The sequence below is a fragment of the Lycium barbarum genome, chromosome 5 (genome assembly GCF_019175385.1).
Source record: "Lycium barbarum isolate Lr01 chromosome 5, ASM1917538v2, whole genome shotgun sequence".
NCBI classification, from domain to species: Eukaryota; Viridiplantae; Streptophyta; class Magnoliopsida; order Solanales; family Solanaceae; genus Lycium; species Lycium barbarum.
Window position 1 is genome coordinate 134,893,974 of NC_083341.1, and position 72,089 is coordinate 134,966,062.

At 38.2% G+C, this 72,089-nt stretch overlaps 3 protein-coding genes and 1 pseudogene across 4 annotated transcripts; 3 read left to right on the forward strand and 1 right to left on the reverse strand.

Annotated features, from left to right (window-relative positions):
* Nucleotides 1-10,261: 10,261 nt before the first annotated feature.
* LOC132641709 (LEAF RUST 10 DISEASE-RESISTANCE LOCUS RECEPTOR-LIKE PROTEIN KINASE-like 1.1) lies at nt 10,262-16,317 on the forward strand (annotated as a pseudogene).
* A 2,051-nt stretch (nt 16,318-18,368) lies between these two features.
* On the reverse strand, nt 18,369-24,512 carry LOC132639862 (LEAF RUST 10 DISEASE-RESISTANCE LOCUS RECEPTOR-LIKE PROTEIN KINASE-like 1.1). Its single transcript, XM_060356253.1, has 4 exons — nt 24,454-24,512; nt 21,004-21,269; nt 20,829-20,902; nt 18,369-18,857 (listed from the first exon to the last, which is right to left on the reverse strand). Exons 1-4 carry the CDS (start codon nt 24,510-24,512, stop codon nt 18,369-18,371), a joined length of 888 nt encoding a protein of 295 aa, XP_060212236.1.
* A 4,084-nt stretch (nt 24,513-28,596) lies between these two features.
* Nucleotides 28,597-33,611, forward strand: LOC132639863 (uncharacterized). Its single transcript, XM_060356254.1, has 8 exons — nt 28,597-28,840; nt 29,240-29,939; nt 30,009-30,088; nt 30,221-30,331; nt 30,665-31,399; nt 31,703-31,788; nt 32,614-32,833; nt 33,550-33,611. The coding sequence occupies exons 1-8, from the start codon at nt 28,597-28,599 to the stop codon at nt 33,609-33,611; spliced, it is 2,238 nt and encodes a 745-aa protein (XP_060212237.1).
* Nucleotides 33,612-46,711: 13,100 nt separating this feature from the next.
* LOC132641710 (LEAF RUST 10 DISEASE-RESISTANCE LOCUS RECEPTOR-LIKE PROTEIN KINASE-like 1.1) lies at nt 46,712-50,290 on the forward strand. Of its 2 annotated transcripts, none has more exons than XM_060358784.1 (4): nt 46,712-48,459; nt 48,552-48,596; nt 48,854-49,075; nt 49,155-50,290. In XM_060358784.1, exons 1-4 carry the CDS (start codon nt 47,679-47,681, stop codon nt 50,120-50,122), a joined length of 2,016 nt encoding a protein of 671 aa, XP_060214767.1. In that variant the 5' UTR covers nt 46,712-47,678; the 3' UTR covers nt 50,123-50,290. The 2 variants fall into 2 exon arrangements, with proteins under 2 accessions (XP_060214767.1, XP_060214766.1); XM_060358783.1 differs by having other exon boundaries at nt 46,713-48,459; nt 48,839-49,075.
* Nucleotides 50,291-72,089: the final 21,799 nt, after the last annotated feature.

A 72,089-nucleotide genomic window follows, 5' to 3' on the forward strand; every position in this document is an offset into this window, starting at 1 on the left:
ATTATATCCTGTCCTTTCTTAAGACCAAGTCAATTATAAGATGAGTGGCAAATTTGTCCATTACGTACTCTAGAAGGCCCCCCTTTTCATGTTTGTTACTTCAAGACTTTGCTAATGTGTTCCAAGTCAAGATGACAGTGTTGGAAAATTTTGGAAGTTCAATCATATTCTTTGAATACAAGTGTAGAAAAATACTTTTGTCTTTTCTTTCTTATTTTAACTTGGACTTAAATAAAATAATTACAGTACCTAGTTATTTATAGTTCTTTCCTACCTTCTCTAGTACTCCCTCCGGCCTCAAAATATTTATCGTCCTTATTAAAAATAAATGTATCGAAATATTTATCGTTTTATTTACCCAAGATAAAATCATTTTTTGCGCGGATTGCCCTTCTTTTGGGGTGGTCTTTAAATTTTGTCCCTCATATTTGTGATCTTTAAATTTTGCTTCTCATATTGCTGGTCTTTAATTTTTGCCCTTCGCGCTGCAACCCTGAGCGTTCGCGCAGAAATCATGAGGTTCTGAGTTCGAACCCCCGCTCAAGCATAAATTAAAAAAAATCGCAAGGCAAGGTTTGGGTCGCGTATATGCCGGACCTGGCATACACTTGTTAAGGAATAACCAAAGTTATGCCGGACCCGGCATACTTGTTACACTCCGCACTTTCAGAGCATGAGCATGCCACGTACATCACTATAGTAATGGAGTATCGGAGTCGTCCCATGATGTTTTGGAAGGTACAAGCGATGTGAAGTATGTAACAATGAAGTAAAGATAAATTAGGATCTCGTAAGTCGTAATCGGGAAAGACTATTTTGAAACACAAGAACATGACCATTATCAAGTATAATAAATGATAAATATCATGTATGGAGAGTTTCGGAAGATTTCGAGATCAAGCAAATTGAAGAAAATAAGTTTGACGAAAATTTGAGAAATGTTGGCAGGATTTTGGGCAGATTTTTAGTCAACTTTGGAGGGGAATATCTCCTAGTATATTAGGAGTTATAAGGTGTTTCAAAAGCCTAAAATGAAGTTTATCGAGTCTAGTTTCCAACTCAATAAACCGTTCATCGATACGATGTCGGAATAGAGAATTATGGACGTTACAAGTTATGCAGGCAGATCAGTAACAACACTGCTACATTACTGCTACAGTGCTACAGTGATGCCGACTTTGGCACCCTATATAAGGGGCAAAACCCCATGTTTTTGGTCATAAATTCTCCCAAATATTCCAGAAAAATCAGCAAGCAAAATAGAGCATATTTACCTCATAAAAGTAAGGATTTTGAGTAAATTTCGAGTGACGGAATATTAATCGAGGTCCAGGTAACGTGTAGTCACGATTATAGTTTTGTCTTGTTTTGGAATTGTCTGGATTCAAAGGGAATATTGAAGATATTGCTGCTCTAGTAAGAATAAGGTATGAATCTCTGCTTATTAATATTATTTTTTGTTTATTCACGAAGATAAAGTCGTTAAATAATCGTATAACGGGTTGGCTAGTTATGGAAAACATCGTGAGGGATGTTTTATGATACATAATGGTGTTGGAGATGATGTTATAGATGTTGGTATTGTTGTTATTGTTGTTGGTTGTTGAATTATGATTTCTGGTAGGCATATAAACAGGGGAGATGCTGCCCGAATTTCGGCAGAATCTAAATGAATTTTATTAAGGGCTTAAGACGAGCGTATGACGATGATCCTAACAATAGTATGAATGGTCGTATATGTAGATTACGAGGCTACGAATAATCTTAAGTGAATTGCAAGACAGGAAGTAAGTTAGAAGTCGAGAAATTATCTTCCAGGTATGTTAAGGCTAGTCCCTTTATTCTAAAGACATGATTCCTTTCTTATGAATCCAATAGGTGTTTTCCAAATGTCCCATGATCCCCTTATGTGAATCCACAAATGCTTTTCAAGAATATTCTTATTCCCAAAAGCTAGAAATTCATGATTAATAGAGTTTATGATTCAAAGGCATGACTTCTTTCTTGATAATCCATAAATATTTTCCAAAATGTCCCTATTTTCCGAGTCAAAGATTTATGATTCTATAAGCTTTTATGACAACAACAATGGACATGTTTTTACAATATGAATGACGATGTTAAAGATGAGAATGTTTCTATGACGATTATGATGATGATGATTTTAATTCTGGAAATTCCAAAGCTTATGATGTTAATACTATTATGAGATTATGGAGATTATTTCATGATTTTTCTCAATTTTATTCATTGTTGTTGATCTCACCTTATAATAATTGTTCCTTCAAGGTGAGATATAGCGATGATGATAATTCCATAATAAAAATCAGAGGTTACCGACCTTACGTCACTCCGAAGTATTTATAGCTTTTATTTGGCTCTCATGCATGCTTTATATATATGTATGTATTTTACTACACCGAGCCGCGCTATAGTCGGCCGAGTACGGCACCTATTGTGCAACCACTGATCAGTTGGTATTACACACCGAGTCCCGAAAGGGCCGGGTACGTTGCACACCGAGTCCCAAAAAGGCCGGGTACGTTATGATGAAGATATTATATATATATATATATATATATATATATATATATATATATATATATGTATGCAAGAAAAGTTTTTTTTTAAAAAGCTAAGCATGCATGGCATCCGCCTTATGAGGCACCCAGATGTACAGGTTATCTCTCTTATTCCATGTTACCTTCCATATATATATATATATATATATTATGTTGTTATTCATGCCTTACATACTCAGTACATTATTCGTACTGACGTTCCTTCTTGTGGACGCTGCGCTCATGCCTGCAGGTAGGCAGGGAGACAGATCAGACCCGTAAGTGTTCTATCAGCGAATTCTCATCAGCACTCTACTTACTGCGGAGCTGCAGTCTATTTGGTATTTGTTATATCTCGCATTTTTTAACGTCGAATTATTTGTAAGCTGAGGTGGGGCCCAAACGTCAAGTTTTTTTTTTTGGAACATGTGACAAGTTATATGAATCACATATGTAAAGTTAAACACAACTCATGAAGGACCCTTGGGCCAAATCAAAGTGGAAGCCCTCCAAACAAATATTTTTAAGAAAACGTTTTCGGGTGACCTGACTTTGAGGGGCAAAAACGGTATTATAAGTTTGAAATTTGGAAAAATACCAAGAAATAGAAGTTGTAGATAATTGAATTAGCTTTCCAACCATAGGTCGTGGGTTCCCAGGTGACGTCGGTATAAGGAGATATGAACGTTTTAAGGTCGAAAGGTCAGTGGGCTAGACCCAACTCGGGGCCAACCGAGTTAGGCCCATGACAAAAAAAAAAAAAGAAATTGAGGCCCAAATAAAGGGGGTGTCCGGCCATGGCTTGGCAAGCCCATGAGATTTAATTAATTTTTCCATGTGCTAATTAATATAAGGATCATATATGAGTCATAAACTCATAGAACATTCAAGAAAAAAATTAGAAAGCAAGAACAAGAACAAATAAGAGCAAAAAAAAAAAAAAAGGGCCATACGGCCAAGCTCTTGAATTTTTGCCCCTTTGAAATCTTCTCCCAAAAATTATTTTCTTGTTGTATTCCTACTAATTCAAGGGTCCTTTACAACTTGGTGTAATTATTTTGGAAGAAAGAGCACTTGTTTCTTCAAGTTGACAACTTGGTCAAGTGAAGAAGATTGTAGAAAAAGGTAAGAATTAATTCCTTTTTATTATGTTATGAAGGTTGGTTTATGTTGTAGTATGTAGAAATGAGTAGAATTTATGGAAATATGGAAGTTTACAAAGTGGGTTTGCATGTGTGCATGTGTATGTAAGGTTGTATAAATAAGATGAGTTGAATTTTATGTTGTATTCTAGTTGTAGTTGTGGTGGACCTTATATTGGAAATGGAAGAAAATGGTTCAAGTTGGCATGGAAATTTATTGAAAATAGTTATAGGAAATCATGTGATTTTAATGAAGTTTTTATGTAATTATGGAAGTGGAGTTCTAAATGTGAATTATTATGTTAGTTGGTGAATTTGGAAGGATAATAGTCCATATTGGCATGAAAGATTGGTTGTTAAGTGGTTATGAGAAGTTTTGTGATTTTATGGTAGATTTATGTAATTATGAAAATGAAATTGTTAAGGTGCAAATTATGATTATGGTTGATGAAATTGGAAGATGGAAATATGTTATGAATATGTAGATTGAAGATTAGAAGTTTTGGATGGATTATGGTTTTGGTGGAAAGTTTGTATATTTTGTATATCTTGTGAATATTTTGTAGAAATGATATGAAATGCTTCCGAATTATATTGTAATGATCTTGATTAGTAATGAATGTAAAAACATTGAGATTGGTTTGGAAATGTGAAGTTGGAATGAAAGCTATTGCATTATGTTGGAAAGAAGACTAGTTGTGTTATATTGTGTTTTGTAGTCATGGTTGTTGTCATTGTGTTGATAGTTTGGCCGGGTTGAATTCCCGAATTGTTGTTGATTAAAAATTGGCTAAGTTGAATTTTGGGGATGGTGTATTTACAGGGGAAGTGCTGCCGAAATTTCGGTAGACAAATGTTACTTTAAGAATTCCACTTCTAAATGTTCTAATTAAGGTTTGGTAAATGTGACCAATTTGTAGATTTTGGTGGATTTGCAACTTCAATTTGGAATAGCATAAGGAGCGGAAAGAGGTATGTAAGGCTTTACCCTTCCTTCTTTGGCATGTCTTAGACATACTAGGTTGGATATGAACCTCGGGACAACTCTATTCTCCGGAATCCGCGTCTAAAGTTTCCCCTTTTTCATTCAGAAGAATTGAACTAGAAATTGTGTGAAATGTTGGAAAAACTTCCTAAACACCTAGAACTTGCATAAACAGGACCCGACTACCTTAAAACCCTCACAAATGACGTCATGAAATGTAATGTACGTAAATTTGGTACGCCGCCTCATTTGACCCGAGGTGGGCCCATTGTTCCCGGATTTTCCTTATTGTTTCATTTGACTTACTTCGAAGTAGAATCCAAAGGAAACTTTTGATCTTTATTCCGCTTATCAAACGACAAGTACTGTAACTATTCTAATGAGAATATTTCTATGATGCTAATGATAATGATAATGTAAGGAAGAGAATATGTCAATGATAAGTATGACAAGAATGATTCCATGTCTGAGAGTCTTAAGTTAAAAGTCCAATGTGAATATGAAAGTGTTAAACTAGTTCTTGATCTTTAATTCTATTCCTTAGCTATGACACTATTTTCTAAAGATTTCAAAGCATATGAACTAACGTCTATGACGCCCGTGATTTCATTTTATGTTTACTTCTAATGCTATTCTTCGTTGATAGTTTCGCCTTAAAATACTCGTTCCTCCAAGGTGAGACATGACGATCATGATTATTCCATAATGTAATCGGGGGATACCGACCTTACGTCACTCCGACGCGAACATGGTTTTCTTGGACCCTCATGCATGCCGCATATATGTTATAAGCACATGTAAATGTATATGGGGAAGATGGGGGAAGGTAAGGCGCTATAGACGCATAGCCACCTGATCAGTTGGAGTATGGTACATGATATCGTCCCGGACGCAGGATTCCCGGACGCGGCATATATGGTTAAATGGATCGGAGCCGACGCCCCGGCAATATGATATGTTCTATGTTATATATATATATATATATATGAAAAGAAATGTTTTCCAAGAAAGCAAAGTATTATATGTATATGGATTGGGCTGCACGTGCCGCAGCAATATGTTATAGTATATACACATATGGATCGGGCTGCACATTCCGCAGCGCTAAGCATGCATGGTATCTGCCAACGTGCACTTATATGTACAGGTTATGTTTCTACCTCATGACATACGCTATATCTCTTTTATGTCATTATCCCTGTTCTATATTTTCCGTATGTTATTATTCATGCCTTACATACTCGGTACATTCTCGTACTGACGTCCCTTCTTGCGGACGTTGCGTTTCATGCTGCGCAGGTCAGCAGACAGACGGGTTTAATCCCTAGGAGCTTCACCAGCTGTTCCTTGAGAGTGCTCCAGTTGATCCTGAGCTTCAGCCTATTGGTACTACTTTTGTGTATATAATCGGGCACGGCAGAACCCGACCCTTCCTATGTATATATGCACTTTGTTTAGAGGCTCGTAGACAGATATGTATAGTCAGATGTTTTGTAATTTTGTTGTCCTCGTCGTTGTGTAATATGCTAGCAAAGTTTATAAGTCCATGTTCACAATTATGCCATTAATGTTAGTGTTAAGCAACAGAAAAAAAAAAGATACGGTATAGTCTATACGGCCCGCCTAGTAGTAAAAGTACGATACGAGATAAGGGGTGCTCGGTACAAGTATCGGGTACCCGTCGCGGCCCCTAGTTGGGTCGTGACAGTATTGTCCTTATGATCATTTGTATTCCATGTAGAGGCTCGTAGATGTGTGTGTATAGTTAGATGTTTTGTATCTCCATCGGTTCATGTTATGGTATAATATATTGGTGGCCTTGTCGGCCATATTTTGAGCTCTTGATACTTTACTGTTTGCCTTGCCGGCTTTATGATATACGCTGTGCTGTGGCGACCTTGTCGGTCCATGTATATACATATGTGTTGAATGATCGAATATTCCTATGTTGGGCATTTATGCGTGCAGGTGTTCTTTGAGTTATAGTTTATAATGCTCAAAGTTACAGATGAGTCAGGTGGTTCCCGGTCTACGGGTCGGAGCCCGTCATACTCCTGGTAGGGGTGTGACAATACTCATGCCTTATGGGCAGACTTGGCATAAGTATGCCGGATCCGGTATAACTTTAGTTATTCCTTAACAAGTATATGTCAGGTCCGGCATACTTATGGGCAAACTTTTAGTTAAGCTTTAACTAAAAGTTTTTTCCTAGTTATGCCTTATGGGGCAGACTTTTAGTTAAGGCATAACTAAAAGTATGCCCCGTAAGGCATAACTTTTCCTTAAGACATAGACTTTGTCTTATAAGGCAAATTTTTAGTTATGCCTTAAGGAAAAGTTCCGTCTTATGGGGCATACTTTTGGTTATGCCTTATGAGGCAGACTTTTAGTTAAGGCATAACTAAAAGTATGCCCCTAAGGCGAAACTTTTCTTTAAGGCATAAACTTTGCCTTATAAGGCGGAACTTATATTTAGTTATTCCTTAAGGAAAAGTTCCGCCTGATGGGGCATACTTTTAGTTATATCTTATGGGGCACACTTTTAGTTAATGCATAACTAAAAGTTTACCTTGAAAAGTAATATATATATATATATATATATATGCCTCAAGGCAAAGTCTGCCCCCATCGACAGACTTTTGGTTAAACATAACTAAAATTCTGCCGGTGCAGGCATAGCGAAATTTAAACTCTGCCTTGCGATTTTTTTTTAATTTTTTTTTTGACTGAGTGGGGGTTCGAACCTGGAACTAATGGGTTTTAGCCGAAGGACAAAATTTAAAGATTACAAATATGAGGGGAAAACTTTAAAGACCACCCCAAAAGAAGGGCAATTCGCAGATAAAATTAAGTAGTTTTTTTCTCATTTTACCCTTGTATTAATTACATTAACGGACTTATTTTGTGGGTTCACATACCAGTCTTAAGAATTTTCATCATTAATGGAGTAAATATTTATTGAGGAGAGAGAATATGATGAAATATATTAAGAGGGTAAAATAGTCAAAATTAGCACCCTTATAAATGCTTTCTTAATGGACATGTAAATGGAAAATGCAACAAATATTTTGAGACGGAGGCAGTATATATCTGATAATTTAAATCCAGACATTTTCCCTTCTGAAATATATGTACACTATCTTAATTTCGCATCGATATTTTTGTTATTTAACCTTAATTAATCAAATCGTCGATGTGTTTATTTGATGAAATTAGAATTCACAAAACAAACTTAGGTTCTATAATTAATTTGATACTCGTAATTCTTAAAAGCCCAGAGTGATCTTTTTCAGCAAATCAGTGGCTCCTCCAATTAAAAGCCCTATTTTTTTTTGGGGTCAAAATCGGTAAAAACAGAAAAGGAGTAGGGTAAGTTGAAAAAAAAAACTGATTTGCTATCCATATCAGCACCAATTGAAGAAAACATTAGATTAGAGTGTTTAAAACACCTAGTGGGCATTTGGACATAAGAATTTTGAAATCTGAAAAAAAGTAATACTCTAGTACATTATTTGTTTTCAAGTTGAAAATGTTATTTGCAAATTGGATTTGTACTTGGAGATGTATACCGATAAGGGCCCGTTTGTGTTGGGAAGAAACAAGTAATAACCAAGTTGCACGACGAGGTAACAGCGGAAGAAATACCCAAGTCGAAACTTACCACACTATTTGAACCAAGAGAAGACAATAAATACTATCACAAATGGAAATCCAGGCAGGAGCTATACCAATAATAAAATAGCAAAGCAAGCAAAAATAAATCGAATGGAAGAGACACCGAATTTACGTGGTAAAACCCCTTCAAGGTGAAGAGGAAACATCCACGAGACCTCCGGCCCACAAAAGCTCCACTATAAAAAACAAGAGTTACAACAATATTCTCCAAATGGATACAACAACAAAGTCAAGCACGGAGCAATAATACATAAAAGATAGCACCAAAACTAGTGAAGAAAGGAGAGAAATCACTCCAAAAAACGAGCTACTGTTCGTACTCGAAAACTGGATCTACAGACCACAAAATCTGATCTTCACCGTTGAAATCGAAGAACCAGATGTGGAGACACCCCAGTTAAAATTTCAGCACGATCCAACGGTTAACGAATCAGAAAACACAATTTAAAGTGGACTGCTGTAGCAGAAATTTTTTGGACGAAAATCTGCTTTCTCTCTCACGTTTTTCTCTCTATATGGCTGCTATGAATTCACTCTTGTGTTGTCAAAATAAGATCTAAATTGATCCTATATATAGAGGAAATTTTGGGCAAAATTGGCCCGGTCCAAATTGGACTGGGTTTTATTTATCCAATTCCACATAGGAAGGGAAAATTCAAAAACCTAATAGTTTGGTCATGAGAATTTTTTCACTTTTTTTTTTCAAAATTATTTCTCTTTATTTGGAAATCAACATTTGGCTGTGAAAATTCCAAATACAACTTGAAGTTGTATTTGGAATTTGAAAAACACCTAAAACGTTATTTTCATATTTTCCACTTTCAATATATTCAAACAATCAAATATTCTTTGCAAAAATTACAACCAAACACAACTCCAACTTCAAAATTTCAAATAAAGTGAAAAATATTTTTGATTTTCATGGCCAAACGCCTACTACAAATTGAAGTCGTTTTTGAATTTTTGTGAGCGACTTGGAGTGAAAATTATGAAGAAAGCTTTATGCAATTTTTCGAATTACGAATTTTTTTGGAAGTTCTGGAAAATTATAACAATTCTATATCCAAACAGTTCTCTAATAATATTAGTGAAAACTCTCCATGACCAAACGAGCACTTACTTTTTACAAGTTGAGGTATCAATTTCGGTATTAAATCATTGTCTTTTCAATCTTAATCATAGACTCTGTGACTGAGTGTTCTATAAGCTAGGGATGACAGTTAATGATATGATTCTATTTAAAAAATTTGAAAATGATGGCTTTGGAAAATAGCAAATATTTCTAGCTGATACCGTGTATATTCTGCCAATCTTTTAACACTTTATTGGTAGTTTCTAGTGAGAAAATGAGCAAATGGAAAGTTGGATTTTTCATGCAATGTTCTTTTTACATTTTCATACTTTCTTTACGTGTCTTTTAGGGTGTGAGTTGTGACTAGAACCATTTCCTTTTTCATTTTCAGCTTTTGGATGTATCTGCATACCATTTAATGTTCAGTAAAACATGAATATAGTTTCTATTTCTACAGTTCAAGTCATCCATTTTTGGAAAGGGAACCTTGACATAACTGGTAAAGTTGCTTCTATGTGATTAGGAGGTCAAGGGTTCGAGCCATGAAAACAGTCTCTTGCTGAAATGCAGGATAAGACTGTGTACAATAGATCCTTATGGTTTGGCTCTTCCCCAAACCCCACCCATAGCGGGAGGTGAGTGCAGTAGGCTGCCCTTTAGGTCATCCATTTTTGGTGACTTTTGTACTGAAACTCATGAGTAGTTGCTGTTAGTATGGAGAGTCAAGAGGTCAAGTCTTTGTACTGGTGTCAATGTGAAAACTTCATTTTTTTTCTTTGCCTTGCCTTTCTTTTTCTCAATAAGTCGACCCCTCTTATACGTTTGGTTCCACATAGTCTTTCTTTTTGACAAGTTTTACCAACAAGCTAAAGACTATTAATAGATCTAGCTAGAGTTAAGTGTATAATTCAAAAACATTCAGCTAGTTTTCTATTTCTTGCAAGTGGGATTCAATATGGATTTTGCTTCTTTTGCTTGCTTCCTTCTATCTCTTCTTCTTATCTTAGCTCAGGCAAAGGGCAGTAGTAATTCAACTTGTCCAAAGTCCTTTTCATGTGGGAATCTTACTGACGTGAGCTTTCCTTTCTCTCTTTCCACACAACCTGAATGTGGAATAATGCCCATCTCTGGCTGTGATGCTAGACCACATCCAAAAATTAAACTGCTTCCTGGAGGAGATTGGTACTATGCTTCAGGCACGGAGTATAGTTATACAGTTTGGCTCGAGGATCCAAAGCTTCATGCCAAGTTGAGGCAACACAATTGCCAGGCTTTTAACAAAAATATCTCCCTTCCAGACTCTCCTTCTATTTCTTTCAAACCCATCACCCCGTTTCTAGACTTCTTCAAATGCAACAGCACTAGTAGTAGCACCCCAAACAATACCCAGAAGAACGATCATTTTGCTGGTTATAAAATGTACAATGGCTGTAAAGGCTTTAACATATACTACAAGCTTTTCAGAGATGATGATAAAGAAAATCGAGCAGCCAATCTTCCTGCTAACTGTTCACTTATCAGATTGCCAACTTACTGGTGGTCACATGATGGTGGTCTGTTTGACTTTTTAGTTCCGTGGTTTTTCGTAGAATGGAAACTGTCTGAGGACTATTACCAATCTCACTATAGCGGAGGTCAATGCAAGACTGATAAAACCAACAAATTTCGGTGTACATATCCAAATAATCCACATGCTCAAGGTCTAGTGCATATTTCTTAGGGTCCTTTCTTGTTTTCATATCACATATCTATAATATTTCATAATATTTTTCCTCTTTTTCTTTTAGATGCAAAAGCGACTAGAAGAAAGTTCGGAGCAGGTAGTTAAATATCCATTAATTGCAGTGTTTTTTCCTATTACAGAATTTCTATGGATATCATCTAAATTTCTTCTTCATTGTGGTAAAATCACAAAACATTTCCATAGTGATACAGGATGATACGAGATACAAGTACTTTAGCTTACGCAAATGTATAGATAGTGGAGTTGAGAGGACACTTTCTCCTTGCGATGTTTTTCATTTGTCTGAAAACCTCTGATAACTGATTTCCTTTCCAGTTTTTGGTGGATTAGGATTGGTGATGATTTGTTTGGTTGTCTACTTTATCTGGTGTTACAAGAAGAGCAAATCTAGTCCATCCCACTTCCTCTCAACAAAGAAACTCTCGGACATTTTTAAACATGATGTTGAGGGAGGCAGTATATACTTTGGTGTCCCAGTCTTATCTTATTCAGAACTTGAAGAGGCCACAAATGATTTCAATTCCTCTAGAGTACTTGGAGATGGAGGTTTCAGAACTGTTTACTATGGTGAGAAACTTCTTAATCCAACTGAGCTATGCATCAACTTTTTCTACTTGTGGCTAATTCTTGTCCATCGATGAACAGGAAAACTTAAGGATGGACGAGAGGTTGCTGTAAAGCGCCTCTACGAGCACAACTGCAAACGAATGCAGCAGTTTGTAAATGAAATTGAGATCCTTACCAGGCTAAGGCACATCAATCTTGTCAGCCTCTATGGCTGCACTTCATAGAGAAGTCGTGAACTACTCCTTGTCTATGAATACTGTTACACCCCGTACCTCCGTACCTCGGAGAAGCACTGGTTAAATTTTAATGTAAGTATGTCGAGTTATGACTAGGTAAAACAACTTTGGAGTATGAGGAACGAGGCATTATTAAGTATATTATTTAAGTAAAGGATGATTATGATCTCGTAAGTCGTAATCGGGAAAGACTATTTTGAAACACAAGAACATGGCCATTATCATGTATAATAAGTGATAAATATCATGTATGGAGAGTTTTGGAATATTTCGAGATCGAGCGAATTGAAGAAAATAAGTTCGACGAAAATTTGAGAAATGCTGGAAAGATTTTTAGTCAACTTTGGAGGGGTATATCTCCATGTATATTTGGAGTTTTAAGGCGTTTCAAAATCCTAAAATGAAGTTCGTCGAGTCTAGATTATACTGCAACAAACCGCCCATTGATAGGACCTCGGAGTAGAGAATTATAGACGTTACAAACTGAACTGTCGCGCAGAAACAGCACAGCTACAGTACTGCTACAGTACTGTAGCTACAGTCGTCGGCCAACCCAATTATAAAAAGGGTCAAAAACCCCATTTTTCATCATAGAAATGTCCCAAACTTTCCAGAATTTTCAGCAACAAAAAGAGGCATAAATCCCACTTAAAATTGAGGATTTTGAATGAAACTTCAAGCTACAAAGTACTAATCGCAGTCCGGGCAACGCATAGTCACGAATATAATTTCGTTTGGAGTTAGAGGAGCATGGGAACAAGAAAATGTTGAAGATTTTTCTACTTTCATAAAAACAAGGTATGAATCATCAAATCTCTCTCTTTATCAAGTTTGATTAAGGAATAATTGCAAGAATAGAGTTATAGTTTGTTGTGTTGATGTTGTTGAATTATGGATTGAGGGTTGAAGAGAATTTTGGATAAAATATATATTTATCTTGTAGGATGTTGTTATTGATGTTGTGGGTATTAATTTCGGCTTCTTTACGGAAATAAAGTTATTAAATAGTCGTATTACAAGTGGGTTAGTTAAGAAATTTAGGAAACATCGTGTGGGATGTTTTAAGAATTGCATTGGTATGGAAATGATTGTATTGATGTTGGTATTGTTATTGTTGTGTTGATTGTTGAATTGAGAATTCGGGCTGGGCATATAAACAGGGAAGATGCTGCCCGAATTTCGACAGAATTTAGAAGGAATTTAATTAAAGTCTTGAGACAAGTGCCTGATGACGAGCCTAACAATATTATGAATGGTTCTATATGTAGATTACGAGGCTACGAATAATTCTTAAGAGAGGTGCAAGACGGGAAGTAAGTTAGAAGTCGAGAACTTTCTTCCAGGTATGTTAAGGCTAGTCCCCTTCTTTCTAAATGAATGATCTTTTCGTTATAAACCTTGTGTCGTATCCATAATATCACTGATTCTGCAAATGCTAGAAACCCATGACTTTCGTGATCCTTATGAGGCTATCGAATTTCCAAAAGCATGAATCTTTTCCTACCAAACTATGTATGGATTCCATAAAAATTTTCATTCCCAAGAATGTTAGGAATTTATGACTCTTAAAGTTTTATGATGGAAAATATGCATAATTTCTTTTATCATAACCATGACGATGACTATGAGGGATTTATTTATCCAAGCTCCAAGGCATACAGATTTCATGTTATTATGAGATAATTTGTATTCACAGAGATTTCCATGTACATGAGATTTATATTATTATGATGACTATGATGAGAATGAATCCATGCTTAAAGGTTCTAAATTTATGATTCCAGCGACGATATAAGAATGTAGAGTTATTTACTGATCTCTCAATTCATTCATGGATGATGACTAATTTATTTTAAGATTTCAAAAAATACATGGCTTGATGCCTTATGAGATTTACGATCCTATTCTATGTTTTCCCTTAATTCTATTCTTCATCGATAGTCTCACCTTAAAATAATTGTTCCTTCAAGGTGAGACAAAGCGACGATGAGTATTCCATAATATAATCGGAGGCTACCGATCTTACGTCACTCCGATACAGTTGTGGCTTTTGATTGGGCTCTTATACATGCTATATATATATGTATGTATTTTCTCACACCGCGCCGCGCTATAGTCGGCCGGGCAGGCACGTAGATGTGCACACCACTGCAGTGGGCATGTTATGATATTGCCCCGGACGCGGGAGGCCTGAATGCAGGCTAATGATGATAACACCGAGCCTTAATGGCCGGGCATGTTACTATTTATATATCACACCGCGCCTTAATGGCCGGGCATGTTACTATGTATATGTATTGAAATATTTTTTTTAAAAAAAAGGCTAAGCATGCATGACATCCTCCCTACGAGGCATTCAGATGTACAAGTTACCTCTCTTATTCCTTGTTACTTTTCATATCTATGTTATATTGTTACTCATGCCTTACATACTCGGTACATTATTCATACTGACGCCCCTTCTTGTGGGCGCTGCGTTTCATGCCACGCAGGTGCATACAGAGGAGTAGAGGATGTTGCTAGAAGATGTTCCAGCTGGATTGGCGAGCTCCATTTCTTTCCGGAGTGTTGCCGAGTCAGAGTACCCATGTCATGGTATAATGATTTATGCTAGAGACTTTGCAGACAGAGTCACGTATTTAGCCTGCCAATCTTGTATGCGGCTATATAAGCCGATGTATTCTTTATGCATCACTTTACAGATTTATAAACTACAAATTTTATTTGATTCGAGAAAGATAAAAAGAATGTTTTTGTTAAAAGCTTTCCCTATGCATTTCAGTTCATGACTTAAGGATTATGAGTATAATGAGATCCAGCGGGTTCGCTCAGCTCTAAGTAAGGGTCGGGTGCCCGTCACGCCCTATCGGGATTGGGGTGTGACAAATACATTCCTAATGGAACTCTTGCTGATCACCTCCATGGTAATAGAGTGAAGGACCGATTATTTACGTGGCCAGTCCGCATGAACATTACCATAGAAACTGCTGGTGCATTGACTTACCTGCATGCTTCAGACGTAATATATTGCGATGTGAAGACGAATAACATACTCCTTGATCACAACTTTAGTGTTAAAGTTGCAGATTTTGGGATTTCCAGGCTCTTCCCAAATGACGTGTCTCATATTTCAACTGCACCCCGGGGGACCCCGGGTTATATCGATCCAAAGTATCACGAATGTTACCAGCTGACTAGTAAAAGTGATGTCTACAGCTTCGGGTGGTCCTTGTTGAACTAATTTCATCAATGCCAGCTGTGGATATGAATAGGCATAGCCAAGAGATCAATTTGGCTAACTTTGCAATAAACAAGATCGTAAAATGTGCATTTCACGAGTTGATCGATCCATCTTTGGGATTCAATTCAGATACCAAGATTTGGGAAATAACTACTTCAGTGGCAGAGCTGGCTTTTCTGTGCTTGCAGACAGATAGGGACATGAGGCCTACTATGGTTGAAGTTTTGGATACTCTAAAGGAGATTCAGACTAGTGAATTTGACAATGAGAAGAGAGCTGAGTCTAATCTCAATGGCAATGAAGCTAAAATAGTAGCAGCTCCTCCTTCACCAAATAACTTGTTGAAGCAAGTTAAATCACTACCTTCACCAAATTCTGTGACTGATAAATGGATTACTTGTTCTAGTATAATTATTACAAAGTAGTTCTATACCTCCTTCCTTTATTATTGATGTAGATTCTGAGAAACTAAGAATGTTCTGCTGTGAGAAGATGTACTGCTGTGAGAAGTTTCTCGAGCTACATATCTATGAGTGGAAGTGATTCAATTTTAATTTCATTATAAAAGAGCTGTTATATACACTGGCAGGTCAGAAAATGTAAAGGTTAATGTCTTACGGGGTTAGAAGTGCTTAGAAAGCTTGTATCTTTTACAATATGAGATACTATTTGAGAGACGGAGGAGTGTCTCAGATTGTATTTCCTGGACAGCGTGGAGGAAGAGAAACCAAAGATGCTTTGAAGACAATGCAGCTCCGCCCGGAAAATGATGATGAAGTGCCTAGTTTTGTTTTGTTTTTTGTGGAAACAAGAATATATGGAAGATCTTAAGTATTTTGTAGTTATTATAGGATCCTTATGAATATAAGGAATATGAGATCTTTCTGTAGTCCTTTCTGTAAGTAAGTTTTGACTGCATTAACTCTGGTGCAGTTTTTGATATATGCAACAGTTGTTACTTTCTCAGAAAAAATAAAAAATGAGGTACTATTTGAGAACTTGTGAAATTGAGGGGCCTTCATTAGAAATCTATGCAAGTACAAGTATCAATTAGTGTATTCAGTCCTAATGATATGCACTATTGTTTTTTCTTATCTCCAATTTTTCTTCATCAAAGATATGCACTATTGTTTCAATCTTAGTCATAGACTCATTGGGTCTTGGATTCTGGGACCAGTGTTCCATAAGCTAGGGATGGCGATTAATGATTTGTTCTTTTTCAAGTTTTTGAAGAAGATGACTTTGAATAGTGCAAATATTTCTAGCTTACACCGTATATGCTCCGCCAAAATTGAAAAACTTTCTTGGTAGTTTCTAGTGAGGAAATGAGCAAAGGGAAGGCTGGATTTTTTAACCATAAGGAGATATGAAGCTAACTGCTAAATGCAGTGTTCTTTTTACATTTGCAGAGTATGTTCTTTTTACATTTTCAGACTATCTTTAGTTGCGTTTTGGGTGTGCTAGAACCTTTTCCTTTTCCTATTCTTTTTTGTTTTTAAACTTTGGACATATAGCTTGTATTTCTACAGGTTAAGTCAACTATTTTTGGAGACTTTGGTCCTGAAACTGCTGAGAAGTTGCTGTTATATTGCAGAGTTAAGAAGTCAAAAGTCTTTCCACTGGTGCGAATGTCAAAGGCTAATGTATGTTTACCCCGAATTTGGATAATCTATTAAATTTATGAGTGAGGTATAGGATATGTGGTTGAACTTTAATCTATTTTGGTTGAGAGAAAAATGGAGTAGGAACAGCTATGAATAATCTAAATAGTAATCGATGATTTACAATAAACGTATGTGCCAATATATTGAGTATCGTTTGATTGAACAAATCTAAAGAACACCACAATAAATCCGGATCAAAATCAGATAATAAGAGGGAGAGATTTATATATTTTTGCTGTTACAAATGTTCTAGAACTCAAGAAGCCAACTTTTAAAAGTAGGGTAATGATCTCTATTTATAGTTTTGCCTCATGGGCCTCATACAACATAAGCCCTTTTGAATAAAGAAAAACCCTAAAAAGGATAAGGTTGGGTCGTACGGTCTGACACCCGTACGATTGGTAGTACAATGTGGCAAAACGGTATTGACGCATGACAATTGTGTAACGGATCACCTGGACCAACGGCCACGATCAACTCGGCTATGGAGAAACCGGACCAAACGATGTCCTTCGCTTTCTTCGGATCAAGCACTCCTTCGGTCCCAAAAGAAAGTCTTTATGCTCGTGCTTGTTTCTTTCTTCCCTCGGTCTCCAGTCTCACCGGTCTAGCATATATCTGATTTTTACCGTATACAATGTGAAAGTTTACTTTCTCTCTAAGCCTTGCCTTTCTTTCCCCAATAAGTCCGATTACGTTTGGTTCCACTTAGTGTTTACTTTTGACAAATTTTACCAATAAGCTAAAGACTATTAATAGAGAAAGTGTTTAGAAGTTATGGCACTTGATCTTATAAGATATAAGCTGGTGAGCTAGAGTTGCAATTCGCAAAACTTCAGCTACCTTTCCTCTTCTTGCAGTAGGATTCACAATATGGCTTTGGCTTCTTCTTTTGTTTGCTTTCTTCTCTTCTTCTGATCTTAGTTCAGGCAAAGGGCAAAAATGATTCAACTTGTCCAAAGTCCTTTTCGTGTGGAAATTTTACTGACCTGAGCTTTCCTTTCTCTCTTTCAACACAGTCTGACTGTGGAACAATGCCCATGTCTGGTTGTGATGCTAAACCACATCCAATAATCCAACTGCTTCCTGAAGGATATTGGTACTATGATTTAGGCAAGGAGTATAGTTATACAGTTCAGCTCGTGGACCTGAAGCTCCTAACTATGTTGAGGCAACACAAGGGCCAGGTTTTTGACAAAAAAATTCTTTGTTCGACTCCCCTTCTATTTCTTTCAAAATCCTCTCAGTGCATATTTCCGACTTCTACAAATGCAATATCACCAGCAATGATAACCCATACATTACCCATAATATGGAAGATCATTTTGATGGTTATACAAAGTACGATTACTGTGATGAATTCACCATATACCACAAGTTTGATGGAGATGATGATGAAGACATTCTAGCTGGCGATCTTACTGCTAATTGTTCACTTATCAGATTGCCAGCTGACTCAGGATTATTTTATGGTGATTTGTTCAACTTATGTCCACGGCTGGCATTGATGATACGAGCTTGATAAGGACAACCCTGAAACTATAAACATCACTTTTGTCAGTGAGCTGGTAACATTCGTGATACTCAGGATCAATGTATCCAGACGTCCCTTGAGGAGCTGTTGATATGTGAGAAACGTCGTTAGGGAAAAGTCTCGAGAGCCCAAAATCTGCAATTTTGACACGAAAGTTGTTGTCAAGAAGGATGTTGTTAGTCTTGACATCGCGATGTATCACATCAGAACCATGGAGGTAAGCCAATGCACTAGCCGTTTCTACTGCAATATTCATGTGGATGGGCCACGTGAGTGATCCCTCTGCTGCTCTTTCTCCGTGGAGATGATCAGCAACTGTTGCATCAGGAATGTATTCATAAACAAGGAGAAGTTTGCGGCTGCGTCTTGATGTGCAGCCATAAAGGGACACAAGATTTTGGTGCCTCAAACGAGTAAGAATCTCGATTTCGTTTATGTAGACACATAATTTTTTCCCCCTCCCCGAGTGTTTCACCTTATCGTATCTAAATATTTCTTTTAGTTTTAATTTTTGATGTGTTGATTTTATTCTATTTTTATTTAGTAGGTTTATTTTGCGAGAATCAAAAAGAAAAAATATTTACTATTTTTAGAGTATAAGTCGGGTCTTTCAAAAGAATAAAAAATTTACAAAAATATGTCTTTAAGGATTTATTTTCATTTAGCTAATTACTTTCTTGTAAATAGTATATTTTCTATCTAGGAATAGTTATAAAATATTTCTTATTTGTTGTATAAGTAAAAAGTAAATGAAAAAATATATGACAAAGAGGAATATATTTTTCCAATGAAGGAATTTTTTCTGTTGAACATATACACATCACACAAAAAGATAAGAAAGAAAAATAGCTTAAAAAAAGAGAGGGGACACGTGACAAAATTGGAGGGGGTATTATTTTGGGTGGTCTCCATAATCATTTTTGATAAAATAAGAATACACACATTAGATGGGAGAGGGAGGAGTTTTTTTTTTTTGTTCATATAGAGAAGAAAGGGTGACGAACAGAAAGGGAACAAAGGAAAAAGAAAGTCGTCATCATCTTCTTCATTTCCCACCGGCAAACTCCATCCACCACCACCGTCGTCACTCCGCCCCTCACCATTTCTCCACCATAATCCAGCAATCTCGCACCACCCCCCGACCCCGTTCACCACCGTCATTCCCATTAACAAACCAATCATCTTCGTTTCCCACCATTTCTCCGACGTAACTCACCACCTCTGTTCCACGCATCAAAAACCCCCAAGAGAAACATCCCTGGAATCACATTAACCACCGTCCCGTTTTTTTAAATACCAAAACCCGATGACTTTCTTAACTATAATTAGGTTGTAAAAGGGTAGTTTGTTTTCTGGGTCAAAGTTGGTCTCATAAGCGGCTGTTCTGTGCGAAAATATGCTGATTGGTTGAGGTCTTGTTCGTCGAGTCCGTCGGAGCTCCAGTCACCATTGAAAAGCTTGTAAAGGTCCATCTCTTATCTTAACCCATCATTATTAACGTGGTATAATTGTTCTCTGCATTCTTTAGGATGTTTTATATGAATTTTGGTTGATCAAAATTGCTTGATTCTAGAACAATTGCTGAAAGTTTGAATTAGAAAATGGTCATATTAAGTGTAAACATTAGTGGGACTTGGTAAGCTTGAGTTAAATCTGAATGCAAAAAGGGCGGTCGTTAACACGATTCTAATTGTTATTTTATTTGGAAAGCAAATATATGATTTTATCCACAATTTTAATATGATTTTTTGGATGCTATCGGGGTTACTAGGCAAATACGTAGGTCCGTTTAACTGTTTGCTTGCTTTTAAATTGCTAGTTTGTTTTTACTTACTTTCATATCATGTATTCATTTTCCGGGTGGGTTGTCCCGGAAGAAAACAAAAAATGTAAAAAAATGAAAGCCGTTCGTGGAGAAGACCTGGGATGTCGGGGATAGCTTCGCATAGTTTAGCATAGTGTAGTTTAGGTTTATTTTCTCGCATTTTTCTTTTATTTCGGGTTGTAATAATTCGGACTTTATTTTCTAACTTTTCTTGTGCGCGTGCTTGTTTGTTTTACGTGAGTTTACTTGATTGAGTTTCCGCTTAAGCCAATACGAGTTAATTGAAGCGACTGTGCTGAAACCACAGGATTCGAGGGATGCCTCACACCTTCCCCTCAATCAACAGGATTCCTTAACTGGAATCTCTGTCGCTAATTAGTTTTTAGAGTCAAACTTGTTTTGAAAGGGATATTAATTTTACGGTGACTTGACATACCAAAACTCGAAGCCAGGTGGCGACTCTTTTTCTCTAAATAAAATCCCTTTTCGAAGCACAAAATTCGTCACTTTCGATTTGAAAACCCTTTTGAACTTAACATAATAAATCACCTTTTGTGGGAAAAAAGGGGCGTGACAGTTTATAAACCGCTGCATTCTCTTACAGTTGTGCTCATAGAGGCATTTTACTGCAGCTTCTCTTCCATCATTTAGTTTTCCTAATTCATAATCTGAGAGAACAATGAGATACTAACTTTCCAAATCCGTTGATGCATGGCATAGCCACACATAGTGAAGGATGATCAGTTGATAAACTTACCATAATATACAGTTCCAAAACCTCCATCTCGAAGTTCATTAGAGGGATCAAAATTATTGGTGGCTTCCTTAAGTTTAGCATAGGAGAAAACTGGAACCTGAAAACCAAAATATCTGCTCTCTACCTCAAGATCCCTACGAAATTGTGAAGTACCGTTCTTCCCTTTCTTGCGACGCCAGACAGAAAAGATGACAATGGAAGATACCAGGATCAAACCAACTCCACTTAAAACTATACAACAAAAGATACATTGATCAAAGTTTGATCTTTGAAATTGTATTGCTAAGGGGCGAAGCCAGGGGGGGCAAAGGGGTTCGTCGAAAAGTTACACTGTATGTACAAGGTCATTGTTTTAATGTACATAGTAGATGTTGAATCCCCTTAGCTTCTTAATGTGTTTATTTCTTTGTATTCTGAATCTCCTTACTGAAAATTCTAGCTCCGCTACTGACTACTATAACGCAAAAATGTTGTTAATAACAGACTATTACATGAGACCAGAATAATCATTCTCAACTTACTTTGTCCTTTTTATCCTACAGTAAAGGAAAAAATGAAGCTATTTTAGATAAACCTCAATAGAAACAAGAAGAACAAGAGTTTTGTTCCACCACATTTAGAGTTGATGCAATATTAAGTTTAAGTTGCTTATACCTTTGGAACAGCAAAATTTGCGTTCGTCTTCGATCAGGCATTTCCCTCCTTTGTCAACACAGTCATGACAATCTTTGGACAACTCCCAGTCTAGTAGAATATTAGAAGTCAACAGTTCAAACAAGTCATTGGAATATGATTTAGATGGTAGCCAATGGAATTGGCTGTCACGCCCCGGACCATGGCCTGGACGTAACACGACACTCGGTGCCTGACTGCATGTGACCGAGCGAACCACATGACTTGCTAAACCATCATGATACATAACATAAGCGGAATATAACGTGAATGCATGATGAGCCTTTATAAAACGTAATAATTCATAATACTAAATAATGTATTTGTTTAAACATGAGTGAGCCAAAATGGCTATACGACTCTAAATGTCTGACATGGCATAACTGACTTATCTAGTCTATGAAACCTCTATCATGAGTCTGACTGGAAAACATACTTACTGGGACAAGGCCCCCAGCATACCTTTAGATGCATAATTAATCATAAAACAAAAGTTGACTAAACCCCGAATGAGATGGGGCTCACCAATAAGCTGATACGAATGTTGTCCTACTGAGCAGATGTGTCGTCCTGTATATCAGTACCTGCATCGTGAAATGCAGGCCCCCGGGCAATAAAAAGGGGACGTCAGCACATTGAATGTACTGGTATGTAAAACAACCGGAAGAAACAACATGGAACATGGAATAACATAGTAAGAACTGAAACTGAAAACTTTGACATGAACATGAGCATGAGCATGAGTACATATATATATATATATATAACATGAGTAAAACATGATAAGTAGGGAGAGCATTTCATAAACCGACATAACATGTCATATCATATCATATCACCACGTGGGTACGTGGAGTCTGGTACCTCGCCGGACCAGCAGAGCCCCTATACCTTGCCAGGGTATAAGGTAGTAATTTACCACGTGGGTACGTGGAGTCTGGTACCTCGCCGGACCAGCAGAGCCCTCATACCTTGCCTGAGGTAGTAAGGTACCTGATGGATCCATTCAGTGTAAAATTAAGGTATCGTCCTAACTGGGCGGAGCGATCCTTGTCCTATGGTGGCTACATAGTTTCAGGCTATCTGAGCCTTCTCGGTAATTCGTGCAACTCCCAAAAACATGAACATAATATAATTGGCTAAGAAGCCCATGATTTTCGTGAATTAACTTGTAATCATGATTCCACGAAATAACTTGAAACATGGTTTCGTGAATTAACTTGTAATCATAGTCTTGCAAACATGTTCTTGATTCATGAGTAGTAAGAATATTTCGAAATCATATATATAATTGACTTGAAAACATGCTTATAACTTGCAAAATAAACTCATGCAATTTCATATGAACATAATGAGAACACATGAGGAAGAATTCATGATTCATGGATTAAGCTAGGATTCCTAATATCAATAATGGAAGATTAGGAATACAACAACGAACATAGATACGAAATTCGTATACATACATACATGATTACGGGCTACCAATATGTTGGATTTAATGCCCTAGGATTTGAACTTCATAGATTTTTACGAAACGAATCATGGGGAAGAACGTAGAGATTCTCACATGTAGATGGAAGTTCTACATACCTTAACTTCCCGCTTTTGAGCGTGTGACAATGTCCTTCAATCCTTTCAACTTCAATCTATAGCAATACAAGCCATAGGGATTCTATATTAGCAACAATATCTATGTTTTGTTCATCTAAGCATTTTATCAAACACTTAGTGGGCATGAAGCTCTATAACCCTCATTAATGGTGTTTTCTTCACCCAATCCCCGTTCTTTTACTTCTAGCAAATTCTACCATCTCAATTAGATATAATTAATATCATTCTTCATCACCCATATGAATACAACAATCCCAAGTCAACAATCCAAAAACCCTAGCATAGTTCATATATAATTCTCTTTGTCAAACCCATTTACTATTCTCCCAAGAACTTATCAACACTTTAATCATCATGAAACATCATAAAACTTACCTTAGTTATTGTAGGAATGAGCCTTGAGTTGAAATCCTTCACTTGAACAAAACCCTAGTTCCACCTTCTATGGAATTTCTTGACTTGAATGGATTTGATGTATTTCTCACACTTAGTTTTGTGGATTGATGAAACGGATCTTTTGTTTCACTTGGATTCTTGCATATGAAGTGTTTGGATGACTCTAGAGAACCCTTGAGTCGTGTAGGACAAATGGGAATGAAAAACAATGGGTTTGGGTCTCTTATTAACATCTTAAAATCTGACCCATCGGGCAATTCTACGCCCATTTTTACGTTCCGTATAATGGTTTTACGGACCGTATAACTCACCGTAAAACCATTCCAGTGATTTGGACATTCTGTGCTCATTTTACGGTGTGTTTTACGTCCCGTATAATGGTTTTACGGACCGTATAACTTACCGTAAAACCATTCCAGTGATTTGGTCATTCTGTGCTCATTTTACGGTGGTCTGAGTCAATTTTACGGACCGTATAATTATTTTACGGACCGTAAAATTGAACCGTAAAACTGACCAACAAAATATCATTCTCTGTGACCATTTGACGGACCCTATAAATGTTTTACGGACCGTCAAATGGTTCGTCAAAATTCTTCTGCTCGGACAGTTTGTCGTATAATGGGCATAACTTTTTGTACAGATGTTCGATTGACCCCCGTAAGATACCGTTGGAAAGCTATTTCATAGGGCTACAACTTTCTGATTGGCTTGGTCCTTATATCGTTAGAAAGGTATTTCTACGTACTACAACTTCATTGATAGTACCTTCCAAATTCCAAATCGATCAAGGAGTTATTGCTGCCTGAACTAGACTTATCAACCATTTTCGCAAAACATTCAAACCTTCAATGTTTCCACTAGAACTCTAATAATATGAGCATAAACTCAGTTCCAAGATGCGGCGTATTACAATATCTCCCCCTTGGGATCATTCGTCCTCGAATGATGGGTCATGGTTAGGACTATGGCTAAATATGGCTTGACTACATGAACGTGAAGGAAACATGACATGAAACATGGAGACTGAACTAACATGATATGGTTACATGGAAACGTGAGTACTGAGACATGAACATGGGCACTGGATGGATGACATGAGCGTGGAACATGAGACATAACATGACATGGGGCATGGAAACTGACATGACGTAGTTTCATGAAAACATCAGTGCCCAAACATGAGACATGAATAACGAATACATGAACTCGATCGTGAAACGTGAGGCATGAATACATAAGGGACATTATAACTCCTCTCCAAAATGTCATTAAGCCATCATTATGTCGATACTCGTAATCCTTGCCCGACACACAACATATACCTTGCTTTCCTTAACAACTTTCGTCTCCTACCTCAAATGTCTTTGAAATCTCATTTAGAATCATTAAATATTACTCCTTACTCATCAACATGTCGAATACGTCATACCCTTCGTGGGTCTATTCGCGGTATGCTAACGGAGAAATTTCTTAGGTGTAACATTCTCCCCCTCTGTTGGAACATACGTCCTCAAATGATAACATTCAGGATTCTACAAAAATTTTGCCAGAGTTTCCCCTGTAATATGGCACTACCAACCTGTCACAACAGCCCATAATATCATTGCCTCACAGGGCTACATCACAATAGCATTATAAATTGGCCACACACGACCAAAATCATGAAAAGAAAGCTTACATACCTCAAAATCTTGGTGTTTCATCATAAATCTCTTCTGCGGGCTGAAACAAGTGCAGGTACATGGATTTCATATCCTCCTCGGCTTCCTATGTAGCTTCCTTAACTTTCTGACTCCTCCACAGGACTTTCACTGAGGCTATTTCCTTAGTCCTCAACTTGCGATTCTGTCGGTCAAGAATGGCTATGGGGATCTCTTCATACGTCAAACTATCCTTAACTGTTATAGTATCAGTAGGAACAACCAACGACAGGTCTCCTACACACTTCCCCAATTTGGACACGTGAAACACGGGACATACAGCAGCCAAACCTTGTGACAACTCAAGTTCATAAGATACTAGTCTGACCTTTCGTAGAATTATGTACGGTCCAATATATTTGGGGCTGAGTTTGCCTTTCTGGCCAAATCTCATGACACCCTTCATGGATGAGACTCTAAGGAACACCCTATCATCTACTGAAAATTTTAAGTCCATTCGCCTCACATCTGTGTAAGACTTCTGGTGACCCTGAGCCATTTTCAAACGCTCCTGTATTAACTTAACTTTCTCTATAACCTGGTGTAACACCCCGCATCTTGGAACTAAGTTTAAGCTCATATCATTTAAGTTCTAGTGGGTTGACAGGCCTATTTCGGGCAGCGATAACTCCTCGATTAGTTGTGAATCTGGAAGAAATTCCTTGGTGAAAGTTGTAGCCCTATTATCAAGCTTTCCAACGGTATATTATGGAGATTAAATGGATATATGTGCAAAGAGTTATGCCCATTTAACTGGAGCCTGTTCGCTGGAAAATTGTCTGCGTTACGGCGACGAGTTACGGACCGTAACTCGTGTTACGGGCCGTAACAGTGAACCGTAACACAGACGAAATTTCCAGAACCTCACTGGAAATTTCGTTCACAATACGGTCCCAAGATACGGTCCGTCCCTTAGTGTTACGGACCGTACCTTGTGTTACGGACCGTAACACAGGGAAAATTTCCAGAAAATCTCTGGAAATTTTCATCAGGATACGACCCGACGTTACGGACCGTACCCTGTGTTACGGTACCGTAACATTGGCGTGTTTTGGTCCGCAGTTGAGTTTCGGGTCAACTAACTTCGGGAGGCCATAACCCTATCGTAAGTTGAGAATTTGGGAAAACTCAAAGAATGAAAGTTGTAGATAATTGAAATATCTTTCCAACCAGAGGTTGTGGGTTCACAGGCGACGTCGGGATTGGGAGATATGAGCGTTTTAAGACAGAACAGTCCCGACCCGTTTTCAAGTTGGGTCAATCCATTTTCCCTTGGTATAAGTAGAAAATGAAACCCTAAAGCCTCATTTTTTCCCCTCATATCAGATTTTAGAGAGAGGAAAAAGAGAGAGATATTTAGAGAGAAGAAGGAGAAAATCAACCCATTTTGAGGCCCCGAATCCTAAAGCTCGTGAAGGATACAGTGTAGAACAAGTTGTTGTCGTCATTTTAAGCTAAAGATCGGACTTGGGGGTGTTGATTTCGTGGTGACTACCCAAAAGGTAATATTTCTACTCCCTAATCACTTATAGTTGTGAATTGATGATTTATTTGGGAGAATAATGATTGGGTTTGTTTAGGATGATTATATGAACTATGTTAGAATTGTTGGGTTGTTGACTTGGGATTGTTGTATTCATATGAGTGATGAATAATGATGTTAATTACATCTAATTGAGATTGTAGAATCATCTAGAAGTAATAGAATGGGATTGGGTGAAGAAAACACCATTAATGAAGGTTGTGGAGCTTCATGCCCACTAAGTGTTTGATAAAATGCTTAGAAGACCAAAGCATGAATATTATTGCTAATATAGAATCCCTTTGACTTGTATTGATATAGATCAAAGTTGAAAGGGGTTGACGAACATTGTATTACGCTCAAAGGCTAGAATTAAGGTATGTGAGGCTAACTATCTACGTTAGGGAATGTTCATAATTCTCCCTACGCCTCATTCTTCATACTTGTTAGAGATTTGACTCAAATTATAGTTAACTCTAGTTTCATGAAATGATATAGAACTGTGATCTTCTAGAGTTGCAGTTACAGAATTCGTTCATGGTTGTCACTTTGAACATCATGAACCCAGCACGTAATCCTTATAGACTTATGCATTATTATCACATGAGTCTCAGTTAGTGTATAACCAGTTAACTACAAGAGTCCCAGAATCAGAAACAGTTATCATGCTATCAGCTATAGCCAGTCTCAGTTTTTGTAGAATATCAATGTTGAACACCTGTATCTGTACTTTTGGGCCCTAGGCCACAGTTTATGCATACGTATTGCTTGGGCCAGAGGCCACAGTTTTTGTGCACATTATTTGGGCCCCAGGCCACAGTTATATTTACAGTTTTACAGGTGATTCTTCATCCAGAACAGGGAGTACTTCAGCTTCTTGCTTTCCTGTTTAGTTCAGTTTCAGTTTTTAGTTTTCAGTTTCAGTATCAGCTCCAGTATTTTATTACTTCAGTTGCTTTACATACCAGTACAATTCAAATGTACTGATGTCCCTTTTTATTGTTTGGGGGCCTGCATCTCGCGATGCAAGTAACGATACACAGGTTGACGACCCAGTTAATTAGGAGTGCAAGTATCAGCTACTGGTGAGCCCCACCTTCCTTCGGGGCGTTGTCAGCTACCCAGTTATTTCAGTTTATAGACAACTCTATCATTCAGTACTCTTAGAGGCTTCATAGACACAGTTCAGACAGTCAGATGTTTACTATATTAGCCTTGTTGGCAGATGTTCAATTGTTTTGGTTTAGCCATGTTTGCTACTTTCAGATATGTTCAGATTGTCTAAGTATTTCCGCATTATGACACTTCAGTGAGACTTTTAGTTAAATCAGCATGTATTCGTTTTATTTTATAAATTAGTTATGTTTTGGTATCACATGTTGATTCAGCCAGCCAGTTGGTTCGCTCGGTCACAGGCAGTCAGGCACCGGGTGCCGTGTTACGTCCAGGCCCAGGTTCGGGGCGTGACAAAGCTTGGTATCAGAGCCCTAGGTTCAAGTGTCTTAGGGAGTCTATGAAGCCGTGTCTAGTGGGGTCTCTTTTATATGTGTGAGGGCCCCACACGTATAAACAGTTGACCACCAAGACATTCAGGATTTGTTTCACTTCTTTCATACTCTAGATCGTGCAAGATAGAGTAATGTTTTTAGGAATTCTTCTAACTCGGACGAATTACGTATTTCAGAAATGGCTCCAAAGAGGAAGTACATCAAGAAAAATACGACTGCTAGCCAAAGGGTTACCGATGACGCAGCAACAGAAGGGGGCACTCAGGCCCAGGCAGCCGCCACAGCTAATGTCGCTGCTACACCTTCCAATACTTCTGATGCAGATGTTAGAGGAGCTATTCAGCTGCTCACTCAAATTTTGGCAAATCAGGCCCAACGACATGAAACGGCCCCTAGCTCAGGCGCTAGTAGTGGGTCAAACAGTTCTAGGACTCAGGAGTTCATGCGGATGAAGCCGCCAGTGTTCACAGGGTTAAAGAAGGAGGAAGACCCCCAGAATTTCATTGATGGACTCCAGAAAATATTTCGGGTGATGCATGCTACTGATACAGAGGCAGCGGAATTCGGGGCTTTCCAGCTGCAAGATGCGGCCCATATTTGGTATGAGACATGGGAACAGTCCCGAGGGGAGGATGCACCTTCTGCTACTTGGGACGAATTTGCAGACGTTTTTATTGAACACTTCATGCCAATTGAGGTTAGAGAAGCCAAGGCTATAGAGTTTGAGAATCTAAGGCAGAAGGACATGACTGTTCAGGACTATTACCTCAAGTTCGTGTCATTGTCCAGACATGCTCCTCACATGGTTCCTGATATGAGAGTCATGGTTAGGAGATTTGTACTTGGGCTTAAACCCGAGTTGCACAGGGATGCCAACACAGTTGCTCAGAACGACAAGATGACTATTTCCAAGATACTGGCATTCGTGCAAGGTAACGAGACAAGAATGATAGAAGAAGAAGCCCTACAGAAGCAAAAAGATAGGGAGTTTAGCAAGAGGGCTAAGTCTGCTGGTAATTTCAGTCATGGGGGATCTCAAGGTGATGGCAACCGTCAGTTTTTTAAGAATAGGTCGTCAAGACCTACTCCCTTAACAGCTAGTGCCCCATTTCAAAGGTCCAAGTTTAACCAGAAAGACCGGAACTTCGGAACGACAGACTCACATTCACAGGCCAGCGTGACCAACCGTGGTTTTCAACACCATACATGCAACACTTGTGGTAAGAAACATTCAGGAGTATGCCGTTTGGGCATGAATGGTTGTTTCGGGTGTGGTCAGCCGGGTCATTTTCTGCCGGATTGTCCGTCCGCAAGACGAAATACCGAAGGTAACAATAATGTAGCTCAGTCCTCAAATTCAGCAACTCCCCGAAATTTCCAAGCCCAGCAGGGGCGCGGAGCAGCAAAGCCCGGTAATACGGGCGGTGGTCAGAATCGTCTGTATGCATTGACAGGCCGTCAGGATACAGAGGCTAGAGCAGATGTTGTTACAGGTACTCTAACAGTTTTCACTTTCGATGTATATGCCCTTATTGACCCAGGATCCACTCTATCTTATGTAACCCCTTTTGTTGCTAAGAAATTTGGTACTGAACCCGAAAAATTGTGTGAACCCTTTGAGGTGTCCACCCCCGTTGGGGAATCACTCACAGTTAGACATATGTATAGGGGTTGCCCAGTTTTAGTCTATCACCGCAGAACCATAGCTGATTTAGCAGAATTAGAAATGGTAGACTTCGATGTGATCATGGGCATGGATTGGTTAGCTTCATGTTATGCCACAGTATGTTGTAGAACTAAAGTGGTAAGATTTGAGTTCCCTAATGAGCCAATCATAGAATGGAAGGGTAATTCAGTAGTACCCAGGGGTAGGTTCATTTCTTACTTAAAGGCCAGAAAAATGATTTCCAAAGGTTATATCTATCACCTAGTTCGGGTCAAGGATTCAGATGCTCATACTCCAACTCTCCAATCTGTTCCAGTTGTAAATGAATTTCCGGAAGTCTTCCCGGAAGATCTTCCAGGAGTCCCTCCTGACAGGGAAATTGAGTTTGGAATTGATTTACTTCCCGGTACTCAGCCGATATCTATTCCGCCATACAGAATGGCTCCAGCAGAGTTGAAAGAGTTAAAAGCCCAGTTGAAAGATCTACTTGATAAGGGGTTTATTAGGCCTAGCGTTTCGCCGTGGGGTGCACCAGTCCTATTTGTCTGAAAGAAGGATGGTTCTTTACGTATGTGTATAGATTACCGTCAGCTGAACAAGGTCACCATTAAGAACAGGTACCCTCTTCCTAGAATCGATGACTTATTTGATCAGCGGCAAGGCGCCCAATGCTATTCCAAGATTGACCTCAGAACAGGTTATCATCAGTTGAAGGTTAAGGAAGTTGATATTCCTAAGACAGCTTTTAGGACCCGTTATGGCCATTTTGAATTTCTTGTTATGTCATTTGGGTTGACAAATGCACCAGCTGCTTTCATGGATCTTATGAACAGAGTCTTCAAGCCTTATCTCGATTTATTCGTCATTGTCTTTATTGACGATATTTTGGTGTATTCCCGTAATGAGGCCGAACATGCAGAACATCTCAGAATAGTATTACAAACTCTTAAAGATTGTGAGCTTTTTGCGAAATTCTCAAAGTGTGAGTTTTGGCTTAAATCAGTGGCATTCTTAGGCCATGTGATCTCGGGTGAAGGTGTTAAAGTTGATTCTCAAAAGATCGACGCCGTAAAGAGTTGGCCCAGACCCACCTCAGTTACTGAAATAAGAAGTTTCTTGGGTCTGGCAGGCTATTATCGCCGCTTCGTAGAAGGGTTTTCTTCTATCTCTGCTCCGTTGACTAAGTTGACTCGGAAGAAAATTAAGTTCCAATGGTCAGATGCTTGTGAGCGAAGCTTTGAAGAGCTGAAGAAAAGATTGACTTCTGCACCAGTTTTGACGTTGCCAGAGGGAACCGAAGGATTCGTAGTTTATTGTGACGCTTCGGGAGTTGGTCTCGGATGTGTCTTAATGCAGCATGGTAAGGTTGTAGCTTATGCATCCCGTCAGCTCAAGGTTCACGAAAGGAATTACCCGACTCATGACTTGGAGTTGGCAGCGGTAATTTTTGCACTTAAAATATGGCGACATTATTTGTATGGAGTGCACGTTGATATTTTCACAGATCATAAAAGCCTGCAGTATATCTTCAAGCAAAGGGAGCTAAATCTTAGACAGAGGAGATGGCTTGAATTGCTTAAAGATTATGATGTGGATATTCTTTATCATCCGGGAAAAGCGAATGTTATAGCGGATGCTCTTAGTCGGCATTCCATGGGGAGTTTAGCCCACGTGGAGGTGGATAAGAGAATTATGACGAAGGAAGTTCACCGTTTGGCCAATCTTGGAGTTCGACTTTTAGAATCCGGAGATAGTGGTGTGGTTGTTCTGAATAGTGCTCTTTCCTCTTTAGTCGTTGAAGTCAAAGAGAAACAATTTAGTGATCCCTATTTGTTGCAGCTGAAGGAAGGGATTCACAAGCATAATACAACAACTTTTGAACAAGGGGGAGATGATGGTGCCTTGAGGTACCAAGGCAGATTATGTGTCCCAGATGTAGATGGGCTCAGAGAGCGAATCATGTCAGAAGCTCACAATTCCAGGTATTCCATTCACCCAGGTTCCACTAAGATGTATCATGATCTCAAGGAGATTTACTGGTGGAACGACATGAAGAAAAATGTGGCAGATTTTGTAGCTAAGTGCCTGAACTGCCAACAGGTGAAAGCTGAACACCAGAGGCCGGGTGGCTTGGCCCAGAATATTGACATTCCTGTTTGGAAATGGGAAATGATCAATATGGATTTTATATCAGGTTTACCTCGTTCAGCTAAGAGACATGACTCTATTTGGGTGATCGTTGACCGGCTTACTAAGTCAGCACACTTCTTGCCAGTAAAGACCACATATTCAGCAGAAGATTATGCCAAGCTGTATATTAGCGAGATTGTCAGATTGCATGGGACACCAGTGTCCATTATTTCAGATCGTGGTTCTCAGTTTACAGCGAATTTCTGGAAATCCTTTCAGAAAGGATTGGGAACCAAGGTGAACCTCAGCACAGCTTTTCATCCACAAACAGATGGCCAGGCAGAGCGTACTATTCAGACTCTGGAGGACATGTTAAGAGCATGCGTTTTGGATTTCAAGGGTAGTTGGGATGATCACTTGCCACTCATTGAGTTTTCCTATAATAATAGTTATCATGCTAGTATTGGGATGGCACCATTTGAAGCTCTGTATGGGCGAAGATGCAGATCACCTATTGGGTGGTTTGAAGTAGGTGAAGCAGAGTTGTTAGGACCAGATTTGGTTTACCAAGCTATGGAGAAAGTCAAGTTAATACAAAAGCGTTTGAAGAAAGCTCAGAGTCGCCAAAAGTCTTATACAGATGTGAGATGAAGGGACTTAGAATTCTCAGTTGATGATTGGGTGTTCCTTAAAGTCTCACCCATGAAAGGGGTTATGAGATTTGGTAAGAAAGGGAAGCTAAGTCCCAGATATATTGGACCTTACAGAATTTTACGAAAGGTTGGTTTAGTGGCTTATGAACTTGAGTTACCACAAGATTTGGCTGCTGTACATCCCGTGTTTCACGTGTCCATGTTGAGGAAGTGTGTAGGAGACCCATGGTTGGTTGTTCCTACTGACCCTATAACAGTTGAGGACGGGTTAACTTACGAGGAGATCCCTATAGCCATTCTTGATCGTCAAGTTCGCAAGTTGAGAACTAAGGAAGTAGCCTCAGTAAAAGTCTTATGGAGGAGTCAGAAGGTTGAAGAGGCCACATGGGAAGCCGAAGAGGACATGAAATCTAGATATCCCCACTTGTTTGAAGAGCAGGCAGATAATCTTCAAGGTAAATACCTTTAGTTTTCATGTCATGTTCCTTATGTATTCACGCCTCACGTTTCACGTTCAAATTCATGTATTCATGTTTGCATGTAATCAAGCCATGTCCAGCCATTTTTATTAACCATTATCCATCATTCGAGGACGAATGATCCCAAGGGGGAGATATTGTAACACCCCGCATCTTGGAACTATGTTTAAGCTCATATCATTTAAGTTCTAATGGGTTGACAGGCCTATTTCGGGCAGCGATAACTCCTCGATTAGTTGTGAATCTGGAAGAAATTCCTTGGTGAAAGTTGTAGCCCTATTATCAAGCTTTCCAACGGTATATTATGGAGATTAAATGGATATATGTGCAAAGAGTTATGCCCATTTAACTGGAGCCTGTTCGCTGGAAAATTGTCTGCGTTACGGTGACGAGTTACGGACCGTAACTCGTGTTACGGGCCGTAACAGTGAACCGTAACACAGACGAAATTTCCAGAACCTCACTGGAAATTTCGTTCACAATACGGTCCCAAGATACGGTCCGTCCCTTAGTGTTACGGACCGTACCTTGTGTTACGGACCGTAACAATGGACCGTAACACAGGGAAAATTTCCAGAAACTCTCTGGAAATTTTCATCAGGATACGACCCGACGTTACGGACCGTACCCTGTGTTACGGTACCGTAACATGGGCGTGTTTTGGTCCGCAGTTGAGTTTCGGGTCAACTGACTTCGAGAGGCCATAACCCTATCGTAAGTTGAGAATTTGGGAAAACTCAAAGAATGAAAGTTGTAGATAATTGAAATATCTTTCCAACCACAGGTTGTGGGTTCACAGGCGACGTCGGGATTGGGAGATATGGACGTTTTAAGACAGAACAGTCCCGACCCGTTTTCAAGTTGGGTCAATCCCTCATTTCAGATTTTAGAGAGAGGAAAAAGAGAGAGATATTTAGAGAGAAGAAGGAGAAAATCAACCCATTTTGAGGCCCCGAATCCTAAAGCTCGTGAAGGATAAAGTGTAGAACAAGTTGTTGTCGTCATTTTAAGCTAAAGATCGGACTTGGGGGTGTTGATTTCGTGGTGACTACCCAAAAGGTAATATTTCTACTCTCTAATCACTTATAGTTGTGAATTGATGATTTATTTGGGAGAATAATGATTGGGTTTGTTGAGGATGATTATATGAACTATGTTAGAATTGTTGGGTTGTTGACTTGGGATTGTTGTATTCATATGAGTGATGAATAATGATGTTAATTACATCTAATTGAGATTGTAGAATCATCTAGAAGTAATAGAATGGGATTGGGTGAAGAAAACACCATTAATGAAGGTTGTGGAGCTTCATGCCCACTAAGTGTTTGATAAAATGCTTAGAAGACCAAAGCATGAATATTATTGCTAATATAGATTCCCTTTGACTTGTATTGATATAGATCAAAGTTGAAAGGGGTTGACGAACATTGTATTACGCTCAAAGGTTGGAATTAAGGTATGTGAGGCTAACTATCTACGTTAGGGAATGTTCATAATTCTCCCTACGCCTCATTCTTCATACTTGTTAGAGATTTGACTCAAAATATAGTTAACTCTAGTTTCATGAAATGATATAGAACTGTGATCTTCTAGAGTTGCAGTTACAGAATTCGTTCATGGTTGTCACTTTGAACATCATGAACCCAACACGTAATCCTTATAGACTTATGCATTATTATCACATGAGTCTCAGTCAGTGTATAACCAGTTAACTACAAGAGTCCCAGAATCAGAAACAGTTATCATGCTATCAGCTATAGCCAGTCTCAGTTTTTGTAGAATATCAATGTTGAACACCTGTATCTGTACTTTTGGGCCCTAGGCCACAGTTTATGCATACGTATTGCTTGGGCCAGAGGCCACAGTTTTTGTGCACATTATTTGGGCCCCAGGCCACAGTTATATTTACAGTTTTATAGGTGATTCTTCATCCAGAACAGGGAGTACTTCAGCTTCTTGCTTTCCTGTTTAGTTCAGTTTCAGTTTTCAGTTTTCAGTTTCAGTATCAGTTCCAGTATTTTATTACTTCAGTTGCTTTACATATCAGTACAATTCAAATGTACTGATGTCCCTTTTTATTGTTTGGGGGTCTGCATCTCGCGATGCAGGTAACGATACACAGGTTGACGACCCAGTTAATTAGGAGTGCAAGTATCAGCTACTGGTGAGCCCCACCTTCCTTCGGGGCGTTGTCAGCTACCCAGTTATTTCAGTTTATAGACAGCTCTATCATTCAGTACTCTTAGAGGCTTCATAGACACAGTTCAGACAGTCAGATGTTTACTATATTAGCCTTGTTGGCAGATGTTCAATCGTTTTGGTTTAGCCATGTTGGCTACTTTCAGATATGTTCAGATTGTCTAAGTATTTCCGCATTATGACACTTCAGTGAGACTTTTAGTTAAATCAGCATGTATTCGTTTTATTTTATAAATTAGTTATGTTTTGGTATCACATGTTGATTCAGCCAGCCAGTTGGTTCGCTCGGTCACAGGCAGTCAGGCACCGGGTGCCGTGTTACGTCCAGGCCCAGGTTCGGGGCGTGACACCTGGTAAACCAAATCTGATCTTAACAGCTCTGCTTCACCAACTTCGAATCAACCAATTGGTGATCTACACCTTTGCTTAAAAGGGTTTCCAATAGCGTTATCCCAATACTAGCATGGTAGTTATTTTTGTAAGTAAACTCAATAAGAGGCAGGTGGTCATCCCAATTACTATTGAAATCAAGGACACATGGTTACTGAACTAAATGAATACATGACTACTAAACTGCTGAGATACTAAATTGAATGTCTATTGAACTGACTGAAGACTGGCTGACTGAATACTGAGCTAACTGAATACTGGATTAGCTGAATACTGAGCTGGCATGAATACGTGAGTACCGGACTGATACCTGAGTACTAAGCTGACATAAATATCTGAGTATTGAACTAACATGAATATCATAACATGAGATCTGAATAGCGTATCTGTCTGACCATTTGTCTGAGGATGAAAAGCTGTGCTAAGGTTCACCTCCGTACCCAAATCCTTTCTGAAAGGATTTTCAGAAGTTCGTTGTGAACTGAGCACCAAAATCTGAAATAATGGACACTAGGGTCCCATACAATCCGGAAATTTCATTAACATATGACTTGGCATAATCTTCTTGTTCAATCTGTGGTCTTAACTGGCAAGAAGTGCGCTGACTTCATAAGTCTGTCCACAATCACCGAAATTAAATCATGCCTCCTAGCTGAACGAGGTGGACCTGATACAAAGCCCATATTGATCATTTCCCATTTCCAGACAGGAATATCAACATTCTGAGTCAAGCCACCAAGCCTCTGGTGTTTGGCTTTCACCTGCTGACATTTCGGGCACTTAGCTACAAAATCTGCTACATCCTTCTTCATATCGTTCCACCAGTAAATTTCCTTGATATCATGATACACCTTAGTGAAACCTGGGTAAATGGAATACCTGGAATTGTGAGCTTCTGACATGATTCGCTCTCTGAGTCCATCAACATCTGGAATGCATAATCTACCTCGATATCTCAAGGTACCATTATCTCCCTCCTGTTCAAAAGCTAAGGCTTTCTATTCATGAATCCCCTCTTTCATCTACAACAAGTAGGAATCACCAAACTGCTTCTCTCTAACTTAAATGATCAAGCAGGAATGCCCTGTTCTGGCAATAACTCCACCCACTTCGGAGTCTGAAAGTCGAATTCCTAGCTTGGAGAAGTAGTGAAATTCTTTCACCTTAGTTTTCTTGTCTGCCTAAATCATGAGTTGTACTTCTCATACTTGATTTTTTTTTTTTGAGATACATCCTAAAATACTCATAGTACGGTTGTACGCTAAGTCTTTTACGAGCACCTTAGAGATTACAGTCTTGTGCAATGGCACTACCCTTATGACACATAACTAGGCATGATCTCATAGCTTTTCTGTGATCGCCCAATCGATAGTAATTGAACTTGACACGATTCGTTCGACGATCATTCTACTCACTTCGGGTTTCCTCTAAGATGAGGCATATTCCTTATGGAGACTATCTCATTATGCCAACTTAACTGAACTGAGGCCCTTCATATCTCATACTAACCATTCAAGTCTTCAATTATCTCGCTGGACTTACTAGCGATTTATGCATCTCCCCCTTAGACCAAGGCTAACGTCTTATACTTATAAATTCTTCTCTTCTGATGGGATTGCAATTAACATTCCTTATCTCCTGTAATTCCTTTGTATTCTACAACACTGACGATTTTTTTTTGACTCATATCTGAGCAATTCCTCATAGGGAAAAACTAAATTTACTTACATGAACAGGTTGCTACTGTATTCGTAACTGGCATATCCCATCTTAACGACTTAACTCTGCTCACACTGTAAATATTAGGACAACCCCTTTTTGACAACTCTTAAAGGCTATTCTTCTGTAGTTTGCTCTTTTACGACTTAGCTGATTTCTTCTTCCACTAATCACTCTACTCTGAACTTAACTTAAGTCCTTGGTTTCTAACACACATTCGGATGTATCCGAACTGTCACCCACTCAAGGTGTTCATCTGAATAGGAGATCAAATTATATTTCTCAAGGTCAGCCGTACTCGTAACTTAGTCAAATCTTATCATTACTGTTGACATGGCTTTTCCAGACATATTACGAACTTATATCTTATTTTCCTTCTATTTCTAGGAAAAAAAAATTGGCAGAGTTTCCTCTGTATTTCTTACTATCACGAAACCTGCTCGCAGAAAATACCAATAATGCCTCACAAGGCCAACATATATACATATATCATATCATATCGTAGCCACACAGGGCTCCAAATTTCGACAACAGTATAAAAATGATGAACTTACCTCATATGTCTAACTCAAACTGTACCTGTTACACTTTTCTGTTTATTTTCCCTTTCAATCTTTAACTGCAGATGGAGTGGGTCCTGATGACTTCCGGTAGAAAACTGTCTACCACCACTCCCTTGAGATCCTCCATGATTTACCTTTTTCCTGTTGACTTAACTCCTTTTCTAATTTCTCTGATATCCTCCCCCTGATGTATTCCATTCTCCTTTCTCAAGAACATCATTATCATTCAACATACCATTCATTCCACTATACCCCTTCTCGGGCAACTTACATTGTATTCCACTTTCAATAGCACTTGAAGTCTCATTCGTTACCAGTAAGTACTGCACAATTGTACCCCCTATGGGTAAACATCCTTACTTGGACCTTGAATTTTCTGTTCATCTCCTGCGCATTCGAAACGTACGTAATTCGAGAGGAAGAGAAGTTTCTTATTGCTCTAAGCTTCATGGCACGATCTAGAATAGAAAGAAATGAGACAATCCTGAATGTCTTGGTGGTCAACTGTTTATATGTGTGGCACGCACACACATATAAAAGTGACCCCACTGGACACGGTTTCATAGACTCCCTAAGACACTTGAACCTAGGCTCTGATACCAAGCTTTGTCACGCCCCGGACCATAGCCTGGACGTAACACGGCACTCGGTGCCTGACTGCATGTGACCGAGCGAACCACATGACTTGCTAAACCATCATGATACATAACATAAGCGGAATATAACGTGAATGCATGATGAGCCTTTATAAAACGTAATAATTCATAATACTAAATAATGTATTTGTTTAAACATGAGTGAGCCAAAATGGCTATACGACTCTAAATGTCTGACATGGCATAACTGACTTATCTAGTCTATGAAACCTCTATCATGAGTCTGACTGGAAAACATACTTACTGGGACAAGGCCCCCAGCATACCTTTAGATGCATAATTAATCATAAAACAAAAGTTGACTAAACCCCGAATGAGATGGGGCTCACCAATAAGCTGATACGAATGTTGTCCTACTGAGCAGATGTGTCGTCCTGTATATCAGTACCTGCATCGTGAAATGCAGGCCCCCGGGCAATAAAAAGGGGACGTCAGCACATTGAATGTACTGGTATGTAAAACAACCGGAAGAAATAACATGGAACATGGAATAACATAGTAAGAACTGAAACTGAAAACTTTGACATGAACATGAGCATGAGCATGAGTACATATATATATATATATATATATATAACATGAGTAAAATATGATAAGTAGGGAGAGCATTTCATAAACCGACATAACATGTCATATCATATCATATCATATCACCACGTGGGTACGTGGAGTCTGGTACCTCGCCGGATCAGCAGAGCCCCTATACCTTGCCAGGGTATAAGGTAGTAATTTACCATGTGGGTACGTGGAGTCTGGTACCTCGCCGGACCAGCAGAGCCCTCATACCTTGCCTGAGGTAGTAAGGTACCTGATGGATCCATTCAGTGTAAAATTAAGGTATCGTCCTAACTGGGCGGAGCGATCCTTGTCCTATGGTGGCTACATAGTTTCAGGCTATCTGAGCCTTCTCGGTAATTCGTGCAACTCCCAAAAACATGAACATAATATAATTGGCTAAGAAGCCCATGATTTTCGTGAATTAACTTGTAATCATGATTCCACGAAATAACTTGAAACATGGTTTCGTGAATTAACTTGTAATCATGGTTTCATGAAATAATCTTGTAAACATGGTTTCATGCAATATTCTTGTAAACATGGTTTCATGAAATAATCTTGTAAACATGGTTTCATGAAATAATCTTGTAAACATGGTTTCATGAAATAATCTTGTAAACATGGTTTCATGAAATAATCTTGTCATAGTCTTGCAAACATGTTCTTGATTCATGAGTAGTAAGAATATTTCGAAATCATATATATAATTGACTTGAAAACATGCTTATAACTTGCAAAATAAACTCATGCAATTTCATATGAACATAATGAGAACACATGAGGAAGAATTCATGATTCATGGATTAAGCTAGGATTCCTAATATCAATAATGGAAGATTAGGAATACAATAACGAACATAGATACGAAATTCGTATACATACATACATGATTACGGGCTACCAATATGTTGGATTTAATGCCCTAGGATTTGAACTTCATATATTTTTACGAAACGAATCATGGGGAAGAACGTAGAGATTCTCACATGTAGATGGAAGTTCTACATACCTTAACTTCCCGCTTTTGAGCGTGTGACAATGTCCTTCAATCCTTTCAACTTCAATCTATAGAAATACAAGCCATAAGGATTCTATATTAGCAACAATATCTATGTTTTGTTCATCTAAGCATTTTATCAAACACTTAGTGGGCATGAAGCTCTATAACCCTCATTAATGGTGTTTTCTTCACCCAATCCCCATTCTTTTACTTCTAGCAAATTCTACCATCTCAATTAGATGTAATTAATATCATTCTTCATCACCCATATGAATACAACAATCCCAAGTCAACAATCCAAAAACCCTAGCATAGTTCATATATAATTCTCTTTGTCAAACCCATTTACTATTCTCCCAAGAACTTATCAACACTTTAATCATCATGAAACATCATAAAACTTACCTTAGTTATTGTAGGAATGATCCTTGAGTTGAAATGCTTCACTTGAACAAAACCCTAGTTCCACCTTCTATGGAATTTCTTGACTTGAATGGATTTGATGTGTTTCTCACACTTAGTTTTGTGGATTGATGAAACGGATCTTTTGTTTCACTTGGATTCTTGCATATGAAGTGTTTGGATGGCTCTAGAGAACCCTTGAGTCGTGTAGGAGAAATGGGAATGAAAAAAAAATGGGTTTGGGTCTCTTATTAACATCTTAAAATCTGACCCATCGGGCAATTCTACGCCCATTTTTACGTTCCGTATAATGGTTTTACGGACCGTATAACTCACCGTAAAACCATTCCAGTTATTTGGACATTCTGTGCTCATTTTACGGTGTGTTTTACGTCTCGTATAATGGTTTTACGGACCGTATAACTTACCGTAAAACCATTCCAGTGATTTGGTCATTCTGTGCTCATTTTACGGTGGTCTGAGTCAATTTTACGGACCGTATAATTGTTTTACGGACCGTAAAATTGAACCGTAAAACTGACCAACAAAATATCATTCTCTGTGACCATTTGACGGACCGTATAAATGTTTTACGGACCGTCAAATGTTCTACGGACCGTCAAATAGTTCGTCAAAATTCTTCTGCTCGGACAATCTGTCGTATAATGGGCATAACTTTTTGTACAGATGTCCGATTGACCCCCGTAAGATACCGTTGGAAAGCTATTTCATAGGGCTACAACTTTCATCAAGGAAGTTTTCTCAAATTCCCAACGGATTTTCGTGAAATTTTACTGTAAGGAAGACGTATCGAAAATTTAGCCGATTCTATAGGATTTCAAGTGCCTTACTATTAGCCATATTGAGACGATCATATCTCCTTGCTCCGATCTCTGATTGGCTTGGTCCTTATATCGTTAGAAAGGTATTTCTACGTACTACAACTTCATTGATAGTACCTTCCAAATTCCAAATCGATCAAGGAGTTATTGCTGCCTGAACTAGACTTATCAACCATTTTCGCAAAACGTTCAAACCTTCAATGTTTCCACTAGAACTCTAATAATATGAGCATAAACTCAGTTCCAAGATGCGGCGTGTTACATTGGCAATTGTACAAGTGAACAGTGCTTTGGAAGTTTGCCACTTATCTTAGCACTAGTATTTCCCAATGTTTTTTTAACTCTTCCCACTTGTTGTATCTATCAAATCTTGGAAAAAGGAGTCTGTTGCTTTCTGGTTAGTGCCATGACTATGTTTGCATCAGTACAAGGTTAAGTTAGGAACAATCTGGAAAGTAATCAAAGGGGAGTTTGGAAATGAGAATTTTTTGTAAAAAGACTAGCAATTTTTGTCATGTAAGTACTCTTGAAGCTCAGGATCGAAAAGAATGAAAAAGTCACCGTTCTCACTAAAGCTTCAGATTTGTGTCCACCAAGTTCAATATATGAAAATCAGTGGCGGATTTAGAATTTTTATTCTGGGTGTTCGAAAAAATAATTGAACCTAAATATACACTGTAATATATGTTCAGGGTATTCAAAAGTTAATATATGTACATAAACACATAAAATTTACCCTAAATATACATTGTAATGTTTTGTCCAGGGTGTTCGGATGAACACCCTGGGCTCTTGGTACATCCGCCCCTGATGAAAATGGTTTAGCATGACAATCAAATTCAATAATCCGCACCTGGGGTTGCTGGAATTTGTGAAAGGAAACTTCATAACTCTAAGGGTTCCACACTCGAAGCAGTTGGATTCGGAGTTACCTTGTACTTGAGATGGGTTAAAGATCACTAAACAACCAAAAAACCAGAAAGTAGAAGCCATATTTTGTACTCTATATGGTCACAACGCAAGAAAATTGGAAAAGAGTGTTAAAATTATGCTTCTGCAGTATTAACCTTGTTATCTGGTTTAATTTTCTATCTTATTGACTTGGAATTTTATTACAAAGACTTTGAGAAAAGGAAAAAAGATTCAAGTGAGGGGCAAAATGGAAGACTTTTCCACTCATTGACTAAGTACTATATGTAAAGACTTGACTCATTAACTCTTAAGGTACGATATTTCTGCTCCTTTTTGTCTGTTTTAAGCAAAACCTCATGCATAGTCTCCATAAGCATGTACCTTATTTCCTAAGCAAAAGGCAAATATTTTGGTTCACATCATATTTCCATGAGTTAAAGGGAAGTTGGTGGACCAGTAAGTATTTTGGTTATGGGTCATTTTCTTTTGGGAATAGATGAACAAAGTCACTTTACAAAATAGCCGGATATATCACTTTTCGGATTTTGACATTTTTGATACTAAAGAAAGAAAAAAGACCTTTTGCATGAAATAGCAAAAGATAAGGGACATTTTTTGTATAAAATAAAGAAAATAGACTTTTTTCATGTATTTCGAATAGTTGAGTGATCAAACCTTTCAAGAAATCAACTTGGATGGAATAATAAATTATCTCCAGTTATACAGTTTTTATGGAAAACACTAAGTAGCGTAGCCACATATAGTGAAGAGTACTCAATAGGACACCCTTTATTAGAAAATTATGCTTGTATAAATAGCAAAATAAAGCTTAACAAGTGATATGATGGGAATGGAACACGTGGCGGTTGGAGTTAAGACGTTGCTTAGTCATTTTGTTTGGTCGGAGCAAGAAGTCCCGAATAACCCGGTGCTACCTTTCCGGACTAGTTGGTTTAGGTCATTTATGGAAGATTACCATTACATAACCGGTCCAGATTCGCAGCGAACGTTACATATTAGAATTAAAGTAGCATTTATTGTCTATTACTACTCATTAATGGAATTGATCTACGTTTCAATACTGAGGATTGTAATTATAAAAGGAGCCTAATAGCCCATTGTAGAGGGCATCGAAATGCAGTTGATTACACTCATTTATACAATCTAGTCTTTTATAATTAGCATACTTTGTCACTCTTTTGCTCTGGATTAATACTTACTTCTCAAGGTTAAGGCGTGCAATTGTCCCACCGGAGGAAAACTTATCAAAGAATTTCACTCCGAGGATCATTCTAGCCCAGGCTCAATTATTTCAGTATTGCTTTATAATTTCATATTGATTTATCGAATTTATTTTCCTAATTGTTATTAGATGTTCATCCATTATTTATAACAAAATAATTTACGTATCCTTCGAACCACAAACAAATTAAACCGAACTCTTTTTAAAGGTAAACAATACTGTGTCACTGCATATAATTTCCAAAAACCCTTCACCATTGCATCACTGCATACAATTTCCGCAGATAAAAACATAGCATGAACCAAGTGGAAACCTCAATGCAAAGATAAAAGTAGACAGGTTTTGTTCACATGAGCAAAAACAAAAAACAATGAAAGTATTATCTCCTGTCTTTTTAAAGACCAAGTCAAATGCTAATATGAGTGTCCAATTTCTTAGTCTAGATGGTCCCCCTTTTTTTTTTTAATTTTTTTAATTTTCATGCCTGTTTCTTCAAGACTTTGCTACTAAGTCCCAAGTCAAGTTGAGAGTGTTGGAAAATTTTGGAAGATTCAGTTATTTTCTTTGAATACAAGTGGATGAAAATATGGCTCTTTACTTCTTTCAACTTGGCTTAAACAAAATGATTATTGTTCCTAGCTATTTATAGTTCTTTGTTACCAAATTTAGTATGTGTCTTATCTTCCCTTCTGAAATATATATGTACCCTAAAAAAATTTAGTGTGATGATGGAGGAGGAAAATATCTAACTAATAATGAGTTATTTACAAAAAAAAAGGAAATATAATGGTGGTGGGATAGATATAATTCATCCATTCTTAATCAGAGGTTTCGGGATCGAGCCTTAAAAATAGATAAATTTCTATTAGTGAACACTTACCTCTCAAATATTAGGCCTTACGCGGTGTGAACTTGATTTAGTCGGACCAATTGATCACATATACAAGATAGTTATACTAAGACTAGAAAGTTCATGGATCCTATGAGTCAACCCATATTATCCACTTAAAATATGGATAAATTAATAGGTAAAATGGAACTCACAACATATAAGGTGAGTTCGGTATGCCAATTTTCTCATATTTGTTTGTTTACAAATTTTGGAAAATATTTTATTTAAAAAAATAAGTTTGTTAAAAATGAGGAAAATGACTTTCCTAATAAAATTAGGAAAAACAAGTCCCACATTTGGTACAAGTCCCACATTTGGCATTTCACCAACCACCCAATCCACACCACCCACACCCCCACCGCTACCCAACTCACTCCCCCAATCCTCTCCAATTTTTTAAAGTTTCTAATATTTTTTTGGTTTTCTACAGTACCCACCCCTGACCCCACTCCACCACCCCTAAAAAAAGATTTTTTTTTTCAATAAGTTTTTTATTTTATTTTTGTATTTTACACCTCCCACGCCCTGCGACAATCCCCAACCCCCCCCCCCCCCCCCTCCCTTCCAAAAAAAATTAATTTTTTTAAAAAGTTTTTATTTTGGTTTTATACACCACCTCCCCCCACCCCCCACCCCACCCAAACCAAACCCCTCCAATTTTTTTTTAAAGGTTTCTAATATTGTTTTTGGTTTTCTACACTACCCACCCCTCGACCCACACCCCACCACCCTCAAAAAAACAATTTTAAAAAAAAGTTTTTTGAAGATTTTTTTTTTTCCAGAAGTTTGAAAGGGAGGAATGGTGGGACTTAGGTGGGTATTTTCCGAAAAAAAATTCTTGGAGGTCGTGTCATTGGAAAGTTTAAGTTTTATTCTTCTCGCGAATGTTGAGGCACAACTATGTGCTAGAGATTGGATTTGTGGACAAGAAGGCAATTTAATCTTCTCCATATTATCTACATGAAGCCAACATCTTTGAAGTAGCTTTGGAAAATTTCGTCGGGTAACCCATTTTTTATCCGTATTAAATATGGGCGGGTCGGGTAACTGATCCGTTTTTTATTAACCCATTTTCGACCCGGCCCGTATCCGACTCGACCCGCCCGTTTGCTACCCCTAGTTATAGACTAAATATCCCTTATAGCTACGAGGATTCATTAAAAGGCAAGTTTGGTGCTACAAATGGCGTAGAATTAACTTTTATTTAAGTTGTTGCGTTAACAAACTCGCTATTGGACATTGAGATGGTCGGCGAAATTGTCCTAATTATGCACTGATCATTCTATTACTACTAGCTCTAGCCTTATTAATTAGTCGAATCATGCCTTGAACACATTTATTTTGATGAAATTAGAATTCTCAAAGTAAAGCTGAGATACTGAGTTTAATTTGATACTCGTAACTTGTAATTTTACGACACCTCAAGTCCTTAACTTCTGTTTTAGTGGTTCTGATCATCGACTACCATTGACAGAATATATAGGGATACACAGAAGGCTGAATGTGGCAATTTTGTTAAAAAGGGGACTAAAATCAATAAAAATAAAAAGTAAAAGTAAAAAGACGAAAACATCATCGCCGGTATGGAAATGGGAAAGGGATGGTCGGAAAATTAGTGGCTCTTCCATGCAAAAGTTCTCTTTTTTTCCTTTTTTGGGGTCAAAAACTGGTGAAAATAGGATAAGTTGGAAAAAAAAAATTGATATCCATATCAGTACCAATTGAGGAAAACATTGGGTTAGAAATGTTCAAAATTTTTACGTTAGAAATGTTTAAAATTCTAACTTTTTACGGGTATCTAATCTCTCTGGTCCACTTTACTTATCGTCCTAATTAAAAATAGATAGATCTAAAATAGTTTTCATTTTAGAAAATCAAGATATAATTAAATTAAGATTAAGGATAATTTAGTCAATTAACTGATTTAGTTAACGTTTTTTTAAGAGGCGTGCCAAAAAAAAAAAAAAACATGACAAGTAAAACGGACCGAAGGGAGGATATGATAACTCATGAAATCAGGTATCTTTGCAAGTGCAGTTGTCAATTTGGGTATTAAACTACAGTTATTTCAACCTTAATCATAGATTCATATATAGTGTATTGCATTTTGGGGCTGAGTGTTCTATAAGCTAGGGATGACAGTTAGCAACTAATTCTTTTTCAAAATTTAGAAAATGATGGCTTTGGAACATAGCAAATATTTCTACCTGATTCCGTGTATATTCTACCTATCTTTAGAAACTTTCTTGGTAGTTTCTAGTGAGAAAATGAGCAAATGCAAAGTTGGATTTTTTATGCAATGTTCTATTTACAATTTCATACTATCTTTACGTGTCTTTTAGGGGTGAGTTGTGACTAGAGCTTTAAAAAATTGTTGTATCTGCATACGGCATACCATTTAATGTTCAGTAAATGAGTATAGCTTCTATTTCTACGGTTCAAGTCATCCATTTTTGGGAAGGAGAGCCTTGGCATAACTGGTAAATTTGTCTCCATGTGACTTGGAGGTTACGGGTTCGCGCCGTGGAAACAGCCTCTTGCAGAAATGTAGGTTAAGGTTGCGTACAATAGACCCTTGTGGTCCGGCCCTTCCCCGGACTCCGCGCATAGCTGTAGCTTAGTGCATCAGGCTGCCTTTTAAGTCATCCATTTTTGGAGACTTTTGTACTGAAAATGATGAGAAGTTGCTGTTAATATGCACAGTCGAGAAGTCAAATCTTTCTACTGGTGTCCATGTGAAAACTTCCATTTTTTTCTTTGCTTTACCTTTCTTTTACCCAATAAGTCCGGCCCCTCTTATACATTTGGTTCCAGTCTTTCTTTTTGACAAATTTGTCCAATAAATTTGGTTCCCCCTTTGGGACTTGATCTTATAAGATAGTCTTGTGAGCTGGCTACAGTTTACAATTCATAAAGCTTCAGCAAGCTTTCCTCTTCTGGCAGTAGGATTCAAAATATGGCTTTTGCTTCTTATTTTGTTTGCTTTCTTCTGTATCTTCTTCTGATCTTAGTTCAGGCAAAGGGCAGTAATAATTCAACTTGTCCAAAGTCCTTTTCATGTGGGAATCTTAAAAACATGAGCTTTCCTTTCTCTCTTTCAACACAACCTGACTGTGGAATAATGCCTATGTCTGGTTGTGATGTTAAATCATATCCAAAAATCCAACTGCTTCCTGGAGGAGATTTGTACTATGCTTTAGCCACGAAGTTTAGTTATACAGTTGTGCTCAGGGACCCAAAGCTTGAAACCACGTTGAGGCAACGCAAGTGCCAGGCTTTTAACAAAAAATTCTCCCTTCAAAACTCTCCTTTTGTTTCTTTCACTCCGCTTTCACTTCACAAATTCTTCAAATGCAACAGCACCAGTCATAATACCCCAAACATTACCCAAAAGAAGAATGGCCATGTTGCTGGTTATGGAATGTACAATGGCTGTAAAGGCTTTAGCATATACTACAAGGTTGACGGAGATGATAATGTTAAAGACATTCGAGCAGACAATCTTACTGCTAACTGTTCACTTGTCAGATTGCCAATTGATTGGAGGTCATATGATGGTGGTTTGTTCGACATTTTAAGTCCCGTTTTTTTAGTAGAATGGAAACTCTCTGATGACTGTAAAAAATGTCACTATGATGGAGGTCAATGCCAGACTGATAAAACCAATAAATTTCATTGTACACATCCAAATAATCCACATGCTCAAGGTCATCAAAAAAGTACTCCGTATGCTCAAGGTCTAGTGCATATTTCTTAGAATCATTTCTTGTTTTCATATCACATATCTATAATATTTCATAATATTTTTCCTCTTTCTTTTTTCTTTTAGATGCAAAAACGACTAGAAGAAAGTTCGGACAGACTCTAGGAGCAGGTAGTTAAATGTCCGTTAACTGCAGTGTTCTTTCCTATTACAGAATTTCCATGCATATCATTTGATCTTCTTCTTCAGCATGGTAAAATCTCAAAACATTTCCATAATGATATAGGATTTTAAGAGACACAAGTACTTTAGGTTACACAGATGTATGGATAGTAGAGTTCAGAGGACACTTTCTTTCTCCTCGTGATGTTTTCTTTTATTTGAAAGCCTCTGATTACTGATTTCTCTTCCAGTTTTTGGTGGATTAGGATTGGTGATGATTTGTTTAGTTGTTTATTTTATCTGGTGTTACAAGAAGAGGAAATTTAGTCCATCCCGCTTACTCTCGGAGATTTTTAAACATGATGTTGAGGGAGGCAGTATATACTTTGGTGTGCCAGTCTTCTCTTACTCAGAGCTTGAAGAAGCCACAAATGATTTCAATTCCTCTAGAGTCCTTGGGGATGGAGGTTTCGGAACCGTTTACTATGGTGAGCGACTTCCTAATCCAACTGAGCTTATGCTTCAACTATTTCTTCATGTGCCTAATTCTTGTTTATGAATGACTAGGAAAACTTAAGGATGGAAGAGAGGTTGCTGTAAAGCGCCTTTACGAGCACAACTGCAAACGAATGCAGCAGTTTGTAAATGAAATTGAGATCCTTACTAGGCTAAAGCACAACAATCTTGTCACCCTCTATGGCTGCACTTCATGGCGAAGCCGTGAACTACTCCTTGTCTATGAATATATTCCTAATGGAACTCTTGCTGATCACCTCCATGGTGACAAAGCGAAGGACCGATTACTTACATGGCCAGTCCGCATGAACATTGCCATAGAAACTGCTGGTGCATTGACTTACTTGCATGCTTCTGATGTAATACATTGCGATGTGAAGACTAATAACATACTCCTTGATCACAACTTTAGAGTTAAAGTTGCAGATTTTGGGATTTCGAGGCTCTTCCCAAATGATGTCTCTCATATCTCAACCGCACCCCGGGGGACCCCTGGCTATATCGATCCAAAGTATCACGAATGTTACCGGCTGACTAGTAAAAGTGATGTTTATAGCTTCGGGGTGATCCTTGTTGAGCTCATTTCGTCAATGCCAGCTGTGGATATGAAGAGGCATAGCCAGGAGATCAATTTGGCTAACTTTGCAATAAACAAGATCGTAAAATGTGCATTTCACGAGTTGCTTGATCCATCCCTGGGGTTCGATTCAGATACCAAGATTTGGGAAATGACTACTTCAGTGGCAGATCTTGCTTTTTTGTGCTTGCAGACAGATAGGGACATGAGGCCTACTATGGTTGAAGTTTTGGATACTCTAAAGGAGATTCAGACTAGTGAATTTGACAATGAGAAGAGAGCTGAATCTAATCTCAATGGCAATGAAGCTAAAATAGTAGCAGCTCCTCCTTTCCCTGTATCAGAAGATATATTATTGTTGAAGCAAGTTAAATCACTACCTTCTCCTAATTCTGTGGCTGATAAATGGATTACTTGCTCTGATATAACTAGTACAAAGTAGTAAAAAGTTCTATACCCCCTCTCTTTGTTAATCTGATGTTAATTTTGCGAGACTGCAAATGTACAGCTATGAGTAGTTTCCTTGAGCTATGTATCTATGAGTGGAAGTGATCCGACTTTTAATTTCATTATATAAGAGTTTAAGTTCTATACAATGGCAGTTTTAGAACTTTCTAATTGAGAACTCATGGAGTTATTGAGGACCGGTGTTAGAAATTTGTGCAAGTGCAGGTGTTAATCTAGGTATTAAGTCAATATGCACTCTTGTTTCAATCTTCGTCATAGACTCGTAGTGTCTTGAATTTCTGGGGTGAGTGTTCCATAAGCTAGGGATCAATATTAATGATTGATTCTTTTTCAAAATTCTGAAGAAGATGCCTGGAACATAGCAAATATTTTCTAGCTGACTCTGTGTATACTCCCCCTATCTCGAAACATTTTCTTGATAGTTTCTAGTGGGAATAATGAACGAATGGAAGGTTGGATTTTTAACCTCCTTATGCAATGTTCTTTTTACATTTTCATACTATCTTTACTTACCTTTGGATGTATCTGCAAACCATTTAAATTTCAGACAACTGATATGAATATAGCTTCTATTTCTACAGTACAAGTCTTCCATTTCCAGAGACTGTGGTCCTGAAAATGACGAGAAGTTGCTGTTAGTAGATAGAGTCAAGAAGTTAAGTCTTTCTACAGGTGTCAATGGCCAGAAAAGGCAATGTGGAAAGTTCCTTTTTAATTCGCCTTTCTTTCCCCCAACAAGTCCGGCCCCTCTTATGCGTTTGGTTGCACAAAGTGTTTCTTTTTGACAAATTTTACGAATAAAGCTAAAGACTAGTAATAGATAAAGTGCTTTGAAGTTATGGAGCTTGATCCTATAAGATAGTTTGTTGAGCTATAGTTACAATTCACAAACCTTCAGCTAGCTTTCCTCTTCTTGCAGTAGGGATTCAATATGGCTTTCCTTTCTTCTTTTGTTTGGTTTCTTCTATCTTCATCTTCTGATCTTTTTCTTAGTTCAGGCAAAGGGCAAAAGTGATTCCAGTTGTCAAAAGTCCTTTTCACGTGGAAATCTTACTGACCTAAGCATTCCTTTCTCTCTTTCCAAACAATCTGACTGTGGAATAATGCCTGTGTCCGGTTGTGATGCTAAACCATATCAAAGAGTGCAATTGCTTCCTGGAGGAGATTGGTACGATGCTACAGACAAGCCGTTTAATTTTACAGTTTGGCTTGTAGACCCGAAGCTTCAAACTATATTGAGGAAAAACAAGTGCCATGCTTTTAACAAAAATATCTCCCTTCCGGATTCTCCTTCTGTTTCTTTTAAAATTCTCCCTACGAGTATGCGCGACTTCTACAAATGCAACAGCACTAGTAGTACCCAGAAGAACGACCAATTTTCTGGTTATAAAATGTACAATAATTGTAAAGGCTAGCAGTTATTCTTACTGCCAACTGTTCACTTCTCCAATCGCCAATTCTCCAACATTAGATGATTGACTAAATTACTGCTCATACAAAAATTAAAATCTATACACGTTATCATAAATAAAAACGTCACAACTTCTTGGCTGCATTTGTATACATATGAATGAATATTAAATGTTATCATATTGAATACTAATAATACCTATAATAAATGATAGGAAAGAATAACTTCTATCATTTTACCGTGCAAAACTTTGATAAAAGGAAAAAAAAAATTACTTACAGATATCAGATACTTTGGAAGACAATTGATTGAACCTACCTATTCAGCTCCTAAAAAGTTTTCTCATTGGCGTGCATTCATCTTCCATTATTCCTCCTTATGGTTTCAGTTACAGAGTTTGAAGTGGCTTTAGTGTATATATGCTCATGATATCAACAACTTTGAGGAGAAGATTCATGTATTGGGGACGTTGATGCCAAAAAAGAATGAGCGTGAGCATTTTGATTAATTCTTTAGGCTCTGATGATAATTATTTGAATGAGCCTTTACTTGGGCATAAAAATGCGACTATAATAATCAGGTATTTATGTACTAATGATGTTCTTATATTTTGGGTTTATTTGATGATGCTTATTTTTGGTGGGTTGTAATATTATATCCCCTTTTTATACGCTTTATATTTATATTCTTGGAGTTATCTTGCTGCAAATTTCCTTTTATTGGGAAGATTCATGCTTTATTTTCTGAACTAGGTAATTTGCCCGCGCTTTGCGTGGTGATGATTCACCTCATTAAACTTACTAATGAGCCTTTTGATATACAAATATTAGAAATAACAAAAATCAAATTGTTAAAAACTTTTAGTCTTTAAATCCAAATATATTAGATTTCTAATTTTAATCCACTTTTATGGATACCTAATATAACGGCTGAAATTATAGCTTTTTCCTCTTTTTCTACTTTTTAAAATGTTTTTCTTTCTTACTCTCTTTTAAATGTCAAATCTCCTTTTTCTTTCTTCCTCTTTAAAAAGTAATAAAGTAAGTAACAAAAGAAACTCATACGTGATCACAACAATTGTTAGCGGCAATCTGCTGCACTTTAGTGAAACTTATTTCCTAAGCATATTCAGCCACATCCACATTCCGAGTAGTCAAGAGTTATCGGCTTTCATTATTACAAGCTGGGAAACATTATTTTTTATCACTTCAAGCTCCTGTAGGCCATATGTCACGATGACTAACCAGTATTTCTTGGCTTTTAGAATCTTTTGCAGTCGTTGTCACGCATCATCTAGCTCATCATAAGGTTCATCACTTATAGAAGAAAGAAGCCTAGGAGTACATTTCTCGCACAATACTCTTGTGAAACAGTAATTTTTGCACGCATGTCAAAGTGAGGCCAAATTAATGGATCATTGTAGGTGTTATTAGTCAAAGTTGTCTTGCTGATGCCTCCATCCCTACAATAGGTACAGCTTCTAGTTCCCTTTCACCTCGACCAAGTTGATCCTTCATCATCTTGAATTCATTTTCCTGGCCAACCATCACATACTCGGGCTCTAGAGCATGTAGAGATACATAGGCAGGAGATAATTTTTGTGTTTCTGGATCTTGGATGTTGTTGTACCGCCCCCTATTGCTATCCAATGCTTCATGGTGGCCAAATCAATGCATTCTACTGCTTTTTCCAAGAGGATGTTTAGTTCCCACAAAGCGCTGATTCGTTCCTCTTCAGTTTCAGCCAAAAAACCTTTTCTTGATCTTGAGTAAACCATATCTTCTGTGTGCACGCTAGTTCTAGGAGTTCAGCTTCCAATATTGTCAATGCCTCAATATCGTCTTTGCTTGTTATATTGCCGGGTTTCTCCATAATAGCTCTCAAGGATTCAACCTTTTTATAGAGAACAACTGCAAATCACATCCACTAATTTGCATTGATTGTTGTATGGTGCTCATAAGTCAAGTAATAACAGCATAGCTTTCTCTCTTCCTCTCATAGGTGTTTTATGCAATAACTTTTTCTGCAAGATCAGCACCCAAAGGCTTCCAAAAAAAAAAAAAAAAGAGGCAGGACTCCCAAATTTGATAGCTGACCAATTTCTCAATAAAAAACAGGAAAAGGAAATTTCCTCTTTTCTCAAATAAACAAATAGAAAGACAAAGATCAACTCTCTTTTCTATCTTCAATTTGTCAAAAGGACGATTTGCGAACAGGTAAAATGAGAGTTTTTTTATCATTATCAGATCCTGAAAGTGCCCACTAACCAAAACTACTAAATAAATAATTCCTGATATAAAAATAAAAAATGTACATGTGCAGTGCTACAACATTGACAAATATCTATTGCTGATGTTCCAAATATATTCTGGTAAGTAAATTGTTCAATTCTATTCCGATTAAATATCAGGAAAAGGGTATGTAGTTCATTCATCTCTGTATAATTTATTCAGCTCAATATATATGTAATAAAAGCAATATTAACTTGTATTTTCCATTTGCTTGCAAGCCCATCAAATTCGTCACGCTCTTTTAGCACAACCTGTTTTGCAAAGAACTGATTCCTCCAATGTGTGTGGATAAGAGAAGTGGTTCAAACGACTCCTTAATAATATTATTAGGGAAATGACTTGAAAGAGGATAGTGAGGGAAACGCAACATTCATTTGTAACGTCCCATCTATATTTTTGTATAAATCAATTCCATTTGTACCTTAAAGTGGACTTTCTTTTTGGTGGCTATCCGATTCTGATTGGTGCGACTTCTGTAGGTCCATGGGATTTAGTTTTTCCTCTTCCTTGGCAAGGTAGATTGAAGACTCACAATCAAGGAAACACACAATAAAAAATTTAGGCAGGTGCATTGAGGAGCAACATGTTAGGATTTGAATCCCAAATCCGACCTTTGTAAGCAGGTTCCCAGGAAAGATTGGAGGGTCACAGCTGGACCACTTAAATACCAACCTCCTTAGACAAAACCTACTTACGCCGTGATGTAAGCGAAGAATAAATAGCACACACAGATTTATAGTGGTTCACCCTCAATGTGAGAGCTACGTCCACGTTGCTGCTGCAGATCTTATTAAAGAAGAAATATTACAAGTGTTTACAACACTCAACCTCACAACCCCAATCCCAATTACACTCAAGAATTTTACCACAGAAAATTCTCTCAAAGACCTTCTCTTACTTAGGCCTTTCACTAAGAGTATTTCTCTTAGATTTTTCTCTCTCTTTGGGATGTGTTGTCTTCTTCAATTTGGTGTGTTTACAAATGAACCATAAGCTACCTATTTATAGGAATGAATTTCCTATGATGAGGTAAGCGCTTACATCACGACTATCATGAGGTAAGCGCTTACATCACGACTATGTGAACAAAAGAATTGACTTGTTTGGCCAATTCCACACCTAACAAATCTCCCACTTGAAGACTAATTTTAATTTGTCTTCACACTTTGATCGATGCAGCAGCTCTTTCCTACTTTCATACTTCGTGCAGGCCAACTGAAGTTGAGCATAGCTTCAGTTTGTCTATCGTCACTGCCTTTGTCAGCATGTCTGCTGGATTCTGACTCCCTGCGATCTTCTCAAGCACTAGCGCTCCATCTTCCAAAGCTGATCTAATGAAATGGTACCGGAGTTGTATGTGCTTCGTTCGAGCATGGTAAACCGGGTTTTTTGCCAAATGAATGGCGCTTTGGCTATCACAATATAGCACACTTCCCTCGTGGTCCTGATCCAATTCCCGCAGAAAAGATTGTAGCCACATCATTTCCTTTGTGGCCTCCGTCACAGCAACGTACTCAGCCTCACAACTAGAGAGAGCTACTATCTTTTGCAACTTGGAAACCCAAGAGATTGCAGTACCTCCGAAGGTGTAAACATACCCGGATGTGCTCTTTCTGCTATCAATATCACCACCGTTGTCAGCATCAACATACCCTTGCAATCCTGTTTTTGATTTTCGGAAATACAGAGCTGAACTCGAGCTACCTTTCAGATATCTGAATATCCACTTCACAGCCTCCCAGTGTTGCTTTCCCGGATTGCTCATAAATCGGCTGACAACTCCCACTGCATGTGCAATGTCTGGCCTTGTACATATCATTGCATACATAAGACTACCGATTGCAGATGCATAAGGTATATTGTCCATCTGCTTCTTCTCATCCTCGGTTGTTGGCGACTGATCCTTTGACAACCGAAAGTGTCCAGCCAAGGGAGTGCTGACTGGCTTGGCATCATGCATGTTAAACCTTTTGATAACTTCCCTCACATATTCTTCTTGTGAGAGTTTGATGCCCTCCTTGCTTTGGTCGATTCTCATCCCAAGGATTTGCTTTGCAGCTCCCAAATCCTTCATTGCAAACTCTTCCGATAACCCTTTTTTCAACCGATCAATCTCCTGTAGGTTTGCTCCTACGATTAGCATGTCGTTGACATAGAGTAGCAGTATCATGTACGAGTCTTCAAATTTTTTGAAGTAACAGCAGTGATCTGCCTCGCACCTTGAAAAATCAGCTTTCTTCATAAAGCTGTCAAACTTTAAATACCACTGTCTTGGAGCCTGTTTTAGTCCGTACAGACTCTTTTGAAGTTTGCACACCAGATTCTCCTTTCCTTTGATTTTGAATCCCTCCGGCTGTCGCATGTAGATTTCCTCGTCTAGATCACCGTGAAGAAATGCAGTTTTCACGTCCATCTGTTGCAGATGTAGATTTTCCTTTGCTACCAGCCCAAGAACAGTTCTGATAGTCACCATCTTGACTACGGGAGAGAAGATCTCCGTATAGTCAATGCCTTCTTTCTGTTGAAATCCCTTTGCAACCAGCCTTGCTTTATAACACTTGCTTCCATTGGGTTCTTCCTTTATCCGATAAACCCATTTGTTTTGCAATGCCTTTTTATCCTTTGGCAACTCGGATAATTCCCATGTATGATTTGCCGATAGTGAATCCATTTCATCCTTCATTGCCAGCTCCCACTTAGTCGATTCATCGACTTGCATTGCTTCTTCATAACATTCCGGCTCCCCTCTATCAGTGAGTAGAATGTAGTTGAGGGATGGAGAGTACCTGTAAAGCGGCTTCCGGATCCTGGATGATCTACGCAGCTCTGTGATTGGCGTCTGTTCATTTGTTTCAGAATCAGCACTTTCATCAGCACCTTCTCGGATTGTTTGTTCCTCTGCCTCGGTTGTACCTAGTTGCGGCTCAGGTGCCGGAAAGTCCCTCAAATCGACTATTTCCGATTCCTTGTCCTGACATTCTGAATTCTTTTGCAGCTTGTCTTTGTACAGTACCTCTTCGTTAAAGACAACATTCCTGCTTCGGATGATCTTCCGATTTTGTTCATCCCAAAATCGGTACCCAAGCTCGGTGTCACCATAGCCAATAAAGTAACACTTCTTTGATTTTGGATCAAGCTTGCTTCTAGCCGTATAATCATTATGAACATATGATAAGCAGTCGAACACTTTCAGAAATGAAAGATTTACCTTCTTGCCACTCCAGACTTCTTCTGGAATTCTGAAATCCAAGGGAACTGACGGTCCTCGGTTAATTAAGAAGGTCGCGGTATTGACTGCATCTGCCCAGAATGTCTTGGGCAGTCCAGAGTGTATTCTCATACTCCGAGCATGCTCGTTCAACGTTCGGTTCATTCTTTCGGCTATTCCATTTCGTTGCGGCGTTCCAGGAATAGTCTTCATCATCATGATCCCATTATCGGCACAGTACCGTTTGAAATCACCATCAGTGTATTCTCCGCCGTTGTCGGACCTCAAACACTTCAACTTGAGGTTTGTTTCATTCTCGACCATGGCTTTCCATCTTTTGAATACACTAAACACATCGGATTTATTTTTCATAAAATAAACCCATACCTTCCTGGTTGAATCATCAATGAAGGTCACGTAGTAGTGTGATCCTCCAAGGGAGGGTACAGTGGTAGGTCCCCACACGTCTGTGTGCACCAATTCCAGCTTTTCTACCTTCAACTCTCTGCCTGCACTTGAGAAGCTTACTCGCTTTTGTTTTCCGAGAATGCAGCTCTCACACTAATGAAGGTCCACCGTCTTCAGCTCCGGAATTAAGCCATTTGTCACCAACAGCTTCATCCCCTTCTGGCTGATATGCCCAAGCCAACAATGCCACAAATCTGTCTTCTTTGTGTTGTCAACCACAGCAACAATATCACGACAGCTATCCGTCATGTAGAGAGTGCCAATCTTCTTTCCTCGGCCAACTACCGTAGCACCTTTCGCCACCTTCCAAGACCCATTACCAAAGTTGAGATTATATCCCTCATCATCAAGCTGACCTACTGAAATCAGGTTTCGCATCAGCTTTGGAACATGTCTAACTTTTGTAATCTTCCACGAGGATCCATTTGACATCTTCAAATTAATGTCTCCCGTGCCAACAACGTCTAGCGGCTCTCCATCGGCTAAATAAACTTTGCCGAGATTCCCAGCCACGTAGTTTGTCATTATATCATGATGTAGGATGGTATGAAAGGACGCTCCTGAGTCAAGCACCCAAGAGTCTATCGGGCTATCAACCGATAGCAACAACGCATCGCCAATGTCTTCCGTAGCAGCGTTGATTCCAGCCCCCTTGTTGTCCTCCTTCTTTGGCGCCCTGCAGTTCTTCTTGAAGTGACCTGGTTTTCCACAGTTCCAACACTCAAATGTTCGTCCTGGTCTGGATTGACCCCTGCCATTCCTTGACTTCGATCTGCCCCTATTTCGGTTGTAGTTTCTGTCATAATTTCTGCTTCTGTTTTCAACATTAAAAGCAGAACTCGTCGATGCCTCTCCAGAATCTGTCCTGCGCACTTCCTCAGCAAGGATACGATCCCTAACATCGTTGAACTTTAGTTTGTCACTGCCGACAGAATTACTAACCGCTGCTCTCATTGGCTCCCAGCTATTTGGTAGGGATGCCAACAAAATTAGAGCTTGCACTTCATCATCGAAGTCAATTTTTACCGATGACAATTGATTTACAATGGTATTGAATTCATTTACGTGTGCAGCAACATGAGCATTTTCCATCATCTTTAGATGAAATAGTTTTTTCATGAGAAATACCTTATTATTTGCCGAAGGTTTCTCATACATGTCAGACAATACCTTCATCATATCTGCAGTGGTCTTCTCCTTTGCCACATTGTGAGCAACGTTCTTTGACAGCGTCAGCCGAATGACTCCCAGAACTTGTCTGTCAAGGAGATTCCAATCTGCTTGCTTCATCTCCTCTAGTTTCGGACTCAGAGGTTCATGAAGCTTTCTGCCATATAAATAATCTTCAATTTGCATTCTCCAGAACGCAAAGTCTGTACCATCGAATTTACCGATGCCGTGCGTCGTACCATCTTCGCCTCCCATCGTTTCTAAATCACAACACAACCTGTTGCTCTGATACCAGTTGTTAGGATTTGAATCCCAAATCCGACCTTTGTAAGCAGGTTCCCAGGAAAGATTGGAGGGTCACAGCTGGACCACTTAAATACCAACCTCCTTAGACAGAACCTACTTACACCGTGATGTAAGCGAAGAATAAATAGCACACACAAATTTATAGTGGTTCACCCTCAATGTGAGAGCTACGTCCACGTTGCTGTTGCAGATCTTATTAAAGAAGAAATATTACAAGTGTTTACAACACTCAACCTCACAACCCCAATCCCAATTACACTCAAGAATTTTACCACAGAAAATTCTCTCAAAGACCTTCTCTTACTTAGGCCTTTCACTAAGAGTATTTCTCTTAGATTTTTCTCTCTCTTTGGGATGTGTTGTCTTCTTCAATTTGGTGTGTTTACAAATGAACCATAAGCTACCTATTTATAGGAATGAATTTCCTATGATGAGGTAAGCGCTTACATCACGACTATCATGAGGTAAGCGCTTACATCACGACTATGTGAACAAAAGAATTGACTTGTTTGGCCAATTCCACACCTAACACAACATTCATGCCTTACAGGATAGTCACAAATATTATTTAGCTCATAAATTGGACACGAACACACCGTAACAATTCTAAAAATTAAATCAAGTAAAAGCACAAATGCCTAACAGTCCTAACTGACACGGGACATTTTTCTCCCATGATTCATATCTTAAGCGAGAAGGAAGAACCGAGAAACAAAAAGGGGGAAAAGTGAAAGAAAAGCTTAAAGAACACCCAAGGAAGGATCATGATTTCTCTTGCTTTAAACCAAAACTCTGCAAAACGCAAATATAATTCTCATGAAATAGTTCGAAAAAGTTAAGCTATTGACCTTGTCGAATCCCAATGTGTTCAATCTCACAGGAGAATAGGAAAAACTCTTGGATTTTTGGTTCGCCTGCCATAATTGGACATTACTTAAAGTACTATTCTTTCGTGCACAGTAACACATATCATATTTCAAACTTTCTTTTGTTTTCTTGAGTTGACTGAAATACATATCTCATGATCTTACTCCAAAAACAACACTACCTTCTCCATATTTTTGGAGCTTCATTGGCGGTTTTTTTGCAGCCATGAAAACAGAACAAAATAACCCCATGTATCACTTTTTTCCTTGATATTTTTTCCTTCTTGGGGTCAACAGATATATATTTAAGTTATATTTTCCGTTAGTGTAAGAAATTTTACACTATCAAATCATATTTACAAGTTATATCATGTAATTTATTTAATATTCAAGATTATGACTTAAAAGTAGTATTCTTTCATGCACAATAACACACAACGTTAAACTATGATCGAAAGAAATCAGCAACAAATTCAAATGAAGTATAAACATAAACAACTGGAAAACGAAGAGGGCATATGGATATGAGTATATATACCTTCCAGATAAGAATAATGTAGAAGAAGAACGATTCACCTAAAGGCATAGCTGCAAACAATGAAACTGCAGAATATAGGGCCTGAAACATTAATTAAAAATTATAAAATAATAATAATAAACCAAAAAAAGGTCATACCTTTATATGTTGATTCTGGCATTATGATTTGTTTGAGATACTTTCAGAGAGAGTGATTAGTGATGAAGCGAAAATAGAATAGGGAGTCTGGGAAACTGTCAATACCAAACAAAACATTGTCGAATACAGAAGGGAAAATAGATATAAGGTGAATTCGACACATTAATGATACCAAGGTACGATTTGATTGGAGAAGGGAAAGGGGAAGACCGAGGGTTTTGTTTCAAAACGGCGCGAATTAATAAACGGTTATTAATGGGTTGTTTGAGAATTGAAAGAAAATAATTAAGATGGAAAAAAAAAATCAGAAAAAAGATAAATCCTAATGCTGGCCTTAGAGGTATGCCACATCATCTCCTGCTTTCTCGATACGTGTGTTGCACGTGTATCTAATGCTAAATAAGTCTAAACATTTATAAATGGTGTAAATAATATCATAATTTGCGTGTGATGAGTTAAACTAAATTGATGAATGGTGAACATATTCAACCTACTTGATTGTTGAAAATAAATTGATTAGGCGTAGTTTGAACTGACTAAGTTGAATATTAGTTATGCAAGTACAATCTGTAGTGAGATATTTTGATGTTATTTGGTTCAAACATGTGATATGGTCATGTCTCACCTAATTAATACTTCATCTGCTCTAATTTATGTGAACCTATTACTATTTGGGGAGTCCACGAGGTGGTTCTTTGACCACATTTTCCTTACAATTTTTCTAAATTATTTGAATTATAAATAATATGATTTATAGTACTTTTTATGTAATTTCTAAATATATAAATTTTAGTTTTACAATTTGCAAAATCTATGTCAAAATTTATGGACAAAGTTATAACGTTTTGTTAGGATTTTAATCACAAATCCGACCTTTGTAAGCAAGTTCCCAGGAAAGATTGGAGGGTCACAGCTGGACCACTTAAATACCAACCTCCTTAGACAGAACCTACTTACATCGTGATGTAAGCGAAGAATAAATAGCACACACAGATTTATAGTGGTTCACCCTCAATGTGAGAGCTACGTCCGCGTTGCTGCTGCAGATCTTACTAAAGAAGAAATATTACAAGTGTTTACAACACTCAACCTCACAAATGAATCTCTCTCTAACTCTTCTCTACTTGAGTTCTTGAGTTATTTTTGGCGATGTTTTCCAAATGAAGCTTAGAACTCTATTTATAAGCTTCAGAAAAAACGCGTGAACAGTAACACCGCGCGCACAGTAAACCGCGTGCACAGTAACACCGCGTGAACAGTAAACCGCATGAGCAGTAACACCGCGTGAACAGTAAATCGCGTGCACAGTAAATCGCATTTTTATACGCGTGAACAGTACCACACGTATTTACTATTCAACTCTGGTGGGCCCCACATGTCGGAGGGACCTACTCAACAATTCTCCCACTTGAAGACTAATTTTAATTTGTCTTTACACTTTAATCGATGCAGCAGCTTTTTCCTAGTTTCATACTTCGTGCATGCCAACTGAAGCTGAACATAGCTTCCGTTTGTCTATCGTCACTGCTTTTGTCAGCATGTTTGCTAGATTCTGACTCCCTGCGATCTTCTCAAGCACTAATGCTCCATCTTCAAAAGATAATCTAACGAAATGGTACCGGAGTTGTATGTGCTTCGTTCGAGCATGGTAGACCAGGTTCTTTGCCAAATGAATGGCACTTTGGCTATCACAATATAGCACACTTCCCTCGTGGTCCTGATTCAATTCCCGCAGAAAAGATTATAGCCACATCATGTCCTTTGTGGCCTCCATCACAGCAACGTACTCAGCCTCACAACTAGAGAGAGCTACTATCTTTTGCAACTTGGAAACCCAAGAGATTGCAGTACCTCCGAAGATGTAAACATACCCGGATGTGCTCTTTCTGCTATCAACATCACCACCGTTGTCAGCATCAACATACCCTTGCAATCCTGTTTCTGATTTTTCGGAAATACAAAGCCGAACTCGAGCTGCCTTTCATATATCTGAATATCCACTTCACAGCCTCCCAGTGTTGCTTTCCCGGATTGCTCATAAATCGGCTGACAACTCCCACTGCATGTGCAATGTCTGGCCTTGTACATATCATTGCATACATAAGACTACTGATTTCAGATGCATAAGGTATCTTGTCCATCAGCTTCTTCTCATCCTCGGTTGTCGACGACTGATCCTTTGACAACCAAAAGTGTCCAGCCAAGGGAGTGCTGACTGGCTTGGCATCATGCATGTTAAACCTTTTGATAATTTTCCTCACATATTCTTCTTGTGAGAGTTTGATGCCCTCCTTGCTTCGGTCGATTCTCATCCCAAGGATTTGCTTTGCGAGCGCCAAATCCTTCATTGCAAACTCTTCTGATAACCCTTTTTTCAACCGATCAATCTTCTGTAGGTTTGCTCCTACGATTAGCATGTCGTCGACATAGAGTAGCAGTATCATGTACGAGTCTTCAAATTTCTTGAAGTAACAACAGTGATCTGCCTCGCACCTTGAAAAATCAGCTTTCTTTATAAAGCTGTCAAACTTTAAATACCACTGTCTTGGAGCCTGTTTTAGTCCGTACAGACTCTTTTGAAGTTTGCACACCAGATTCTCCTTTCCTTTGACTTTGAATCCCTCCAGCTGTCGCATGTAGATTTCCTCGTCTAGATCACCGTGAAAAAATGCAGTTTTCACGTCCATCTGTTGCAGATATAGATTTTCCTTTGGTACTAGTCCAAGAACAGTTCTGATAGTCACCATCTTGACTACGGGAGAGAAGATCTCCGTATAGTCGATGCCTTCTTTCTGTTGAAATCCCTTTGCAACCTGCCTTGCTTTATAACGCTTGCTTCCATTGGGTTCTTCCTTTATCCGATAAACCCATTTGTTTTGCAATGCCCTCTTATCCTTTGGAAACTCGGCTAACTCCCATGTATGATTTGCCGATAGTGAATCCATCTCATCTTTCATTGCCAGCTCCCACTTAGTCGATTTATTGACTTGCATTGCTTCTTCATAACATTCGGGCTCCCCTCTATCAGTGAGTAGAATGTAGTTGAGGGATGGAGAGTACCTGTGAATCGGCTTTCTGATTCTGGATGATCTACGCAGTTCTGTGATTGGCGTCTATTTATTTGTTTCAGAATCAGCACTTTCATCAGTACCTTCTCGGATTGTTTGTTCCTTTGCCTCGGATGTACCTGGCTGCGGCTCAGGTGTCGGGAAGTCCCTCAAATCGACTATTTCCGATTCCTTGTCCTGACATTCTGAATTTTTTTGCAACTTATCTTTATACAGTACCTCTTCGTTGAAGACAACATTCCTGCTTCGGATGATCTTCCGATTTTGTTCATCCCAAAATCGGTAACCAAGCTTAGTGTCACCATAGCCAATAAAGTAACACTTCTTTGATTTTGGATCAAGCTTGCTTCTAGCCGTATAATCATTATGAACATATGATAAGCAGTCGAACACTTTCAGAAATGAAAGATTTACCTTCTTGCCACTCCAGACTTCTTCTGGAATTCTGAAATCCAAGGGAACTGACGGTCCTCGGTTAATTAAGAAGGTCGCGGTATTGACTGCATCTGCCCAGAATGTCTTGGGCAGTCCAGAGTGTATTCTCATACTCCGAGCATGCTCGTTCAACGTTCGGTTCATTCTTTCGGCTATTCCATTTCGTTGCGGCGTTCTAGAAATAGTCTTCATCATCTTGATTCCATTATCGGCACAGTACCGTTTGAAATCATCATCAGTGTATTCTCCGTCGTTGTCGGACCTCAAACACTTCAACTTGAGGTTTGTTTCATTCTCGACCATGGCTTTCCATCTTTTGAATACACTAAACACATCGGATTTATTTTTCATAAAGTAAACCCATACTTTCCTGGTTGAATCATCAATGAAGGTCACGTAGTAGTGTGATCCTCCAAGAGAGGGGACAATGGTAGGTCCCCACACGTCTGTGTGCACCAATTCCAGAGAATGCATCTCTCACACGTATGAAGGTCCACCGTCTTCAGCTCCGGAATTAAGCCATTTGTCACCAACAGCTTCATCCCCTTCTGGCTGATATGCCCCAGCCGACAATGCCACAAATCTGTCTTCTTTGTGTTGTCAACCACAGCAATAGTATCACGACAGTCACAACAGCTAGTCGTCATGTAGAGAGTGCCAATCTTCTTTCCTCGGCCAACTACCATAGCTCCTGTTGACACCTAATTTTGGCTCGACGTGCTTAAAATTAACGTTTTGGGGGCCCCTGATTCGTTAAAGAGCACGTAATACATTTTTTACACATTTTTTACATTTTTTTCAACAATTTATTGATGATTACCCTTTTTTAGGAATTTTCTCAATTTTATTGTCTTTATTTTTTTCAAGAACCATTATTTTGCACACGTATAGCACAATATTACCATTTTCGTGCAATTAAATTGTTTCTTAATTTTATAGCAATACATTTTCATATCTTGCACATTAATATTTATATTTTATACTTACGTTATTATTTATACATGTATTAATTAACTATATTTTAGTACAGTCTGACAGTGTAGAGAAAATCGGAGTAATTAAGTTTTTAACGCAGAGTAAAATCCGATCAAGTCAAGGTTTCATCATTTTTTTTAAAAGGGATTAAGGTAAGCATTGAGGAGACAAAAGAGTGCAATCTTCTATTCTTTGGACAAAATAGGGGCCATTTTGCATTATAAGAAAGGGGAGGGGGTATTCATCTTCTACATATATTTACACACACACACATCACAACATCAGATTTTTTTTTCTTCTAAACCCTAAATATTTTTTCCCTCTCCTCCTCTTCAACCGCCGCCGCCAGCCCTCCACACCGGAGCTCCGGGCTCCGGCGAACACGAACCACGACAACAATGCCCTCCACCTCCTTTTCGTCCCTCTCTCCACCGCCAAGCCAACCCCGACGAACTCCCACCGTCGGAGCTCCGGCAGAAAAAAAAAACCACCACGAGCACCACCCCACTGGCCGAAAACTTCCATTAAAATCGGTGACTGTATTGTCTTCTCCAACTGCTCCACCATGTTCTGTGTTTTCTTTTAAATTTTCGTACAAGCATGTTGGGATATGTTTGCTTGCTGTGTTGGACTGATTCTTTAATTTTTTATTTTTTTTATAAATCTTTATGTTGGGTTGCTGCATGATTTGGCGTAATAGAGATGACCAATTGTTATGAACTATTATTTTAAGTTTCTGTTGGGTTATTTGTTATTTTAATTTTATCAAGTGAGCCACATGCTTATGTGTTGATCTAGATCTGTTTTAGTTGCTGCATCTTAATGACCATTGTTGCTATTTGGATTGATATACTGTCTTGTTTCCGTTTGAGAAATGATTGTCCCGTTTTTTTTTACTACATTTTCCATCAATGTTGTTGTTACATTAAACCACTGCTAAATTTATTACTGTCTTTAAGAAACTAAAATGTTTGCTTCAAGTAATTAATTTAAAGGCACTACTAGTGCAATAGGGTAATAGGGGCTATGTTTTTCCATAAAAGTACAAATAAAAAGGAAGACACAATGATGGGGAATTTTTTTGCATTAATTGGTGGGATATCTTATTGGGGCTTGAAATGCTGAAAAATAGCAGGAAAAGATCATGGGCTATGAGGGCTTTTTATAGTAGGGGTCTACTTCTTTGTTTATAGTTCATTTTTTTTTTTTTATTATTTTTTTTTTTGCTGCTGTTGTAATATAGATATGGCTAATTTGCTATTGATTTTGTACTACATTCATCCCTGTTATGTTGCATTCAGATTGATTTTACATTTTTTTTTACTAAATAAATCTAAAATAAATAGTTACACCCACTCAAAAAAAAAAAAAAACTGTACGCAGTACACCGAGGGAACGGAGAAAAGCATTATTTTGTGGTTATCAGACAGACCAGCCAGTCACTTGTTGGCACTTTTTTCCATATAGCATAGCACCCATCATTCCCAACATTTTTACCCTTTATTTACTCTTTTTCTTTTTCATCTATTTTTAAGTTTGAGAGGTTAACTGAGATGCCTGATCTACCCATGGATTTCGATACTAACAGGTAGTATCTTTTTTGTTGATTTTAGTATGTGTTTTTGTAGAGACCCAAGTGAATACGTTTGGGTTGTTATTGCTTAAACATAGCAGCAACATGGTCAGTGATGACTGATGATTTATATGGCTTAAAAAAAAAATCATTTGGGCGAATACTAAACCCAAATGGCCGATGAAGAAATTTCCGTCGATTTCCAAGGCCTTCCATGTACAAAGACGGATTTTTATTTTAAGTTTATTCATTATTTTTAATTCATCCGATAATTATTTATTTTCTTACTAACATTTGTTATTAAGTCTCATGCAGGTATCTGAAGTTATTTTTTGGAAGATGACACTCAAAAGAAGTTCAAATAGCTTCTTAAATTCTTTGTTTATATATATATATATATATATTTTTTTTTTACATTCTTAAATTATGCAAGCATAAAATATAGTGAAACTTTACTTTTTAGGGTGCAGGTTGATGGTATTTATTTATGATTTTCTTAGGTGATTTAAATTTTATACGTTTTTAGACAAATTAATATTAGGCAGTTATTGTTTTCGTAGCTAATATTCTTATAGTTATCATGTTTCGCTAGAGTTTTAATTCAATAGCTTGGCACACTTAAGTAAATAAATATGGTGATGTGCCTCAATATTTAAGTTTTAAAATGTACTCTCATAATTAATTGATTAGGTGTACATACTTAGCTAGTTAAATTAGTTAACTCACCTAGCATGAAGAATAATTTCATGTCCATTCCTTATACCTTTTCACATACTCAAGCTCTTAAGTTGCAGATAACCTTTTTAAATAATTGTTTATATCACATATGTCTAAATCTGTTTTTTTTTTCATTCAAAAGCAAATCTTTCATTGTTAAGTAAATACCTTTATAATATATTCATTTAAAGCTAAAAATTTTAGTCACTGTAATTGCGCACTTTATTTACTTGTAAATTATCACGTAATATGTATTTTTATACATATGTAAATACTTACACCTTTTACTACATAAACATTCATGTTAGTTATTCTTAGTCTAAATTCTATTAATTTTTGTAAATAATAATCAAGCTTTTTACACATCCCTCGTATAGTTAAATTGGTCCAACCGGGAACCACATTTGTGGATTCTGAAGGATGCCTAACACATTCCCTTTGGAATAATTTGAACCCTTACCTAAAATCTCACTTATTTTCGTAGATCATGTTAAGCTGCATATATTAATAATTTATAGGTACCCTAGTATACCTTAAATGCTAGGTGGCGACTCTGTACATAATTAACTATTTCAGAGCTCCATAAATTGTGCTTTGTTTAGCCTTGGTAAAAATAGGGTGCAACAGCTCCTTTCGCCACCTTCCAAGACCCATTACCAAAGTTGAGATCATATCCTTCATCATCAAGCTGACCTACTGAGATCAGGTTTCGCATCAGCTTTGGAACATGTCTAACTTTTGTAATCTTCCACGAGAATCCATTTGACATCTTCAAATTAATGTCTCTCGTGCCAACAACGTCTAGCGGCTCTCCATCGGCTAAATAAACTTTGCCGAGTTTCCCAGCCACGTAGTTTGTCATTATATCATGATGTGGGGTGGTATGAAAGGACGCTCCTGAGTCAAGCACCCAAGAGTCTATCGGGCTGTCAACCGATAGCAACAATGCATCGCCAATGTCTTCCGTAGCAGCGTTGATTCTAGCCCCCTTATTGTCCTCCTTCTTTGGCTCCCTACAATTCTTCTTGAGGTGACTTGGTTTTCCACAGTTCCAACACTCAAGTGTTCGTCCTGGTCTGGATTGACCCCTGCCATTCCTTGACTTCGATCTGCCCCTATTTCGGTTGTAGTTTCTGTCATAATTTCTGCTTCTGTTTTCAACATTAAAAGCAGAACTCGTCGATGCCTCTCCAGAATCTGTCCTGCGCACCTCCTCAGCAAAGATACGATCCCTAACATCGTTGAACTTTAGTTTGTCACTGCCGACAGAATTAATAACCGCTGCTCTCATTGGCTCCCAGCTATTTGGTAGGGATGCCAACAAAATTAGAGTTTGTACTTCATCATCGAAATCAATTTTTACCGATGACAATTGATTTACAATGGTATTGAATTCATTTATGTGTGCAGCAACATGAGCATTTTCCATCATCTTTAGATGAAATAGTTTCTTCATGAGAAATACCTTATTATTTGCCGAAGGTTTCTCATACATGTCAGACAATACCTTCATCATATCTGCGGTAGTCTTCTCCTTTGCCACGTTGTGAGCAACGTTCTTCGACAGCGTCAGCCGAATGACTCCAGAACTTGTCTGTCGAGGAGATCCCAATCTGCTTGCTTCATCTCCTCTAGTTTCGGACTCAGAGGTTCATGAAGCTTTCTGCCATATAAATAATCTTCAATTTGCATTCTCCAGAACGCAAAATCTGTACCATCGAATTTACCCGTGCGTCGTACCATCTTCGCCTCCCATCGTTTCTAAATCACAACACAACCTATTGCTCTGATACCAGTTGTTAGGATTTTAATCCCAAATACGCCCTTTGTAAGCAGGTTCCCAGGAAAGATTTGAGGGTCACAGCTGGACCACTTAAATACCAACCTCCTTAGACAAAACCTACTTATGCTGTGATGTAAACGAAGAATAAATAGCACACACAGATTTATAGTGGTTCACCCTCAATGTGAGAGCTACATCCACGTTGTTGCTGCAGATCTTATTAAAGAAGAAATATTACAAGTGTTACAACACTCAACCTCACAAATGAATCTCTCTCTAACTCTTCTCTACTTGAGTTATTTTTGGCGATGTTTTCCAAATGAAGCTTAGAACTCTATTTATAAGCTTCAGAAAAAACACGTGAACAGTAACACCACGCGCACAGTAAACCGCGTGCACAGTAACACCGCGTGAACAGTAACACGCGTATTTACTATTCAACTTTGTAACACCTCGTAGCTTCGGGCGAAAGTTTGACTCATAAGATGATAATATAATTGAACCAATATGAGGGTTATATGAAGTGTTTTGAAAACCAATTAAGTCATAAGAAATGTCTTTGGGCAAAGACATGTTGGAAACCACTCTACGGGGCATGTTTGCAAGTGAGTTTATAGAAGGTCTTACTTCCAACGACCATAACCTTTTATTAATTTGTAATTTAGGAAAACTTCCTTAATGAAAGTTGTAGCCCTTTGAAATAGCTTTCCAACGGTATATTATGTGGGTCAAACGGACATCTGTACAAGAAGTTATGCCCATTTTACCGAACACTGTGTAGAACCGATACCCATCGCTTCTCGGGGCGCGTGAGGGCGCGTGAGAGAGCGCGCGATGGTCCCGCTTCGCTGACCGATCGTACAACTCTGAGTTTTTAGCTGCAGAATGTTGCGCGATGCACCCGTATCGCGGAACCATCGCGAAACAGGTCAATTTTGGGTCAAAAGTCGGGTTTGCGCGTTTTCTTGTTATATTTGGGGTTGGGGTTTATTTCCCCAACACCCCATTCACGAAAATTCTCTCTAAACTCAGAGACAACAAATCCCAAACCTCAAGATCTTCCAAGGTAAGTTTTTATCATGATTCTAAGTTGAATTTAAGTCCCTAATTCCTTTCTAACTTGAGTAAACTCTTCTAATCCATAGAGTTAGGATTGGAACATTTTTGTTGGATGTGGAAACCCTAGAACCCGAATTTAAGAGGATTGGACTCCAAAAAGGTAATGTTTCTACTCCCTAATCATTTATAGTTGTGAATTGATGAATTCTTGGGAGAATAATAATTGGGTTTGTTGAAGAAGATTATATGAACTATGCTAGAGTTGTTAGATTGTTGACTTGGGATTGTTGTATTCGTATGGTTGATGAAAAATGATGTTAATTACATCTAATGGAGATTGTAGAATTAGCTAGAAGTAAAAGGAGGGGGATTTGGTGAAGAAAACACCATGAATAAGGGTTATAAAGCTTCATGCCTACTAAGTGTTTGATAAAATGCTTAGATGAACAAAACATGGATATGGTTGCTAATATAGAATCCCTATGACTTGTATTGCTATAGATTGAAGTTGAAGGGATTGAAAGACATTGTGATACGCTCAAAAGCGGGAGGTTAAGGTATGTAGAACTTCCATCCACATATGGGAACCTCTACGTTCTTCCCCATGATCCGTTTAGTAAAGTCTATGAAGTTCAAATCCTAGGGCATTAAACCCAACATATTGGTAGCCCGTAATTATGTATGTATGTACATGAATTTCGTATCTATGTTCGTTATTGTATTCCTAATCTTCCATTACGGACATTAGGAATCCTAGCTTAATCCATGAATCATGAATTCTTCCTCATGTGTTCTCATTATGTTCATATGAAATTGTAAAATGTTATTTTACAAATTACAAGCATGTTTTCAAGTCAATTACAAATATATGATTATGCACTATGGTATTTCTCATGATCAAGTACAAGTTTACAAGTTATTTCATGAAAACATGTTTACAAGTTATTTCGTGAGATCATGATTTCAAGACAGGTACAAGTTAATTCACGAAAGTCATGGGCTTCTTAGCCAACTATATTAATCTCATGTTCGGGAGTTGTATTAATACCGAGAAGGCTCAAGATAGCCTGAAACTACGTATGCCAACGTAGGATAAGGATCGCTCCGCCCAGATAGAACGATTCATTCATATTTCCCCCCATTGAGGGATTTGGATCCATTCATGACATGTTCATGTCTCGTGCCCCGGCAAGGTACGAGATGGCTTAGCTGATCGGGCAGAGATCAGACTCCACGTTTCTCCCCGTGGTGGTTCATGTCGGTATTACAGATCATTACAGATTATCTCATGCTTACAATACTCATGTTTATGTTCAGTTCCAGTACTCAGTTTCAGTTTCAATTTCATGATTATGTACTCATGCTCATGCTCATGTTCATGTCCAAGTTTTCAGTTTCAGTTCTTATCATGTTATTCTATGTCCCATGTTGTTCTTCCGGTTGCTTTACATACCAGTACATTCAATGTGCTGACGTCCCCTTTTTATTGCCCGGGGGCCTGTATTTCACGATGCAGGTACGGATTTACAGGACGATGCTTCTGATCACTAGGATTTGCTCGTACCAGCTTATTGGTGAGCCCCATTTCATTCGGGGTTTTAAGCATTGTATTCCTCTATTTAGTGTTGCATGTAAAGGTATGTTGGGGGCCTTGTCCTAGTAAATATGTTTTTCAGTCAGACTCATGATAGAGGTTTCATAGACTAGAACAAACAGTTATGTCATGACAGTTATTCGGAGTCGCATAGCCATTTTGGCTCACTCATGTCCAAACAAGTACTTTATTAAGTATTATGACTTATTACGTTGTATAAAGGCTCATCATGCATTCACGTTATATTCCGCTTATGTTATGCATCATGATGATTCAGCAAGTCATGTGGTTCGCTCGGTCACATGTAGTCAGGCACCGAGTGCCGTGTTACGTCCAGGCCA

Bases quoted from the DNA above. Each gene is read 5' to 3' on its own strand.
- LOC132639862 (XM_060356253.1), bottom strand. From the start codon at position 24,512: ATGGTTGATAAGTCTAGTTCAGGCAGCAATAACTCCTTGATCGATTTG. The intron at 21,270-24,453 runs GTACTATCAATG...ACAATTTCAAAG, and splicing joins ATCGATTTGGAATTTGGAAG to ATCAAACTTTGATCAATGTA. The intron at 20,903-21,003 runs GTAAGTTTATCA...ATTATGAATTAG, and splicing joins TTTTGGAACTGTATATTATG to GAAAACTAAATGATGGAAGA.
- LOC132639863 (XM_060356254.1), top strand. From the start codon at position 28,597: ATGGCTCCAAAGAGGAAGTACATCAAGAAAAATACGACTGCTAGCCAA. The intron at 30,332-30,664 runs GTTATATCTATC...GTATGTGTATAG, and splicing joins CAGAAAAATGATTTCCAAAG to ATTACCGTCAGCTGAACAAG. The intron at 32,834-33,549 runs GTCGCCAAAAGT...ATGGGTTGACAG, and splicing joins GCGTTTGAAGAAAGCTCAGA to GCCTATTTCGGGCAGCGATA.
- LOC132641710 (XM_060358783.1), top strand. From the start codon at position 47,679: ATGGCTTTTGCTTCTTATTTTGTTTGCTTTCTTCTGTATCTTCTTCTG. The intron at 48,460-48,551 runs GTCTAGTGCATA...TTTTTCTTTTAG, and splicing joins AAGTACTCCGTATGCTCAAG to ATGCAAAAACGACTAGAAGA. The intron at 48,597-48,838 runs GTAGTTAAATGT...TTTCTCTTCCAG, and splicing joins CGGACAGACTCTAGGAGCAG to TTTTTGGTGGATTAGGATTG.